We start from the raw sequence: 60,373 nt of genomic DNA, 5'->3' as shown, positions 1-60,373 counted from the left end.
GGACCCTGTGTTCAGCAACGTTTCTTAGACTTCCAGTCAAAGCACAAGCAACTGAAGAAAACAAAGATAGATGGACCCTCAAAAAAAATTAAAAACGTTTGTTCCTCAAAGGACTGTATCATGAAAGTAAAACCACAATCTATACAACAGGAAAAATATTTGGAAACCACATATCCAGTAATGGCTTAATGTCCAGAATATGTAAAGGAGTCCTTCAAGGTAACAAAAAGACAAACAACCCAATTTTTAAAAATGGGTAAAGACTTGAACAGATAACTCTCCATACGATTTTACACATCTTTAAAAAGCACATGAAAAGATGCTCAGGATCATTAGCCATCAGGGAAGTGGAAGTCAAAACCACAATCAAGTCTGTAATACTAATACAGGTTTCATAACCACATGGGCTGGGAGGAAATACACCAAATGTAAGATATTGGCTATAGCTTGTAGCACTATTTTGACAACGCCCTGTCATCGTCTGTAGCAGCTGTTTCACAACAAGGTAAGGCGTTGGTGGTGAGGTAATGTATGGGAGGCCTGTATGATGACATGCCGGTTTGTTTTCTAAGTTCACAACTTTTACACACTTAGTGTTTAAATATGTTCAGGTATGAATGATAAACTTCAATTAAAAAGTCTTTTAAAAAGCATTCAAGGAAATCTGTTTCTTTCTTCCTTTTCCCAAACTTTTTAGAATGAGCAAGTTTGGTTAGTTTTTTTTTTTTTTTTTTTTTAAAGGCACAGTCACTAGTTCAGGGAAGAAGAGTTGATTCAACTGGTTGAAGGAAATGGCCTCGTGCTGGAAGCGTTCCCCGCGGGGAAGGCGCCCGAGAACGGCGCAGCTCATTTGAGACCCCTGGTCCTCGGGTAGGAATTCTCCAAGCTCCTCTTTCTCGCTCTCAAGTGATGTGGTTTGGATACAAATTAGCCTGGGGACAGGGAGACCCTGGAGCCCAGAGCCACAGCCCTGCCAGCTGCAGAGGGACCCCTCGTCCTTGGAGAGAGAGGGTGAGCAGACCAGAGGCTGGCCGGTGCCGGCTGAAATGGAAGGTTCTGGAAAACAAGGGAAGGGACTCAGAAAACTTGGCCTGGCCAGGACTTCTCCTGGGAAGGGAACTTGCTCACTTTCAGGGGGGAAAGTCTTAACTTTCCCCATGCAGGATAGCGTCCCCCTAAAATCCTTACGGTTCTCCATCACCAAAACATCCACTTTGCAAGCACCGACCCTGAGAGCCTCGACGTTCCAGGGCGGACGGGAAACAAGGGGGGCCCTCATCTGACACCCCACAAGCCTTCCTTTGATGGGGGTTAATGGCCTGGGGTTAAGTTGGCTCTAAAAAGTTAATGACAAGGGAAGGGGATTTGGCTCAGTGGTTAGGGCATCCGCCCACCACATGGGAGGTCCACGGTTCAAACCCAGGGCCTCCTGACCCGTGTGGAGCTGGCCCATGCACAGTGCTGATGCACGCAAGGAGTGCCGCGCCACGCAGGGGTGTCCCCCGCGTAGGGGAGCCCCATGCACAAGGAGTGTGCCCTGTAAGGAGAGCCGCCCAGCACAAAAAAATGCACAGCCTGCCCAGGAATGGTGCCGCACACATGGAGAACTGATGCAGCAAGATGACGCAACAAAAAGAGACACAGATTCCTGGTGCTGCCTGACAAAAATATAAGCAAACACAGAAAAACACACAGCGAATGGACACAGAGAGCAGACAATGGGGCGGGGGGGGGGGGGGGGGCGGGGAGAGGAGAGAAAAAGAAGAAAAAGAACTTAAAAAAAAGTTAATAACAGGAAAACCAGGGCCCGCAGAGTAGGGTTTTTGTTTGGAGCAAACGGCACCCTGGCGTGCTCGCCCATGCCTGACGATGATGCAGACACCAGGGCCACATCCCCGGCCTGCCGTGGGCACTCTGGAGCTGCAGGCATCCGGGCCTCGGGCCGCCCTGGTCAGCAGATCCTTCTGGTGCCTTCCCTGGGCTGGCTCCAGGCGGTTACAGCCTGCCCTGGGAGGTCTTCTAGTCCAACTGCTGCTCCCACTTGCCCAGGACCCCCTTGGAAGGTGTGACAGCCCCAGCCGTTCCGCCGAGGGTCCCTCCCGGCGGACCACCCCAAGGCAAGGGCCTGTTCCGGGCGGGAGACGCGGAGCACAGTGGCTGAGGACGAGGCCTCCTAGGACTCGAGAGCCCCAGCACTGCCCCCCGGGCCTCTGGGACCCCCAAAGCCTTCCTGGGGTCTAGGGTTAGGCGCGTGGCCAGGTGGGGGGCGAGCGGTGGTCCCTCTGCTGCCTTCGTCATGCAGGGAGCCTGCGGCACAGGCAGGGGCTCAGCCCTGCGGGGGAGAACGCTCAGCGCAGAGACCCCCAAGCGCCCCCAGAAGTCCTCCCTGGACTCCTAATCCGGCGGGAGGTGGGAGGGGGCTGAAGACGGCAAGTCCTGAGCCCCGGTGGGTCCTGGCGTGCATCCCCCCGGCCCCAGTGCTGGTCACCTCCTACCTGCGGAGCAGCGCAGGAGAAAGCCTGCCTGCATGCTCGGCTCGCACACACCACCCACGAGCTGCACGTGCACGCGTGCACACATGCACACGCACGACGCACACTCCATGCACACACCGCGCACATCCATGAAGACTCCGGATGGGAAAGAGAGTTAGGGAAACCGGTGACCCCCCGCTGTGGCGGCGAGGAGGGGGTGCACCCTGCGCCCCCACCTGCCATACCCCACCATGCCCCTTGGCGTGTGCGGCTCCGGCCGGCCTGCGGCTGCCGCATCACCGAGGGACACCGAGGCCCTCCCGCCCTCCTGGGCGACCGTCGGGAACCGAGGACAGAGCACAGGGGCGCCCCGTGCACCTGCCACAGCCCTCGGGGCTGAGAAGAGGCCGGGCTCCCTTCCACACGCCGGGCGCCACCTGCCCCCCGGGAGGGAGAAGCCGCCCCCTCCTTCCCCGGCACGGGTCGTGGGCCTCTTGGGGACCGCCCGCCCTCCCCCTGCGCGCTGACCTGTCCCCGGGCGCGCTCCATGCGCTCGCCGGCTCGTCCTGGAGAAGCGGTGCCCGCCTTGCCCATCCCGGGCGACGGCTCTGCCCGAGCAGCAGTCGCCGAGCAGGTTTGACGGCCACGGTTGGGCCCTGCCCACCCAGGCAGCGCCCTCCACGGGCCCCCACGCGCGGCCGGGCCACCTGCGCACTCCCCGCGGGGCGGGGACGGATTTGTTTTGCAGAGAAGGGCCCGGCCCCTGGTTGCCGCACAGAAGGAGGCTGCTGAGGGGACAACAGAGCCCCCGTGCTTTGTGCACGGCCAACACTGGGACAAAGCCGAGCCCCTTCTTTGGCCCTCCGGGCCTCGTTTTATTTGTCCATGAACTTGGGGGGCTGGGGGAGAACATATCTGGCTTTTCCTTGCAGTCATGATGTTGGCAGCAGGTGAAGATGGAGGTGTTCTCCACAGGCCCGCAGAGCAGTTCACGGGAAGAGGGACCCCCCGCCCACTCCCCTGCCACACGTGGGTCCCGAGTCGGGGGCCCCTCGGCAGGGAGCTTTGCGACTCTTCACTCTCCTGACGTTTGGGAGGAACTCAGGGCTTCTTCCGAGACCTTCTGCCTGGGTTCCCCCCAACGCCGCCCCCTGAGCTGGACACCTGAGCAAGCACCTGTGCATGCCCCGCCGTGGGCCACCTGGCCGCACCGCCCCACACCTGTGTCCCGCCCACCCCGCGGCCCCTCCCCAGGAGAAAAGCAGGTAAAGCCCTCACCTGGCAGTGCGGGGGAGGGGCAGGAAGTGGGTCTCTGCACAGGAGCAGGTCAGACCGGTCACTCTCTGCTGCTCTGATCACGGCGCGTGCTGCTGTCCGCCTGGACGTCCCATCATCTCAAACTCAACCCGGCGGCACAGGCCTGCCGGGCCCCCAGTGCGGCTGCCTCCACCCTTCCAATCCCCTAGCCACACCACCCAGCTGCTCATGCCAAAAACCCAGGACCCCCGATCTTTGTCCCTCTGAACCCTAACAGCCCTGGCAATCCTTTCTGAAATTCTCCGGAGCGCCCACGCCCAGCATCTCCACTGCATCCTCTCGGACAGCCGCCCTGGGTCTCTGGGGGGCTCCCTGCCTTCTCTCCTGCCCCACACCCTGTCTCCTCGTTGCAGACAGGTCCTCTCTCTAAACGGTTTGTCTGAATCCAAAAAAAGCCACCCCGAAGTGACTCCTAAGGCAGCCATTGTAAAATGTAAGCTCTGTGGCATGGCTGGCAGGACCCTTCGCGACCCCCTCCTCTAATCCCCGCCCCCCGTCCACTCTCAACCACACCCTGACGTCTGTCTCCCCATCACGCCAAGCTCGTGCCTGCCTGGCGGCCTCCTGCTCTCGGGACCCTCCTCCACCTGGCCTCCCACCCTCTCCTCTCAGCCCACACCGCACCTTCCTGCAGCCGCCCGGGGAAACCAACCGCGCGGGAGCTCTCATCCACTGAGCTGTATTTTCTTTGCTCCACGGTAATCACGGAACCTAAGACGATCTTATTCCCCCATGGGTTTTGTGGGTCTTGCCCTTGGCTGGAATGGGAGCTCTGTGAGGGCAGGTGCTGGCTGCCGGGTCGCGGCTCCGTCAGCACCTAGAACAGCGCCCCAGGAGCGGGCTGCTCCCCGCACCTGCAGCCCCAGGCCTGACTCCGCCCAGCCCCGCAGGTGCAGGGCTCCAGGTCCTGAGGCTGCAGAGGGGGTCTGGACGGTGCCAGGTGAGGCACCCCGCCCCAGCGGGCCCCGCCCTGGGAAGGAACAGTGTTTACTCTTTAATACCTGCAGATGGGCGGGGACCTCTGACAGGAAGCTGTGCTTTGGGGACAGTCCCTTGGACGGAGATTACTTCTGTCCAGGAATGGACTTGGGTGGCAATGGGTCATGCAAAATGGCACCCCTCAGAGCAGCCTGGACAGGACGAGCTCCACGACCTTCACCAGCCTCACTCCAGAGCCGAGAGAGGTCAGGAAAGAGAGGGGTAGGTTCCCGAGAAGGCAGGGCACCTGGCCGTGCCTGTCCTCCCCACGGCTCCGGCGGGAGCCCACGGATCTCCTGGAGGGCTGGGGCTGTGGCTTGTCCCTCCCTCCTTCTTGCCCTAACTGAGCAGTTAGCAAGCCAGCAGGTGTTGACTGGACCCCTACCGTGTGCCAGGGAAGCATGGAGGGCAGGACAGTGTGGTCTCTGCCCTCCTGGAGATTACGGTCCAATCAGGTGGCACAGCCCCTGTGCAGGTGCTGACAGCGTACACGGCGGGCATGCCTGGAGGTGCCCAAGCGGCCTGGGACGAAGGGCCCAGGTGTGATACGCTCCGTATGTCCTCTCTGTTGGGAACTCCACCCGTCGCCGTAAATCACTTTAGCTTACTCGGCTGGCCATTCGTTTTTCCACTAGTAAAATGGTTAGAGGTCACGTACACCTGCACCTTCAACCTGGAGTTGTGATTGAGCTTTCTGATAAGAACTGAAACATGAATTTGGAAGTTTAAGCAGAGGAATCATGTGCTGACAGCTGGACTGGGTTGGCAGTTCTTACTTTTTTTTTTTAAAAGATTTTATTTATTTAATAAGCCCCCCCCCCCGGTTGTCTGTTCTCTGTGTCTATTTGCTGCGTCGTGTTTCTTTGTCCGCTTCTGTTGTTGTCAGCGGCACGGGAAGTGTGTGCGGCGCCATTCCCGGGCAGCCTGCACTTTCTTTCGCGCTGGGCGCTCTCCTTACGGGTGCACTCCTTGCGCGTGGGGCTCCCCTACGCGGGGGACACCCCTGCGTGGCAGGGCACTCCTTGCGCGCATCAGCACTGCGCATGGGCCAGCTCCACACGGGTCAAAGAGGCCCGAGGTTTGAACCGCGGACCTCCCATGTGGTAGACGGACGCCCTAACCACTGGGCCAAGTCCGTTTCCCAGTTCTTACTTTTTTTTTTTTTTTTTTTTTAAAGATTTATTTATTTATTTAATTTCCCCCCCTCCCCTGGTTGTCTGTTCTTGGTGTCTATTTGCTGCGTCTTGTTTCTTTGTCCGCTTCTGTTGTCATCAGCGGCACGGGAAGTGTGGGCGGCGCCATTCCTGGACAGGCTGCTCTTTCTTTTCACGCTGGGCGGCTTTCCTCACGGGCGCACTCCTTGCGCGTGGGGCTCCCCCACGCGGGGGACACCCTTGCGTGGCACGGCACTCCTTGCGCGCATCAGCACTGCGCATGGCCAGCTCCACACGGGTGAAGGAGGCCCGGGGTTTGAACCGCGGACCTCCCATATGGTAGACGGACGCCCTAACCACTGGGCCAAAGTCCGTTTCCCCCCAGTTCTTACTTTTGAAGTAAATGCTTATGTGCAACACACCAAAGCTACATGGAGCAAGTATTTAAAAAAAAATAAAAACGTACATTTCTCAATTAAATGTATCGGAGGCATATAAATTCTTTTGAATCATACAATATGTTATACTATGTTTGGTTCGTAGTAATGCAGTCAGTCATACAGTGTTTGTCCTTTTGTGTCTGGCTTGCTTCGCAGAGCAGGCATTTTAACAAGCAGTGCTCTCCAAGCGTGATAGGCCAGAGTATTATCACCTACTAGCGAGGAGTGCTTTCAAATCATATTGAGGCTGCAAGAATTTTGGTGAGCATTATGTAGGCCTTGTGAAAATGGACACTGCAGTTTAATAGAAAAACTTTTCTCCTGAGTGTTCTTATTCTCGTTGCAATTACCCAGAACCGTCTGTTTTATATAATGATAAAAATATGGGTCTCCCGTGATCTATTGTGAGCACTTCCAGCTCTGAGCTCCCTAAACAGTAGACGTACAGTGCTCACCACACCCGAACCTTTCTGCCAGTCCTCTGGGACGCCTTGAGAGAAAGAGGCCCCCGACATGTCTGTGGTGCTTGGCCTCACTTCCCATACGGTTTATATTTTGAGGGCGGGGGGGCTGCCTCACCAGATTAGACTGTAGCCCAGTCGAATTGTCCCCTCTGTGGGTTTCTTTAAGTGAGCATCCCTTTGTGTATCAGGCCCAGCAAGGCGACAGGGACTCCAGCTGAGTCATGCTCACGGACATAGTCAAATTGAAAGCCTTAATCTTAAAAGGTAATTGAATCAAAGGCCCCTCCGCTGAATTTAATATAATCAAAGGGTACACACCCAGAGGAATAGATTAGTTTACAAACATAATCTTTCTCTTTTTTTGGATTCATAAATAATCTCAACCGGCCACAAAAGGAGCACTTTAAGCACTCCAGCAAAGAAGTAATGGATTAAAGATGTTCCCAGTGATGCAAGCCAGGCGAACAAGAAAGCACAGAGCTGACTCTTGTCCAAGTTTAACTTCCAGAAAGTTAAAATGCGACTCTCAAGGGACTTCCGGGAAGATGACAGACTAGAAAGACCCAGGACTCTCTTCTCCAGAGAAATAGCTGGAGGAGAGGCTGAAACAGCCTAGAAAAATATCTTCAAGAGTTTAGGACACAGGCGAAAGCTGGATACCACCTAGAAGAGAGGGACAAAGGAGGGGAACCCTGACCACAGAACTGGGAGTTGAAACCAGTGGCTGCCGCTGCCAGCACCCTCTGCCACACTAAAGACACGTCAGGATTCTTCAGGCCTCTGGACCTGCAGCTACAGACAAAGAGGGCTCCAGGGATCCACCACCCTAGGAAAGGGGAGAGAGAGGACACAGCCCAAAGCTGACCCTGCTTCTCACCCGCAAATTTGGTCTGCTGTTACAGGCCAGGTGGACCACACACTGGTTTGCCCTGGGAGCTGGCACAGAACTGGAGAAATTCAACCCTTGCAATCTCCCTCTTTTCTAGCTGGGACTGATTGTTGAGCAGGTTCCAGGAAAGGGGAGAGAGAGGGACACAGCCTAAGGCTGACTCAGCTTTTTTTTTTTTTAAGAAATGCCGACTCCTTTTTTTTTTTAAAGATTTATTTTTAATTTATTTCTCTCCCCTCACCCTGCCCACCCAGTTATCTGCTCTCTGTGTCCGTTTGCTGCATGTTCTTCTGTGACCACTTCTATCCTTATCAGTGTCCCTGGGGATCTGTGTTTCTTTTTGTTGCGTCATCTTGTTGTGTCCACTCTCTGTGTGTGCAGCACCATTCCTGGGCAGGCTGCACTTTCTTTTGCACTGGGTGGCTCTCCTTAGGGGGCGCACTCCTTGCACGTGGGGCTCCCCTACGCGGGGGACAACCCTGTGGGGCATGGCACAAATTGCGCGCACATCAGCACTGCACATGGGCCAGCTCCACACGAGTCAAGAAGGCCCAGGGTTTGAACTGCGGACCTCCTATGTGGTAGGCGGACGCCCTATCTGTTGGGCCAACTGACTCAGCTTTGACTTACAAATCTGGTCTGCTGTGTCCCAGGAGCACTTCCAGGCCAGGTGCCGCTGGACCATTGTTTGCCTTGGAGCAAGCAAGGGCTAAAGATACACGACCTGCCCAATCCCCTTCTCTACTAACAGGTACTGATTGGTGAGGACTCAGAGGGGAGTGGAAATATTCCCAACCTGGGAAAAGGGAGGGGGCTGCCAGAGAAGGTTGGAGAACTGCCTCAGAGAAAGTTTGAATTACGAGGCTCTTAGCCTCCAGGCAGGAAGCTCTAGCACATTGATCCCGTCTGTGATGCAACAAACACCCTTGGCCCAGGTAATGAACTAGCACTGCCAAAGAGCGCCACCTGCTGCCAGGGCAGGGACAATCCTAACAATCCAGGTCGAGCCAAGAATCAAAGAGCAGGGGTAATACACAGCTTCCTGCCATGAAATCCCTACAAAAGAGAAAGAAATTTAGCATCTGAATAAACTACATTTTGCTGCCTAGACATCAGGAAAAAATTATGAGTCATACTAAGAAAATAGAAGACATGACTCAAGAAAAGGAATATATCAAAGCCCCAGAAGAGACACAAAATTCAAGAGAACTAATCAAAGCAATGAGTTGAAAGACAATATGGTTAAAGAGATAAATGACATCAAGAAGATATTGAGGGAAATGTACATGGATCAACTGATACAGCATCCGCCTACCATAAAGGAGGTCCAGGGTTTGATACCCAGGGCCTCCTGGCCACACGCAGTGATGCCATGCATAAGGAGTGTCATGCCACACAGGAATGCCCCCATATAGGGGTGCCCCAAGTGCAAGGAGTGTGCCCCACAAGAAGAACTGTCCCACGTGAAAAACACAATCCATCCAGGAGTGGCGCCGCACACAGGGAGAGCTGACGCAGCAAGATGATGCAACAAGAAGAGACACAGATTCCCAGTGCCACTGACAAGAATGCAAGTGGACACAGAAGAACACACATTGAACAGACACAGAGAGCAGACAAGGGCGGGGAAGGGGAGAGAAATAAAATAAATCTTTTGAAAAGAGAAGATATTGAGCAAGCACAAAGAAGAATTTGAAATCCTGAACTGAAAAGTAACAGAACTCATGGGAATGAATGACACAACAGGTGAGATCAAAAACACATCAGAGGGAAACGGACTTTGGCCCAGTGGTTAGGGCGTCCGTCTACCACATGGGAGGCCCGCGGTTCAAGCCCCGGGCCTCCTTGACCCATGTGGAGCTGGCCCATGCGCAGTGCTGGTGCGCGCAAGGAGTGCCGTGCTACACAGGGGTGTTCCCCGCGTAGGGGAGCCCCACGCGCAAGGAGTGCACCCATAAGGAGAGCCGCCCAGCGCAAAGGAGGGAGCAGCCTGCCGAGGAATGGCGCCGCCCATGCTTCCCGTGCCGCTGACGACAACAGAAGCGGACAAAGAAACAAGACATAGCAAACAGACACAGAAAACAGACAACCGGGGGAGCGGAGGGGAATTAAATAAATAAATAAATAAATCTTTAAAAAAAAAAACAAAAAACCACATCAGAGGCCTACAACAGCAGACTCAAAATGATAGAAGAAAAAATAACTTACAAGAAATAAAAAAAAATACAAGAAAGAAAGAAAGAAAAAGAATAAGTGATACTGAAGACAGAACAGCTGAAATTGGAGAAAAGAACAGAGAAATAAAAGAACGGAAAAAAATGAGCAGGGTTCAGAGAGTCAAATGACAAATTGAAATGCAACAACATACGTGTCATGGGAGTTCCAGAAGGAGAAGAGAAGGGAAAAGGAGCAGAAAGAATATTTGAGGAAATAATAGCTGAAAATTTCTCAACTCTCATCAAAGAAATGACCTTGCATGTCCAAGAAGCACACCATACCCCAATCAGAAAAAAACCAAATAGATCTACTCCAAGACACATACTACTCAGAATGTCAAATGTCAGATAAAGAGAAAATTCTGAGAGCAGCAAGAGAGAAGCAAACCATTACGTACAAGGGACACCCGGTAAGACTTAGAGCAGATTTCTCTTCAGAAACCATGGAGACATGAAGATGGTGATATGATACAATTAGGATATTGAAAGAGAAAAGCTGCCAGCCAAAAATGGTTTATCCAGCAAACTTTTCTTCAATCATGAAGGGTCAGTATAAAATTTTCACAAACAAACAGAAACTAAGAGAGTATGCAAAAAAGAATCCAGCTTTGCAGGAAATATTAAAGGAAGCCTTAGAATCTGAAAGAATAAGACAGGAGAGACAGGACTGGAGGAGAGTATAGAAGAAAGAATAGCAGGAAGGATTACCAAAAGAGTAAAAAGACAGGCAAAAATAAGATATGACAAATGAAAATCAAAGAATAAAATGAAGGAAGTAAATAGTACATTTACAGTAATATCATTGAATGTGAATGGATTAAATCCCCAATCAAAAGATACAAGCTGACAGAACGGATTAATAAAAAAACATGACCCATCTATATGTTACCTGCAAGAAACTCATCTTAGACCCAGGGACACAAAATGGCTGAAAGTGAAAGGTTGGAAAAACATACTCCACACGAATATTAACCAAGGAAGAGCAGGGATAGTTATGCTAATATCAGACAAAACAGACTTTAAATGCTAAAAAGTTATAAGAGATACAGCAGGCCTTTACATACTAATAAAAGAGACAATTCTCCAGGAATATATAACAGTCATAAATATCTATGCACCTAACCAGGGTGCCCCAAAATACATGAGACAAACTCTGGGAAAACTGAAGGGAGAAATAGACATCTCTACAGTAATCGTTGGAGACTTGAAGACCCCACTCACATCATTAGCTAGAACAACTAGACAGAAGGTCAACAAGGAAACAGAGAACGTGAACAATATGATAAACGAGTTAGACCTAACAGACATACAGAGAACACTGCATCCCAAATCAGCCGGTTACACATTCTTCTCAAGTGTCCATGGATCTTTCTCCAGGATAGACCACATGTTAGGGCACAATGTAGCTCTCAAAAAACATGAAAGGACTGAAATTATACAAAGCACCTTCTCAGATCATAATGGAATGACACTGGAAATTAATAAAAGACAGGAAAAAAGTAAATTCACAAATCTGTGAAGACTACACTCAAATAATTAGTGGGTCAAAGAAGAAATTGCAAGTGAAATCAGTAAACATATTGAGATAAATGAAAATGAGAACACTGTATCAAAACTTATGGGATACAGCGAAGGCAGTCTTGAGAGGGAAATTTATAGCCCTAAATGCCTATATTAAAAGAGAATAAAGAGCTAAACTCAAATATTTACCCGAACAACTAGAGATACTAGAAAAAGAACAGCAAACTAATCCCAAAGCAAGCAGATGGAAAGAAATAATAAAGATTAGAGCAGAAATAAATGAAATTGAGAACAACAAGAACAAGAACAAAAATAGAGAAAATCAACAAAACCAAAAGCTGGTTCTTTGAAAAGATCAATAAAATGGACAAACCCCTAGCTAGACAAACAAAGAAAAAAAAAAGAGAAGATGTAAATAAACACAATCAGAAATGAAAGGGGGAAAGTTACAACCAACTCCACAGAAATAAAAAGAATTGTAAGAGGATATTAAGAGAAAATGTATGCCAACAAACTAGACAATCTAGATGAAATGGACAAATTCTGAGAAATGCACAAGCAGCCTACACCGACACTACAAGAAATACAGGAACTTTAACAAACCAATCACATTTAAAGAGATTGAATCAGTCATCAAAAATCTCCCAGCAGAGGAAGAGATGAGATGTGGAGGCATTTTCGGGACGTGGAGTTGTCCTGGATAGTGCTTCACGGACAATTACGGGACACTGTAGATCCCCCCAGGGCCCACTGGATGGAACGTGAGAGAGTCTGGGCTATGATGTGGACCATTGACTATGGGGTGCAGTGATGCTCAGAGATGAACTTTACCAGGTGCAATGGATGTGTCATGATGATGGGAGAGAGTGTTGCTGTGGGTGGTGTGGGTGGTGTGGGCGGTGGGGTTGAATGGGACCTCATATTTTTTTTAATGTAAATTAAAAAATAAATAAATAAATAATTAAAAAAAAAAAAAATCTCCCAGCAAAGAAAAGTCCAGGACCAGATGGCTTCACAGGTGAATTCTACCAAGCATTTCGAAAAGAATACCAATCCTGTTTAAATTCTTTCAAAAAATTGAAGAGGGAAAATTACCCAACACATTTTATGAAGCCAACATCATCCTAATACCAAAGCCGGATAAAGATACTACAAGAAAAGAAAATTACAGACCAATCTCCCTAATGAACATAAATGCAAAAATTCTCAACAAAATACTTGCAAATCGAATCCAACAGCATATCAAAAGACTTACACAACATGAGTGAGTGTGATTTATTCCTGGTATGCAAGGCTGGTTCAACATAAGAAAATCAATCAATGTAATACACCACATTAACAAATTGAAGGAAAAAAAAAACATGATCATCTCAACTGATGCAGAAAAACATTAGACAAAATCCAGCATCCTTTTTTGATAAAAATACCTAAAAAGATAGGAATAGAAGGAAAATTCCTCAATATGATTCAAAGGCATATATGAAAAGCACACAGCCAAAATCATACTCAATGGGGAAAGGTTGAAAGCTTTCCCTCTAAGATCGGAAACAAGACAAGGATGCCCACTGTCACCACTGTTATTCAATATTGTACTAGAAGTTCTAGCTAGGGCAATTAGACAAGAAAAAAAAAAATTAAAGGTATCCAAAGAGGAAAAGAGAAAGTAAAACTCTCACTCTTTGCAAATGACATGGTCATGTACTTAGAAAAGCCTGAAGTATCTACAACAAAGCTACTTGAGCTAATAAATGAGTTCGGCAAAGTGACAGGATACAAGAGCAACATGCAAAAATCAGGAACGTTTTTGTACACTAGTACTGATCAATCTGAGGAGGAAATCAGGGGAAAATTCCATTTTCAATAGCAACAAAAAGACTCAAATACCTAGGAATTTATTTAACCAAAGAAGTATAGGATCTATACACAGTAAACTACAAAACAATGCTAAAAGAAATTTAAAAGGACCTACACAAGCAGAAAGACATTCCATGTTCATGGATTGGAAGAATAAATATCGTGAAGATGTCAATCTTACCCAAAATGATTTATAGATTCAATGCAATACCAGTCACAATTCTAACAGCCTACTTTACAGAATTAGAAAAGGCAATTACCAAATTCATTTGGAAGGGAAAGTGCACCCAAATAGCCAGACATTCTAAAAGAGAAGAGTGATGTGGGAGGAATTTCACTGCCTGACCTTGAAACATATTACAAAGCTACAGTGGTCAAAACAGCATGGTACTGGCATAAAGCTAGACACATCAATCAGTGGAACAGAATTGAGAGTTCGGAAATAAACTCTTACCTATACAGTCAACTGGTTTTTGACACATCTACCAAATTAATGTTAACAGGACAAAACAGTCTCTTCAACAAATGGTGCTGGGACAACTGGATATCTATAAACAAAAGAATGAAAGAGAATCCCTATCTCACTTCTTATATAAGAACCAACTCAAAATGGATCAAAGACCTAAATATAAAAGCCAGAACCATAAAACTAACAGAAGAAAATGTAGGGAAACATCTTCAAGACCTTGTAGTAGGTGGTGGTTTCTTGGACCTTACACCCAAAGCACGAGCAAGAAAAGAAAAAATAAATAAATTGGACTTCCTCAAAATTTGCACCTCACAGGCCTTTGTCAGAGGGGCAAAAAGGCAGCTGACTCAATATTTGAACATCACATATCTAATAAAGGTTTAATATACAAGATAAAGAGATGTTACAACTCAACAATAAAAAGACAAAGGGCCCAATTGCAAAATGGACAAAAGACTTGAATAGATATTTGCCCAAAGAAGAAATACAAATGGCAACAGCAACAAAGACAACACATGAAGAAATGTTCAACATCAGTAATGATCAAGGAAATACAAATCAAAACTTCAATGAAGATCATTTCACACCTACCAGAATGGCCACTATTAAAAAGACAGAACTACAAGTATTGGAGAGGATGTGGAGAGAGAGGAACACTTATTCACTGTTGGTGGGAATGCAGAATGGTACAGCCACTGTGGACTGTTTTGCAGTTCCTCAAGAATTTGAATATAGACTTGCCATGTAACCCTGCAATACCACTACTGGGTACATACCCAGAAGAACTGAGAGCAGCGACACAAACAGACATCTATCCACAGATGTTCATCACAGCATTTTTCACAACTACCAAAAGTTGGAAACAACCCAGGTGTCCATCAGCCAAGGAATGGATAAAGAAACTGCGTTGTACTCACACGATGGATTATGTAGCTGTAAAAAGAAATGAAGTCAAAAAGCATATGGAAGCATGGATGAACCTGGAGGACATTGTTAAGCAAGCCAGACACAAAAGGACAAATACAGTATGACTGCATTACTAGGAACCAAGTATATTGTATAACATATTGTATGATTTTTAAAAAATTGTATGTATTCAATACATTTATTTGAAAAACGTATGTTTTTATTCAACTGTTGTTTTTTTTTTTTTTAAAGATTTATTTATACATTTATTTCCCCCTGTGTCCACTTGCTGTGTGTTCTTCTGTGTCTGCTTGTATTCTCATTAGGTGGTTCTGGAAACCAATCCTGGGAACTTCCAGAGTGGGAGAGAGGTGATCATTCTCTTGCACCACCTCAGCTCCCCTGTTCTGCTACGTCTCTCATTGTCTCTCCTCTGTGTCTTTTTGTTGCATCATCTTGCTGTGTCAGCTCTCCGCGTTGGCTGGCCCTGCTGCACGTGACAGCGCTCCACGTGGGCCAGCACTCTGTGTGGGCCAGCTTGCCACAGAGGCCAGCTTGCCTTTACCAGGAGGCCCTGGGCATCGAACCCTGGACCTCCTATATGGTAGACAGCCCAATTGCTTGAGCCACATCTGCTTCCCTCAACTATTTTCTTTTTAATTGTTTATACTTTCAATTATTAAATGTACAAAATAAAGTTGAAAAAATAAAACACAACTCTCATTCAACATGGAATGAACATGTGTTAAGTATTAACTCTAACTCACTGAAGTGGGAACCAATAAAATGGTGAATCTGGTACAAAGATCATTCTGAGGAACTGGGTATTTAGAAGCATTTTTAAAGAGTTTAAAATATGATGGCAAGGTTAGATGCATACATCTTTAATGTTTTATAAGGTAATTTGAAAAATCACATTTGAAGTTATCTTTTCTGTGGGACAGGTATTATTAGCACCTCCAGCAGACAAAATCTCGGAGTTTATATGCAACTCTATGCATATACTTTTCTTAAAAAGATTTTATTTACTTAGCCATGCCCTGCCCCTGTTTCGCCCTCTCCGTCTGCTCCTGTCTGTTCTTTGTGTGTTTCTCTTTTTAGGAGGCCCTGGGAATCCAACCAAGGTCCTTCCTTGTGGGAGGGAGGCACCCAGTGGCTTGAGCCACTTCCGCTTCCTCCATAGACTTTTAAGTCCTTAAATAATAGCAAATTGCAGACTAAGCAAAACTACAGCCCCAAGATAAATAAATCCTTGGACAGACTTCAAAGGCCCAGTATGACAAGGACTCCTCATTTCCAAGCTTGGATACTTTTTTTTTCTTATTTTTTTCTTCATTATGTTCCAGATACCTTTTTTATCCTCCCAGTTTTTTTTTAATTGTGTTTTTTTTAAAAAGACACATAGATCATAAAAATGTTACATTAAAAATGTGAGGTTCCCTTATATCCCACCCCCCACCGCCCACTCCTTCCAACTCAACCGTTTTCATCGCGGTGGGACGTTCACTGCGTTTGGTGAGGACATTTCGGGGCGCTGCTGCACCGCACGGATCATGAGCTTTTATGAGCCACCTGAGGAGGCCAAACACGGCAACCTGGTCAAAGTGCACAGGAAGACTAAAAGGTCACAATCTTCCAAAAGTGGAACATTTGAAAAATGAATTTCCGTCCGGCTTTAATAATAACGAATTTCGTTTTGCGCCCTCTGATCTTAGTCAGTGGTAAGAGCCTAAAGCGCATACACGGGTAAACACACATTTTGAGAGGTTTGCGCTCAGGTTTTAATCCAAGGCAGAGCCCTCTGGGGGCCTCTCCCCGCTCCCACGAGCCTCCAGTCTACCGACTCGGCCCCACTCGCAGCTCCCGTGACCTAGAATGCCGGTGTCACCGTGGGTTTTCCCCACCTCACTAAGCCACCAGAGGCCAAATCCCGCCAAACAGCCCGCGGCGCGCTCCCGCCACGGCCCCGCCTCCGAGGACCCCGGCGCCACAGCCCGCGGGAGCTCCAGACATCGCGAGAGCAGCAGTCTCCACCCCTTTAAAGCCTGCGGGAACAGCCTCTCCCCTTTCACGTGACCGAGAGTGCCCGCCCCCCGGGGCCGAGGCCCCGCCCCTGGCCCTCGAGCACACCTTGCGCACGCGCGGACGGTGACGTCAGTTCCGGGCGGCGGCCTAGTTCCTCTTACCGCCCGGGAGCCGCTGTTTTTTGGGTCCGCGCTCCCTCGCCGGGCTGTGAGTCATGGCTGCCACGGCCACGATGGCTACGTCGGGCTCCGCGCGGAAGCGGCTGCTCAAAGAGGAAGACATGACCAAAGTGGAGTTCGAGACGAGCGAGGAGGTGGACGTGACCCCCACGTTCGACACCATGGGTCTGCGGGAGGACCTGCTGCGCGGCATCTACGCCTACGGTGGGTGGACGGCGGGCCGGGGGAGGGCGGCGGGCAGGGGCGCCTGAGTGCGCGGAGGGGCGGCCTGGGGGGCGGCGTCGACGGCGGGGGTCGCGCGGCCGAGGCTCCGGGACGCCGAGGGACAGGCGGGCGCGCCGCCGCCTCTCACTTTTGCCACCCCACGTCTGCCCCGGTGCGATCGGAGTGCTCTCCCCGGTGCCCGCAAGAGTCGTCCTTCCGTAGGTGCTGTTTTGCGTCCATCAGGTGTTAGGCGGCACGCGCTGCTCAAGGCCTTGGGGGTTTAGCAGCGAACCAGACAGCTTCCTGCGGCTTAATACCACCTGAGAGGACAACGTGTAACGAAGGTTGTTTCAGGAAGTCACAATTGCTATGGAGATGGATGGCAGCAGTTTAGTTAAAATAGAGCAGATAGGTAAAGGGTGATACTTGAGCTGAGACTCTCTGATTAAGGCGCCAGCCACCAGAAGACAGTCGGAAGGGGGAGACAGCTGGGGTGGGGTGGGACTGGGAGCACGGTGCCCTTGGGGAATCCAAAGAAGTCGAGTGTTAGGAGTCCAGGGGCAAGTTTGGAGAGTTAAACAGGGACTTGGTCTTGAAAGCATTGTCTGAGGTGACAAAAAGTTTGAGTTTTATTTCTAAAGAGAGTTCTCTGATTGCAGAGAGAGGGGTGAGGTGAGGCAGGAGTGGAAGCAAGCAGAGCTAGAAGGCTTTGACTCTAGTCCATGTGAGAGGTGATGGTTTTGGTAGTGGACATGGAGAGGAGTCTAGTGGATCAAAAGTGAGTGGCAAGGAAAGAGGGCTTGAATGAGATTCCTGGGGTTTTGAGTATCTGGGTGGGTGGTAGTACCATTTGCTTGATGGAGGGGCGGGGTTGAAGACCTGGGGAGACAGGAGCTCTGTCTTGAACTGGAGAGCTTGGACAAGTCGGATTGGCAGTTGTCTGGGCAAGTTTGGAGCCCAGAGAAGAGGTCAGGTGGAGGAGGTGGGTGATCTGAGTTTAAAGCATGGGACTGGGGCATCTTTCATCCAAACTATTTCCAGTGGTCCAGCTGTCCTTCACAACGTGACAGATGAGAAGAGGGAAGGAAAGCACTGAGGACTTGGGTGGTGAAAGGAAGGCCTTGCCGCTGGACATGGTAGTGAGGCTGACAGCCGTCTCTCTCCCCAGGGCACCCCTGTTTTAAAATGCTGTTATTAGTTCCCACCTGTGTCTACAGTTTTGTTTACTTGGAAAAGACTTAAAAATAACCTCATCCCTTGGTAACTGCTGTGCAGTTACAATGATGTAATTACCAGAGCTGCATGGAGACGGTTCTCTCCTAGAAGTCAAATGCTTGGCATCCCACAGTATGACCTAGACAGGAATTAAATGCAGTTGGAGGTGACATGAATACTGTACAGACCTAATGCTGATATGGAAGAGGTGGGTGTGCAGTGTTAGGGATTTATTTTCCTTTTTTTTTTTCAATTTAAAAAGTAACAGGGAAGCGGCCTTGGCCCAATGGATAGGGCGTCCGCCTACCACATGGGAGGTCCGCGGTTCAAATCCTAGGCCTCCTTGACCGGTGTGGAGCTGGCATGCGCAGTGCTGATGCTGCCGTGCTACACAGGGGTGTCCCCCGCGTAGGGGAGCCCCATGCGCAAGGAGTGCGCCCAAGGAGTGCGCCCTGTAAGGAGAGCTGCTCAGCACAAAAGAAAATGCAGCCTGCCCAGGAATGGTGCCGCACACATGGAGAGCTGATGCAGCAAGATGACGCAACAAAAAGAAACACAGATTCCAGGTGCCGCTGATAAGGATAGAAGCAATCACAGAAGAACACACAGCAAACAGACATAGAGAGCAGACAACTAGGGCAGGGGGGAGAAATAAATAAAAAAAAATAAAAAGTAACAACAAAAGTAATGCAGGATTTTTAGGTGTAGCCAAACAAAATAGAATTGATTAGAGTAAAAAGTGAGATCCCCCTCTCCCCCAACCCATTTCCCAGGGGTAACCACCAATGAATGACATTTTGGCACCCATACTCCCAGTCATTGCACACTCAGTGTTGTTGTTGTTTTAAACAAAACTGGGGTCTGTGTATGTCCTCCAGTTGGTTCACCTTACAGAGTTTTTGCCTGTAAAGTACTTCATGTAGTTCCACGTCAGCCCAACTCAATTCGGCCACCATTTATTGAGAGCCTACTGTGTCGAACGCTTTGTTAGGCTAGAGGAGGTTAAAAAAAAAAAAAAAAGATGTCTCTGCTCTCAGGGAGCTTGTAGTATATGGTGTTTAGCATGCTGTCATCGAGTCAGAGCTCATTTTTTGTTGCTTTTTTTGCAGGTTTTGAAAAACCATCTGCCATTCAGCAGCGAGCCATCAAGCAGATCATCAAAGGGAGAGATGTCATAGCACAGTAAGTCGATTCTCATGCAGAGCAAAAACTCACTGCATCAGTGAAACGGACTAGTGTTAGAGGCTTTGAGGGGACGACTCCATCTTTTACACTTTTTTTTTTTTTTTTTTTAAAGATTTATTTATTTATTTAATTCCCCCCCTCCCCTGGTTGTCTGTTCTTGGTGTCTGTTTGCTGCGTCTTGTTTCTTTGTCCGCTTCTGTTGTCGTCAGCGGCACGGGAAGTGTGGGCGGCGCCATTCCTGGGCAGGCTGCTCTTTCTTTTCACGCTGGGCGGCTTTCCTCACGGGCGCACTCCTTGCGCGTGGGGCTCCCCCACGCGGGGGACACCCTTGCGTGGCACGGCACTCCTTGCCCGCATCAGCACTGCGCATGGCCAGCTCCACACGGGTCAAGGAGGCCCGGGGTTTGAACCACGGACCTCCCATATGGTAGACGGACGCCCTAACCACTGGGCCAAAGTCCGTTTCCCTTTTACACTTTTTATGTACCCTGTCCCACAGGGTTTTGTGTATGTTTTCATTTTTGTGTCCTCTACTGTAGAAGGCTAGGAATTTTTAAGTTGGCTTTACGTAACTTTCAGTTGGCATGTGGAACTGTATGTAGAATTATTAATGGTTTTATTCCTGATTTGCCTAATATTTTAAGAATCATATGCAAAAAAAAAATTCTTAAAGCATGTTTTAGTCTAAAATCATAGAAAAGAATTGTATTTACTTAAGGGGAATTCTTTTGCCGTGACCAGTTAAAACACCTGTTGAAGTGACAGATTCTGCTCTCTTGTCCCCCCGAGCAAGAACCACAGCTGCTCCATAGATCACCCTGTTAGGGTGCCTGCGCCCCATCCCCTTGCCATGAGGATGCTGTTGGTCTGTGGGGCATGTAGGTGCAGAGGCCGCTGCTCGGGTACTTCTGAAGTCACCTCCCTGGGGCCACTGCGAGGGGCTGTGGGAATGAGGGCAGTGGCAGGCGACACCTCCTTCCCTTGACCCCACTGCTCTGTGTTTTCTTTCCTAGGTCCCAGTCGGGTACAGGCAAAACAGCAACTTTCAGTATTTCGGTCCTCCAGTGTTTGGATATCCAGGTACTTTGCCACTCTTAAAACAAACCTCTTTTTAATCCTAGAAAAACACTTGCTCTTTCTTCTCTGATTGCAGTGTTCAAAAAGTACAGCTTTTAACAATTCTCTGTAGTTGCAGCTTTTTAAGAGAGTCCTGATCAGTAGCTACTGAACTCTTAGTAACTGAGCTAATTAATCCTGTCATAAATTAAGAGTGCCTACAACTGCAAGCAGAAGAATTGCATCTACCATCCATGTGGAATCTAAGCCCCCTCTTCATCTAGAGGTGGAGTGGGCATCGCCATCCCAAGGTCCATAGAATGGAGGAATAAAATATGGATTAGAATGGACTTACTGATACGCTACTATAAAAATATTGTGACTAGTAATAGAAGAAATTGTAGCATTGACGTGGAGAAAGTGGCCATAGTAGTTGCTGAGGGCAGGGAAGAAAAGATGTGATGTGGGGGCATTTTTGGGACTTTGAGTTTTCCTTAAATGATATTGCAGGGTCAGATGCTGGACTTTATATATCCTGCCATAACCCACTGAATGTACTGGGGGAGAGTGTGAACTACAGGGTAAACTGTTATCCACATGGTGCAGCAGTGCTCCAGAATATGTTCACTGAGTGTGATGCATATGCAATGCAGGAGGTTGTTGGTTTGGGAGGAGTAGGGTGGGGAGGTGAGGGGTATCCTGGAACCTCTTAGGTTTTTTAGTGTAACATTTTCTGAGATGTATATATCTTCAAAAAAATACAATTTACAAAAATGATGGGGGTGCGAGTGGAGAGTGGGTTATATGGGAACCTTTTATGTTTTTTAATGTAACGTTCTTTGTGATCTATTAACTTTAAAAAGTGTTTAAAAAAGTACAACTTTTAACAATTCTCTATAGTTGCAGTTTTAAGAGAGTCTTAGTAGCTACTGAACTCTTAGTAACTGAGCTAACTAATCCTGTCATTCTTTTTTGTTTAAGCTAGGGGATTTTTAAAAAATATATTTTTTATTGAAGTATATCATTCATACATGAACATGCATAAACAATAAGTGTGTAGTAAAGATTGTGAATTTACAAAATAAACATGCATAACATCGTACAAGAGCCCCATACATTACCCCTCCACCAATACCGTGCATTGTTGTGAATCATTTGTTATGAACTATGCAAGAGCATTGTCAAAATATTACTATTAACTATAGTCTCTGTCTTACATTTGGTGTATTCCCCCCCCAACTCACCCAATTTTTAAAAAATATATTTTTATTACAGACGGTGTGAACTTAAACAGTCCTGCACATGTGTGGAATTCCCATACAACATGTTTTCACCAACACACCACACCGTGGTGAAATACTTATTACAGATCATGAGATAATAACATCAGACTGTTACCTTCAACTATGGTCCATAGCATACATTTGACACACTTTTCCATACCCCCCCTATCAGCACAATACTTGTTTGGCATTGATGCAAGAACATTACAGTATTGCTGTTAACCACAGTCCGTAGGTCACCCCAGTTGTATTTTTCTCCATGTTTCCCATTCCCTAAACCCTGCAATAGTGATATATATATATCCAGTCTAGCACTCAAAGGACACTATTGCATCGACCACAATTCTCGGTGAACCTCTGGGTTCACTGTTACTCAGTCCCTAGATTATTCTCTAGCTTGCTTTCAATTGACATTTACTTCTGCAGACTACTCTTTTCAGCCACAATCCTGTTTATAAACTACCTGTTACTCAGTATAATGTGTTACCCTCAGCTCTATCCATTTCCACACTTTTCCAGTCAAGATAATTAGAACTTCTATATAATTATCAGTAATTCTTCTCAACTCTCCTCTTATTCCCAGTAACCTATACTCTAGGTTTTAACTCCATGTGTTTATACTTTGCATTTAGTTCATATTAAGCCTTCTGTGTCTGGCTTAATTCGTTTAGCATAATGTCTTCAAGGTTCATCCATGTTATCATGTGTCCCAGTTTTATTTCTTCTGACTGCAGCATAGTATTCCATCATATGTATATACTACATTTTGTTTCTCCGTTCATTGGTTGATGGACACTTAGATTGTGTCCATCTTTTGGCAGTTGCAAATAATGCCCTATGAACATCAGTATGCAGGTAGGTATCTGTTCCTGTCAGGATTTAGTTCTTCTGGATATGTTTCCTAGTAGAGGAATTGCTGGATCATGTGGCAGTTCTATATTCAGCTTCCTGAGGAACCACAAAACTCTCTTCCACAGAGGTTGCACCATTTTACACTGCCACCAACAAGGAAGGAGTGTTCCTATTTCTCCACATCCTCTCCAGCACTTATTGTTGTCTGTTTTTTTAGTAATGGCTATTCTATGTGGTCTTAGATGATATCTCATTGTTGTTTTGATTTATATTTCCCTAATAACTAGTGATAGGGAACATTTTTTCATGTGCTTTTTTACCATTTGTATTCCTCTTTGGAGAAATGTCTATTTTAATCTTTTGCCCATTTTTTAAATTGGATTGCTTGTTCTTTTGAGTTATGTGATCTCTTTATATAGAATGGAAATCAAACCCTGTTTGGATATATGGTTTCCTAATATTTTCTCCCACTGAGTGGGCTGCCTTTTCACCTTCTTGACAAAGTCCTTTGAAGCACAGAAGTGTTCAGGTTTGCGGAAGTCCCATTTATCCATGTTTTCTTTGGTTACTTGTGCTTTTGGTGTAAGGTTTAAGAATCTACCACCGGTCCCCAGGTCTTGAGGTGTTTCCCTATATTTTCTTTGAGGAGCTTTATAGAAAGTAGCTTTTATATTTAGGTCTTTGATCCATTTTGAGTTAATTTTTATATAAGGTATGAGGTAGGGGTCTGCCTATCGTTTGGATATGGATATCCAGTTCTCCCAACACCATTTGTTGAATAGACTGTTCTGCCCCAGCTGGTGGATTTGACAGGCTTGTCAAAAATCACTTGACCATAGACATGAGGGTCTGTTTCTGAACCATCAGTTCAGTTCCAGTGGTTTATATGTCTGTCTTTATGCCAGTACCATACTGTTTTTTTTACCACTGTAGCTAGGTAATATGATTTAAAGTTCAGAAGTGAGAGTCTTCCAACCTTACTTTTCCTTTTTAAAGTGTTTCTGGCTATTTGGGGCCTCTTACCCTTCCAAATGAATTTTTTCTTTTTTTTGAAAGATTTATTTTTTAATTTATTTCTCTTTCCTGCCCTGTTCCCCCTCTTGCCCCCGTTATCTGTTCTCTGTGTCTATTTGCTGTGTGTTCTTCTGTGTCTGCTTGTATTCTTATTAGGCAGCTCCGGAAACTGATCCTGGGACCTTCTGGAGTGGAAGAGGTGATTACTCTCTTACACCACTTCAGCTCCCTATTCTGCTGTGTCTTCTTATTTTCTCTCCTCTGTGTCTCTTGTTCTGTCATCTTACTGCCCCAGCTCTCAGCGTCAGCCGCCACTCCTGCATGGAACGGCTTTCCCACACTGAGCGGCATTCCAGCATGAGCCGGCACTCCATGTGGGCCAGCTCGCCCTCACCAGGAGGCCCTGGGCATCGAACCCTGAACCTCCTGTGTGGTAGATGGGAGCCCAGTTGGTGAGCCACATCTGTTTCTCCCTTCCAAATAATTTTGATACTTGTGTTTTCCATTTGTTTGAAAAATGGTGGTCGAATTTTTATTGGGATTGCATTGAGTCTGTCTTTTCCCCTGTTGTCTGCTCTCTCTGTCCATTTGCTGTGTGTTCTTCTGCGTCCGCCTGCATTATCAGGCGGCACTGGGAAACTGCTTCTCTTTTTTGTTGCATCAGCTCTGTGTGTGTGCGGTGCCACTCCTGGGCAGGCTGAGCTTTTTTCACGCAGGGCGGCTCTCCTTGCGGGGCACATACCTTGCACATGGGACACCCCTGTGCAGGGGTGCCCCTGTGTGGCACGTCTCTCCTTGCGCACAGCAGCACTGCCTGTGGTCCAGCTTACCACACGGGTCAGGAGGCCCTGGGGATGGAACCCTGGACCCTCCATATGGTAGGTGGACGCTCTATCAGTTGAGCCACGTCCGCTTTCCTGCATATTACTCTTGTATCCTCACGTGTACTAAAATCATTTATTTGCTCTAGCTGCTTTATTATAGATTTTTTTGGGACTTTTTATATATAAGATCATATCCTCTATGAATAATGAAAGTTTTACTTCTTCCTTTCCAATTTGGATGCCTTTTATTTCTTTTTCTTGCCTCATTGCTCTAGCTAGAACCTTTAGCACTATATTGAACAACAGTGGTGACGGTGGGCGTCCTTGTCTTGTCCTTGATCTCAGTGGGAAACTTTCAGTCTTTTACCATTGAGTACAATGTTAGCTGTGGTTTTTCATATATGGCCTTTATTATGTTGAGAAAGTTTCCTTCAATTCCTATCTTTTGTAGTATTTTTATCAAGAAAGGATGTTATATTTTGTCAGATGCCTTTTTTGTGTCAACTGATAAGATCATGTGATTTTTCTCCTTTGATTTATTGTTATGGCGTATTATGCTGATTGATTTCCTTGTGTTGAACCACTTGAGTGCCTGGTACAAAACCCACTTGATCATGGTGAATAATTCTTTTAATATGTTGTTGGATTCAATTAGCAAGTGTTTTATTGTGGATTTTTGCATCTATTCATTAGAGAAATGGGTCTGTAATTTTCTCTTTTCGTATTAATATCTTTATCTGGCTTTGGTATTAGGGTGATAACTGGCTTCATAAAATGAGTTTGGTAGCATTCCTTCTTCATTGTTTTGGAAGAGCTTGAATAAGATTGGTATTAAATCTTTGAATGCTTGGTAGAACTCACTTGTGAAACTGTTTGGTCCTGGGCTTTTCATTTTGGGGAGCTGTTTGATGACTGTTTCAATCTCTTTACTTGTGACTGGTTTGTTGAGGTCTTCTGTTTCTTCTAATGTCAATGTAGGTTGTTTGTCCGGTCCTAGGAATTTTTCCATTTTGTCTACATTGTCTATTATTTGGCATAAAGTTGTTCGTTTTATCCTCTTATGATCTCTGGTGGTCAGTAGTAACGTTCACGTTTTTATTTTTTATTTCCTTTATTTGCATCTTCTCTCTTTTTTTCTTGGTCTACCTAAGGATTTGTTGATTTTGTTAATCTTCTCAAAGAACCAACTTGGTTTTGTTAATTCTCTCTTGTTTTTTCATTTATTTCTGCTCTGATCTTTATTTCATTCCTTATGCTTGCTTTGGGATTAGTTTGCTGTTCTTTTTATAGTTCCTTCAGCAGTGTAGTGAGGTCATTGATTTTAGCTCTTTCTTCTTTTTTAAAAAAGCATTGAAGGCTATAAATTTTCCTTTCAACACTGTCTTCATTTCATCCCATAGGTTCTGCTATTCTGTATTCTCATTGTCATTCATCTTGAAATAATTTATTGATTTCTCTTGAAATTTCTTCTTTGACCAACTGATTATTTAAGAGTGTGTTATTCACTCTCCATATATATGTGAGTTTTCCCTCTTCTGCTGCTTGTTGATTTCTGTCTTTATTCCATTATGATCAGAGAAAGTGCTTTGTATAATTTCTGTCTTGTTAAATTTATTGCGATCTGCTTTGTGACCCAACATATGGTCTGTCTGGAGAAAGATCCATGAGCACTTGAAAAGAATGTATATCTTGTAGTTTTGGGGTGCAGTGTTCTGTATACATCTCTTAGGTTTAGTCCATTTATCGTATTATTCAAGCTCTCTGTTTCTTTATTGATCTCTGCCAGATGTTCTTCCCAGTGCTGAGAGTGGTGTATTGAAGTCTCCAATTCTTAACTGTAGAGATGTCTAGATATCTATTTCTCCCTTCAGTTTTGTCAGTATTTACCTCATCTATCTTGGGGCAGCCTCGTTTGGTGCATATGCTTTTGTGATTGTTACTTCTTTCTGGCGAATTATCCTTTTATTAATATATAATGTTCTTCCTTGTCTCTAGTAACAGTTTTGTTTTTAAAGTCTATATCATCTGATATAAGTATAGCTACCCCAGTTTTTTTTGGTTACTGCATGCATGGAATATCTTTTTCCAACCTTTCGCTTTCAACCTATTGGTATCCTTGGGTTGAAGGTGAGTCTCTTGCAGCCAGCATGTAGATGGCTTATATTTGCTTATCCATTCCGCCAGTCTCTGTCTTTTGATTGGGGTTTTTAATACATTGACATTCAGTGTTATTACTGTAAAGGCAGTTCTTATTTCATTTCTTTTGATCTTTGGGTTTTATTTGTCATATTTTATTTTCACCACTCTTTTCACACTTTCGGTTACCATTTCTGATACAGTCATCATTTCTAGGCTCTCTTCCAAGGCTCTGTCTCCTGGCTTTTCTTTTCAGGCTGTAACACTCCCTTTAGTATTTCCTGCAAAGCCTTTTTCTTATAAACTGTCTCCGTTTCTGCTTCTCTGTGACTATTCTAATTTTGCCCTCATTTTTTAAAGATAATCTTCCTGGATATAAAATTCTTGGAGGGCAGTTTTTCTTTTGCAGTGCGTTAAAATATCATACCACTTCCTTCTTGCCTCCATGGTTTCTGGTGAGAAATTGGCACTTAATCTTATTGGGTATCCCTTATACATTATGCATTGCTTTTCTCTTGCTGCTCTCAGAATTCTTTTTGTCTTTGGCATTTGACATTCTGGTGAGTGTCTCGGAGTTGGTCTTTTTGGCTTTATTTGGATGGGAGTATGTTGTGCTTCTTGGACACGGATACCTATGCCTTTCAATAGGGTTGGGAACTTTCCACCATTATTTTTTCAAACATTCCTTCTGCTCCTTTTCCCTTCTCTTCTTCTGGGATACCCATCACACAGATGTTTGCATGTCTCTTGCTGTCATTTATTTCCTTGAGACCCTGTTCAATTTTTTCCATTCTTTTCTTTCCTGTTCTTTTGTATGTTTGCTTTCAGAGACAATGTCTTTAAGCTCACTGATCCTTCCTTCTGCCTCACATCTGCTGTTATATGCCTCCTAAGTTTTTAAAATATCATTTATTGCACTATTCATTCCCATAAGATCTGCTATTTTCCTATGTATGCTCTCAAATTCTTTGTGCTCACCCAGTGTCTTCCTAATATTTTTAATCTCTGTAGCCATCTCATTGAATTTATTAAGGAGATTTGTTTAAGTACCTGTGGTTAGTTATCTCATCTGTTTTATATCACTGCAGGCTTATCTTGCAGATAAGCCAGATCTTATTTCTTGGTCTGGATTGTAGTTTTTTGTTGGTGTCTTGGTGTCTGGGTTACTAGATGCATTTATTCTGGGTACAGTTTCTCCCTCTAGTTTAGGACTTTCTTTCCCTTTCTCCCTTGCTGGTTGTGTAGTGGAAGTTGAGAATCTAGTTGGTGCTGAAGCTGCCCACGTTGCCCCAAGAATTAATGAAGCTTCTCCACCTCCTCTGCCAGGGGTAGGGACAGAGTTTCAGCCGTGTGTAATAATCTAAGTTATATGGGACAAGACTGCCTGTGGTTTACCAGAGAGATTGATGAAGCTTCACACCCCTCCCTCCCCTACCTGGGGCAGGGAAAGAGCTGCAGTTTTTGGCAGCAGTCCATGCCATGTGGTTCCAAAATGATCACAGTTGCACAGGTGATGTAGCACTAGACGCACCTCCCATCCGGGGGTGGGGATGGACCCTCTGGAGTGCCTAACAGTCCAGTCTGTGTGGGCCGAATATGCCTGCAGTTACCCTGAGAGGCTGAGGGAGTGCTGTCCCTTCTGCCCTCTAGGGGGTGGGGCAGAGCCACTGACAGCCCAGCAGTTCAGTCTGTTGCCCACCATTGCCTGGAGGGGCTGCGGAATCACCAGCCCCCTCCTATCCTGTTAAGGCGTGGTGTTGGATCCACAGGCACCCAGCAGTCCCTGTGGGCTGAAAGTACCTGCCATTGCCCAGAGAGGCTGTGGAGACACCAGACCCCTTCTGTCCTATGGGGGTGGGATGGATCCACAGGCATCCACCGGTCCAGTGTGTGCAGTCCAGAAGTGCCTGCCATTGCCTGCAAAGGCTGTGGAACAGCAGCCCCCTCCTTTCTTTTTGGGGGGTGGGGGTGTATCCACAGGTACCCACCAGTCCAGGGTGTGTGGGCCAGAAGCATCTGCAGTTGCCCGGAGAGGCTGAGGGAACACCAGCCCCCTCCTATCTTATGGGAGGGCCGAGGTGGAGATGGACTCGAAGGCGCTCAACAAACCAGTCCCTGTGGGCTGAAAATGCCAGCAGTTGCCTGGAGAGGCCAAAGAAACCCAGCTCCTCTCCTGTCCTTTTGGGGTGTGGGGTTGCGACCCCAGGTGCCCAACTGTTGAGTCTTTGCCAGCCCAAAGCACTGCAGTTGCCTGGAGCGCCTGGAGCAGGTCCCGCCAGCTTCCTCTCTGCTGGAGGTGGGGCTGGAGCCTAGGCCAGGGCTGCAGGCTGATCTTGGTGGAAGGAAGCCCGTCCCTCACCTCACTGTGATTTTCAGTCAGCCAGGCTCCTCCTCATGCCGGGGGTGGAGTCAGGATGGCAGCTCCTGGCCTCTTTCCATCTTAGACAGGCTCAAACCCTAGCTTTTCCTAGGATTATACTTTAGCCTGCCGAGTCCACTAATCAGTAGTTGAAGTTGGTGGACAACTGTCTCTTCCTCCACTTTTCATGTGAAATGGAGCTTCTAACTCCAGCCACAGAGTAGCTCCTGAGGCGGCTTGCACTGCTAGGGTAGGACGGGCACTGGCCTCTGCGGCGTGGCTTACAGTGTCCCAGCGAGGTGGCGCAGGTCCCCGCAGCTTCCCCCCTGCCGGAGGTGGGGCTGGGCTTTAGGCTCGAGCTGCAGTCTGATCTGCGTGGAAAGAAGCTGGTCCCTACCAGCACAGTTCTGCGATTTTCAATCAGCCCAGCTTCGCCTCCTGCCAGGGGGTAGTTAAAATGGCAGATACTGGTCCCTTTCTGCCTTGCACAGGTTTAAACTTCAGGTGTTCTTAGGATTATACTTTAGCCGCTGAATTTACTAATCAGTAGCTGATGTTGGTCCCACACTTTGTCTTCCTTCCACATTTTTGGGAAATGGAGCTTCCATCTCTAGACATGGAATAGCTCCCAAGGTGGCTGTTCAGTCTCCACAGTGTGAAGGGCTCTACTCAAGAATCTTCCCTGCAGATGGACAGTCTCCCCCTTCCATACTTTCAAGGATGCTGCAGGATACTCTTCTGGTCTCCTAGGGCCCCCACACAGATGCCTTAGAGAGCTCTGGGTGTTTACTAACTGCTGGGTAGAATGAGTGACTTCTGGCGCTCCTTGCTCTGCCGCCATCTCAGCTTCCCCTCTAGGGGATTTTTTAAACTAGAGTAAATTCTGGTCTGCAACCAGGAATCCTGACTGATACCTTCCATTATTACTGCGTATGCAGTTTAAATAACACAGTAATGTCTGCTTACCTCTGATAGAAATCAAAAGTGTGGATGATAGTAGATAATATTTAAAATAGATTTCAGAGCCTGAATCATTGCAGTCCACTTTGAAAATACTGAGGCGTCTTTATTTTTTCTGGTGATTTTACCAGGTTCGTGAAACCCAAGCTTTGATCTTGGCTCCAACGAGAGAGTTAGCTGTACAGATTCAAAAGGTAAGACAATTGGAGAGAGCAATTTCACATTTGCAAATATTGCTTTTATAATTCACTTGTAAAGTATTGACTAATTAGTTTTCTCTTCCCTCAACATTTTTTTCTTGATTAGTAACATTTCACCTTAAGTCATTATATATTATATGAATTACTGGTTTATACTGTCATTTTTTTTTTTTTAAGATTTATTTTATTTATTTCTCCTTCTCCCTACCCCTCGATGTTTGCGCTCGCTGTCTCTGCTCATCTTCTTTTTAGGAGGCACTGGGACCTCCCATGTGGAAGGGAGGCACCCAGTGGCCTGAGCCACATCCTTTTCCCTGAGTATTGTCATATTTAATGTAACTTGTGTTTTTTGCAGTCTTAGAAGTTTTTAATCAACAAGTCCACTTGCAGGAGAAATAATTGTGACTTTGTTTTTTATCATAAATGTTTTGGAAGGATATTAAGCTGTTAATGTTGTCTTTGGGTTACTAGGACTGTGAATTTTGTATTTTCTGTATTGCTTTTGTAACTGCTAGCAAAACTGCTTTCATTTTGGTGGAGAAAGGAGTTGAAGGAGGAGCAGGAGGCTCCTTGTGACTTGAAGGTGGAGTGAGTGATAACCCGTGCTCCTCCTCAGTGAGGCCGGGATGGCCTTCCGTTTTGGAAGACTTGGTCTGACGCTGGGGCCGCAAGGCCGCCCTGGGCCTGAGCAGCAGCGGTCACGAGGCCTGCGTTTCCTTCCAGGGCTTGCTTGCTCTGGGCGACTACATGAACGTCCAGTGCCATGCCTGCATCGGGGGCACAAACGTGGGCGAGGACATCAGGAAGCTGGACTACGGACAGCACGTGGTGGCTGGCACCCCGGGGCGCGTCTTTGGTAAGCACCTTCATCTGCGAGCCTGGCTACCAGGAGGGTGCGCAGGAAGTGCTCGAGCAGCCGGAGGGCGGTCTCCCCTGTGCCGAGCGGTGGAGGTTTACATTTGGGTAACTTGTGGGAAGTGGCAGACAAGTATCTGAAAGCTGCAAGAATGGGCTGAAATAGTTAACTTTTTTCTGCAGTGCTTTAAGGTGTGATCATTTTAAAATCTAATTTTATAGATATGATTCGTCGCAGAAGTTTAAGGACACGCGCTATCAAGATGTTGGTTTTGGACGAAGCTGATGAAATGTTGAACAAAGGTATGGGTGACAAAAGAATTTTCTCTGACATGTATAATCCTTAATCTTACATTTTCACAGTGTAAAACTGAAATATGGAGCTAACGAAAGTGTTCTGAATATGAGTAGTGTTTTTTTTTTAAGGATGGTTCTTTTTTTTTTTTTAAGATTTATTTTATTTATTTCTTCCCCTCTCACCAGTTCCCTCTGTTGTCTACTCTATGTCCATTTGCTGTGTGTTCTTCTGGGTCTTGTATTTTCATTAGGCGGCTCTGGGAACTGATCCTGGGACCTTCCAGAGTGGGAGAGAGGTGATTAGTCTCTTGTGCCACCTCAGCCCTGTTCTGCTATGTGTTCTTATTTTCTCTCTGTGTCTCTTGTTGTGTCATCTTGCTGCACTAGCTTTCTGCGTCGGCCGGCACTCCTGTGTGGGGCCGTGTTCCTGAGCGGGCTGGCACTCTGCGTGGGCCGGCTCTGCGTGGGCTGGCACTCTGCGTGGGCCGGCTCTGCGTGGGCTGGCACTCTGCGTGGGCCGGCTCTGCGTGGGCTGGCACTCTGCGTGGGCCGGCTCTGCGTGGGCTGGCACTCTGCGTGGGCCGGCTCTGCGTGGGCTGGCACTCTGCGTGGGCTGGCACTCTGTGTGGGCCGGCTCTGCGTGGGCTGGCACTCTGCGTGGGCCGGCTCTGCGTGGGCTGGCACTCTGCGTGGGCCGGCTCTGCGTGGGCCAGCGTGCCCTCACCAGGAGGCCCTGGGCTTGAAGCCTGGACCTCCTGTATGGTACATCCATGAGCCACATCCATTTCCCTGATTAGTGTTTTCTTTCTGTAAAAATAATTGTTCTTTGGGAGCAATTAAGAACAAAAACCCTTGCTTGGATCTTTTTTATGACAGGGGTTTGTAAGATGGTATCTCAACCCAAGGAGTAGCATGTCAGCACAACTGAGGGCCGTGCTGAGTGTGTCCGGAGACCCCAGCACTGATGACATGGGCACAGAGTTGAACTGCGTTGATTAAAAGGTGGGGCAGGGGTGTGCATAGATGATTGGTTTTATTTAAAAGTTTTGGGATCTCTCTTCTAATGCACACAGATTTAGCAATTAAGCAGTGCTCAGGCCTGAAAAAACAAAAATATCTCTACGCACAATTGATCTTTTCAACGTATCCGTTACAAATACTTTTTTCTTTAATAATATTATGAAACAAGTAATTCAGAAAAGTATCTCCTGAAGGTTTTCTGTTTTTATATTTACAATACATATTCATTGAGTAGCCACAAGCTTTAAAAATAAGCAAAAGCTAGAAAATTTCTATTTCAGGACTCTTGGAATATATACACATGGTTAACAAACACTGTTTTGTGTAATCATTTTGTATAAATGGTTTTATAAGCTGCTTTTAGAAAATTCAGCATATCTGTCTAGTCCATTACAAGAAAAAAGTCCTTTTTTTTAAGATTTATTTTTTTATTCCCCCACCCCTACCCCTCCAGTTGTCTGCTCTCTGTGTCCATTCACTGTGTGTTCTGTGTCTGGTTGTATTGTCAGCGGCACTGGGAATCTGTGTCTCTTTTTGTTGCATCATCTTGCTGAGTCAGCTCTCTGTGCACGGCACCACTCCTGAGCAGGCAGAACTTTTTTCATGCAGCACGGCTCTCCTTGTGGGGCACACTCCTTGCATGTGAGGTTCTCCTATGCAGGGGACACTCCCAAGTGGCATGGCACTCCTTGTGCACATTAGCACTGTGCATGGGCCAGCTCACCACACGGGCCAGGAGGCCTTGGATTTGAACCCTGGTCCTCCCATGTGTTAGGCAGATGCTCTATCCGTTAAGCCAAATCTGCTTCCCAGTCCTACCACATTTTAATGGCAGAAAGGCATTCTGTCCTTTGGATGGGCCGTCATTTGTTTAATCAGTTCTGTTTTATTGGTTGTTCAGACACGTTTCATTTTTTCACCAGTTTTTTTTTTTTTCTTTAAAGTAAATTTCTAGAATTTGGATGTATGCTTTTTAACCTTTTCATGTTTACCAAAAAGCGTGAGGACTCTAATCTCAAAAAAGCAGGTGAGGGCTTCTGAGTGCTGGCCCTTGTGCTCCTCGTGTGGGAACACACAACGGCCTTCTCGTGTGGGAAGCGCTTTGGGCAGTGCTTCCAGGACCTCCACGTGTCCCCGCCTGCACACACCTTCTACCGCCTCCCGCTCCGTTGCCTCACCAGGTGTGGAAGCCACCTAGCCTGAAGATTCCGCTTCTAAGCAGTCCCCAGGCATGCATGTGGGGAATCTGATGTGAAGGCCCCGCTTGGTCAGGTCCTCCAGTGTCAGTCTCCTCTGAGGAGGCTGTGGTCCTGGGGGCCTCTGGGCTCCAGGCCCTGGGGGCCTCAGCCCTCGAGGGGAGGTCACCAGGCAGCACCGTCCGCATCACCTGGGAACTTGTTCCTGGCTCCAGCTGATCTGTGGGCTCAGAAGCTGGCAGTCTGTGAAAGAAGCCCTCCTGTGGTCTGGCGGTTGGGGACCCCTGCCCACGGGCGTGCCCACGTGCCCGGCTCCCACCCAGGCTTGTCCAGGTGTGGGAGCAGGTATGGCCTGTGTCTGGGTTCCACCTGCTCGTGTGTTTGATTCAGCTTACATCATAGTAAAAAAAAAAATTTTTTTTTAAGTTGCTGATACTTTTTAATTGAGAGATTTTTAATATCTGACCTTTCTTAAAAGGGAAGCTCCCAGGGAGCAGATGTAGCTCAGTGGTGGAGCTGCCTGCTTCCGTGTATGAGGTCCTGGGTTCAATTCCTGGTGCCTCTGTAAAAAGAAATAAATTGGGAGCTCCAGCCATTCAGGAGTAGCAGCTGGGAATGGGGTACACCTGGCCTGAGAGTGTGGGTGACTCAGGTCTAGGATTGCTTTTGGCTTTGGCCATCCAGGGCCCTCGGGGAGAGAGCCCACAGTACCTGGACCATCTCAGATTGGAGAAGCACAAAGGGAGAGCCCAGACTCTTTGGCCACGGGGCGCCAGGGTGGGGCGCAGGGTGGGAACGGAGAGGGGCATAGGTCTGGATCAGCAGTAAGAATGCGAACCCTTGTCCACTGTTAGTCATTTACACTGGACCTTATAGTAACAACTCTGCACCTAGTTAAAGTGTGCAGCCTTAAAAATTTCTTAATTTCTCTTCATAGGTTTCAAAGAACAGATATACGACGTCTATCGGTACCTGCCCCCAGCCACGCAGGTGGTGCTCATCAGTGCCACGCTGCCCCACGAAATCTTGGAGATGACCAACAAGTTCATGACAGACCCGATCCGCATTCTGGTGAAACGGTAAAAATGCCGTTTCCCATGTGTTGCTGAATGTTGAGTTGTGTGTTTGCAAAGGGTTTTAAAACATTGAAAGTCCTTTATAGTTTGTCTTTTCAAAAAACTGGCTTTTACACGTTCATTCCCCTTTTGACCCAATAATTCTGAATTTAAAAAATCAGCTGATGATATTTGATGAGTGTACCAGGATTGAGAGGTGACCGTGCTGCTGAGAATCATACACGGGGTAGCGCCAATGTACTTCCTGCAGATGGCCCGAGCCAGGCCCGAGTGGCAGAGGCGGGTGTGGAGGGGTGGGGGGCTGCCTGCAGCCAGGCCCGCTCGTTGCTGCTTCCCCAGGCTTCGATCATCAACGAGTAACAGGGCTTTTCTTTGTCCTTCAGTGATGAATTGACCCTAGAAGGCATCAAACAGTTTTTTGTGGCAGTGGAAAGAGAAGAGTGGAAATTTGACACTTTGTGTGATCTCTACGACACACTAACCATTACTCAAGCGGTCATCTTTTGTAACACCAAAAGGAAGGTATGGTCTTATTTCTTTATGTCCTGTGAGGAGAAGTTGAAGATGGAGTCTCTTGATAACTCAGATCACGCTTTGCCCATAGAGGACCAGACAGCAGACATCTGGCTTTGCGGGCTGATCTCTGTCGCGGCTCCCCCCTGGCGGCACGACGCTTCCCTTGACAGTACTTAAGCGGAGTGGATGTCTGTGCGCCAGTAAAGCTTGATTCACCAAGCTGGCGGCGGGATGGGGTTACTCATGCTGGCCTCGGGCGGATTCGACACCCTTGCTGCGTATTAGAGCACTGAGCACCTTTAGGAAACTGCTGGTGCTGGCCCACTCCCAAGGCTCTGCTTCAGTTGGTTTAAGGTGGCACCAGTGTTCTGAAGCGCCCTGGTGGTGCTCCTGCAGGCAGAGCTGGGAACCACTGGCAGCTCTACTTAAAAGAAAAAGGAAATTGGATGACATTCTAAAAGTTAGGAGGTTTCAATTTCAATGAGGCTAATGATAAACGGTCTTTTTCCCCCTAGAGAAATGTTAAATGGAACAAATGAGTGTGAAGAGGGTTTTAAATGAGCCCCAGAAGGCCCTGGACGCAATTAAGTGCTCCACGCGCCAGTTAAGATTAGTCTGCGCTGTAAGAGCTGTTGCTCTTTTGAGCATCACACTGGGTCTGCAGATCATGGAAGTAAGTTCCTGGGACAGGTCTCCGGGTTGGTTTGCTTACCACGGCATCCACCGATTTGATTCGTAGGTTGACTGGCTGACGGAGAAGATGAGGGAAGCCAATTTCACGGTATCGTCGATGCACGGGGACATGCCTCAGAAGGAGCGCGAGTCCATCATGAAGGAGTTCCGCTCTGGCGCCAGGTAAACCGGCAGCCACCTGCTCACCTGCTCCCACTGTGGGCCACGCACTGCGGGCGTCAGCACTCCGTAGCATGAGCATGGTGCTGCCCACTTCCTGAGATGCCATCCGAGGTTCGGGGAGATGAGGTGGCTCCCGGGGTGCGGGGTCAGGGCCCTGCTGGTGCTGCGTGGTCGGTGGAGGTTGTAACTGGCCGTAACTAGGTCGGTTGGCTGCTTTGTGTAGAGGTGTGTTCCTTACAAATGCTTGGACATTTTCTATCATTCTGGAAGTCATTTTTAACTTATATTACGGTCAGAAAACATCCTTTGAAAATTTAAGACTTGCTTTTTGGCCCAACGTGTTGTCATTTTCTAAAATGTTGTGTATTTGAACATAACATGAGTTCTGCAGTTAACTGTACTGAATACTTCCATTGGATATAGTTAAAAAAACATTGCTGATTTTTTTTTATAATCGGTTGCATCTTTTTAATTCTGGTTTTATCAGAACTGAGATGAGATTGTTCTTTGTAGCTCTGTCATTTCATGCTTTACATTTTCTAAGCCTCTTATTAGATGCATGCAAATTTAGAATTATTCTCTATTTCTGGAGACTTTACCCTTTTCTTATTAAGGCATCCAGCTTCATCTGTAGTAATGCTGTTTGTCTTAGGGCTGCTGCTGACACAGTCACACTGGCTTCTTGTGCTAGTGTTTACATAGACTGCCCCTTTCCTCCTCCGTCCTACAGCAGGTAGTTGAGTTTCGCTTTGTTTTTGTCATAATCAAGATAATCACTGGCTTCTAATTGGAGCATTTGATCTAGTTTCAGTTAATAACGATACTGAAATATTTGGATTTAAGGCAGCCGTCTTATTAAGTGCATTTTATTTGTCTTTTCTGTGATTCCTTTTTATTCCAATTTTAAAATAATTATTCTCCCCCATTTCCTATTTTTGGAAGATGGCTGTTTCTTTATATAATTGAGTACTCTAGAAATTGTAACGTGTGTGTCTGAATTGTCAACATCTTCTATTAATTATTTACCATATTCCCAGACACTGCCAGGACCTTAAAACACTTTTTACTCCATTTACTTCCCAAACTTCTTTGCCATTGTTGTCATGCGTTTAAACCTCACAAGACATTATCAATTTATGTAACAAAATTTATTTCTGTTTATGTCTTTACTGTATTTGTGATTCCTCCCTTTCATTTCTGAACTTTTGTCTGAGGTGAATTTTCTGCTGCCTGATGAACATATTTTGGTATTTCCATTAGTGTGGATCTATTGCTGACAAACTGTGTTAGTCTGTCTGAGAACGTCTGTTTGACCTTGAAATGTGTCTCCTTCGATCGTTGGGCTAGAAGTCTAGGTTTGCTGCAATTTTCTTTCTACACTTTATTGATTTATTCCACTATTTCCTGGCTTCTGTTTTTTTCTATTGAAAATCGACTGCCAGTCTAATTGTTTTTCTTTAAAAATAATGTCTTCTTTTTTTTTTTAGATTTGTTTCTTTTTGTGTTTTGCTTTCAGCAGTTTTTACTCTGATGTGTCTACGTATAGATTTCTTTTTATTCTATTTGGGATTTGTAGGACTTCTTGACTCTTTCAACTTTGTATCTTCAAAAACTGCTTCTGTCCCTTTCTTCGTCCAGGACTCGGGTTCTGTGTGATTACGTGGCAGTGACACCTGCGTTGTCTTTGGAACCTCTTCCTCCGGTTCTGCTGTCCCTTAATACTTTGAATACCTCTAGACCAGAAATATCAATAGAAATACAGCTCAAGCCACACATGTGATTTCAAATTTTCTAGTAGCTGCATTAAAATAAGTAAAAAGAAACGGGTGAGGTTGATTTTTTTTTTCTTTCATTTTTTTGAGGTACCAGGGCTGTCGATTGACTCTGGGACATTGTATGTGGGAAGCCGGTGCTCAACCACTGAGCCACATTGGTTCCTGGGTTGGTTTTTTTGTCTGTTTGCTTGTTGCTTATTTTTTGTTTGTTTTTGGAAGGCACCAGTGACTGAACCTAGGATCTTCCATGTGGGAAGTAGGTGCTCAACTGCTTGAGCCACATCCACTCCCCGATTTTTAATAATGTATTTTATTTTACCCAGTATATCATAATATCGTCTCTAGGTGTAATCAGCATTAAAAGAAACGTGTGTTTTATTTTTTCTGTCCGCCCTTCAAAACCCGCTGTGCGCCCTCCACTCCCTGCACAGCTCTGTTGACACGAGCCACGTTCGGGAGCTCAGCAGCCATGGTGGCTGGAGGCCTTCGTGTTGGACGGGGAGATCTCTGCTGTGTCAGCTCCCGTGGTGTGCGAACTTGAGGTGCGAGGAGCACTGCGCCCCAGTCAGAGAGGTTGCTTAGTGTTCTTCATTGAGTTTTTGCTAGGCAGAAGTCAGGTGATTCTCCTCGTTCTAGGTCCAGCACTGATTCAGACAAAATTAAGCGAGGCACAGGGAAGATGCCCATTGCCAGCTGGAGCCCAGGGCCCGAGAGGTTCAATCTGCCCGGTGCCCCCCGCTGCCCCTGCCCGGGTTTCTCCTGTGGGCTCTGACGCTGCACTGCGCCAGGTGCAAGGGGACCTGAGGTTCAGGTGTTGGGGTGCAAGTCCAGTCTTAGCTTTCAGCTAACACGGCTGGTCCTGTACCTCTTCCTTTCTGCAGCCGCGTGCTCATTTCCACGGACGTCTGGGCGCGGGGGCTGGATGTGCCTCAGGTGTCCCTCATCATCAACTACGACCTGCCCAACAACCGAGAGCTGTACATACACAGGTACGGGGCTCTTTTCTCTTGTCAGTGTATTTCCTGATAGATTATTTGGTCCGTTACCAAAACAGTTTTGTTGCATTCTTAAAGAATTGGGAGATCGGGTCGATACGGCCGCAAGGGTGTAGCCATCAACTTCGTGAAGAACGACGACATCCGCATCCTGCGGGACATCGAGCAGTACTACTCCACGCAGATCGACGAGATGCCCATGAACGGTGCGCATGGGGGGCGGGCCGGGGGGGGGACCTCTGTGCTCATCCGCGGTTAGGGGTGCTCAAGCGCCTCCCCCCTTTTTCCCTTCTTTCTCTATTCTTGATGGGGCTTGGGGCTGGGGGGCTGCTGAGAGTTGCTCGGGAGGCGTTCGTCGTCTTTGTTTCCATCATTTGCTCTTTCTTCCGTTCCAGTGGCTGATCTCATCTGAAGGAGCAGTCTTGCTGCGCCGAGAATGAGCTGGAGCCTGCTCACCTGTTGTGCTCCCCCATTTTCCTTAATGGGGCTTTGGATGAACCCTCTTCCACAGCCCACCCCAGGAAGAGCCCTGGAGTCCCTGCATCTTTTCTTACCCATATGTAAATAATGCGTTGCTCCAAGTCTTTTTCATTAAACATTTAAAATTTTTACCATAACCTTTTAATATTTTTTAAGGTGTCATCAGCTTTTCTGGTAACTTGCTATATATCCTGGGCAGGTTGTTTAACTCCATTTTCTAATCTTTAAAGTGGAAGTAATAAAATAGCAGACCTTCTCCCTCCCCAGATTGGTTGGAATGACAATCTAAATTTCCAGGGGGTCCTGGGAAATACCTTTTTAAGTTCATTAGGTGATTCTGGGTATAGTTCATAAATAGAATTTCCTCTAACGCTGTGACTGGCTCCTCACACAGCAGCCCTGGCACCCCCGCGGGAGCTGGTTAGGAATGCAGGTTCTCAGGCCCACCTGGCCTGCTGCGTCGCCAGGGCCCCCGTTGGTGATGCGCCGGTGAGTGTGAGAGCTGGAGCCGCCTCTAGCGAGTGACCACACGGGACTTTGCTGAGCAGACACGGGCGGGTTCAGGGCTGCTGGCCGGCAGCGGCGGTGGGCGAGGCCTGGCCGGGCTCCGCTCTGCGTGGCCGGGCTCCAGCCCTGCAGGGGCTCCCTGTGCCACGGGCGGCTGCTTGGAGCCTTCCTCGCCCAGCACGCCGTCTCCGTCCTGCCGCAAGCCTGGGCCCTGGCACACGTGGGGCACTTCTCGGGTGATGTGTTGACAATTCGAGCAAGAAGAGTCTCTGCTTTCGGCTTGTATGAGGACAGCCAGCAAGAGGGAAGAGGGAGAAAAGTCTCCAGCGCCCAGGTCCTCGGTGCAGCAGCGGGCGAGAACGGGGAGGAACTGGCAGGTAAGAGCCCCCTGCCCACGCGAGGAAGAGGTGTGCCTGGGGCTGTAGCGGTGACTTCGAGGAGATGGCGATTCATCTACCTGAAATGCGGGCCAGGAAAGGATGGTGTTTCCCAAAATAAAGGAGGCGGTCTGGAAACGGGCACCCTTGCCAATGATTCAGAAACAGCTGATCACTCAGCCTCCATGTTGGCAAGGGCACCGAGCGTTTGTGCTGGGTGTGTCAACACGCAGACCTGGAGAACAGCCTGGCTTTGGGCAGGGGGAGCCATTAAAAGATGGCCTTTTGACGGAGCAGTCCAGCTTCAGGCGCGGTCTGTAGTGCAGACTGTACGTGCGTTCAGCCCAGCCCGTTCACCACCACGTCACTGTGGCCAGCATCGAGGAAGGGAAGCCACGTGCTGGGTGCTGGGTGCTGGGTGCTGGGCACAGGTGTGGGGGGGGCAAACTTGGTAGCTCTTGAGGCGGTCAGACCTGCCAGTCTCGCCAAAAACCCCGGGCAGCCACAGCCCCGTGGCGTTTGGGCTAATTAAGGCAAGGGTCTCCCGTGTCTCCAGCCAGGCAGCAGGTGAAGCGTCTGCAGACCCCGAGGGCTTCCCAGGCTTGAGCTGGGGGCTTGGTGAGGGTGTGTGCCCTCGTCGTGCCCGCCTGTCCAGGCAGGCTGGGCTGTCCAGCCATCCAGGCCCTAAGCCTTCCCTTCGACGCGCTTCACGCTTTCACCTTCGTTTAAGCCGTCGAGGACACGCTAAGGGCTGGCGCTAAGACGCAGAACTTGACGAGCCAGAACGGTGTGTGTTGGTCACTGGGGTGCCACGTTGTCTGACCTGCCGCGGGGTGTGCTGGTGAGAACGGCCCCCACCGGGGCCTTGGGGCTCGCGGGGCAAGGGGCCTCCTTGATGAAGCTGCCCACCGGTGGGGGGGGGGTGTCTGAGGGGCCGCCACGCTTCATCCGTCTCACGGGAGCTTGGGGGACACCTTCCCCACTCCACTGGCGTTCTGGCTGTGGTGATTGCTGCTTTGGCCTGCGACTCTTGTTCCATTGCCTCTCCCGCTTTACAGAAGCAGCAGTGGAGGCTGGCTTCTCCTCACTAGCAAGGGTCGTTTTGAGGTTTTGAACATGGCGGGGGATGATGTACCCTGTTGTCTTAGATACGCTTGGAATTACTCCGTTAAACATAATTTTTTTTAGGAGGTACCGGGAATTGCACCCTGACCTCGTACATGGGAAGCAGGTGCTCAACTGCTGAGCTACACCTGCTCCATTAAACCTACTTTAGGTAACAGTAAGCTTTTTACTGCTTCTGTCACTTTATTTCTAGAACCCTGGATGGCTTCTCATTGCTGTTTCCTTCCTTTCAACCTAGTTTTCCACTCTTGCGTCACAGCCCCTGCACAGCCCGCTTCATCTTGGTGCAGGCCTTGACGTCGTACCTCTGCCCTGTCCGTTCACGGCGGTGTCTCCTGGCACTGCCTTCCTCCTCCTCTGCTCTGGGTTGTCGCCTGAGCGCCTGCGTCAAGGACTCGGCCAGTGTGCCCGTGCCCCGGCGGCGGGAGCCCACAGAGCCTGCGCACCTGCGCGAGCGCTCAGAGGGGCCCATCCACACTTCCTAAACGGCAGGGGGCGAAGAAGAAACAAGCGGAGGAGCGTGCCGTGTTTCCTGCAAGGAAGCTTTGATTTTGTAAAAGTAGTCCAGAACTCCAAATTTCTGGATAAAATGTCATTCCAAGGAAAATTCTATTGGAAAAAAAAAAGAGAGATAAAAACTCCATTGAGATTATTTTTTGGATTTTGATAAAAGAGACTCTTGTGTTCATCTGAATTTAGCCACAAGAATATTCATATGCACGCTGTAAAAAAATTAAAAACCCAAATGTTCAGCTATAGAGCTAAGCAGCTGGTTGAATATCTGTTTAGCGGAATGCTATGCCACCATCTTAAAAGATAGAAAGAAATGTATGTATTGCCGTGAGATGCTGTGCACACAGGAAAAAGCTGGGACGGAGCTTGCCACAGATTACAGGTGATCTCGAGTGTGAGGTAAAGAGAATCCTTTTTTCTTGTTGGGGGTTCCTTATTTTTCTGCAATAGGCATTATTTGTGAAACAGTTTATTAAATTAATTGTTTCAAATAGGAAAAATACTGGAAAATTGAAATGTTGGGAAGAGTTTTATCAGATTTACTGATTTACTATCAGAAGTAAAGACACAGATAGATATAGCAGTGCCTTTACGACTTTACATTAAAAGTGGCATTTTTCATTTTGAGGGAGAAAGAATTTATCTTGGTTTATTATTTTTTTAACTTAGTTTTTATTAACTATTTCAAATTCACAAAAACTAAAGAAAAAGGCAACTCAACAAGGTACAGAAACATTCCTAAAAAGTTATTTTTCAGACATTTTTATCTCCTAATTCTAACTGCTAACTCAGTTCTTCAACTGTTCAGAAAGATAGAAAGATTAGTGAAATATATAGTCAGGGTCTCCTTATTTAATGAAAAAAAAAATGAAGAGAAAAAATGCTTAATTGTATTCATATCTCACAAAACCAAACCCTACATATATATTTTTTAACCTTTAGAATTAATGTTGTACCCACTTCACTTTTGCTATAAAAGCGTTACAACACTGATGTCTCCTTGATGGGCCCCAGGGTAGAGTCCAGGCCCGACACGGCGCAGGTGCCTGGGCCCCCGCGGGGGACGAAGTGGCGAAGCACCGACTGCGGTAAGCTCTGCCACCCTGAAGCGGAACCAGATCCCCGGGGGCGTTTATGGCAGCACGTTTTTATATCTGAGATTCCTGTAAGTGGGCATTTGTCCTGGTAGGTGTGTTGACCTGGCGTTCAGGTTTGGATACCTGTGGCCATTCTGGCTTTTTATCAGGAGCATCAAGAATCCAGGGACTGGCCTTCTTGGTATTTTTGTTTGTGTAGCATTCACGCCAAATATAAACAGGTCTGCTTCCATCCCCATCCAAGGGCTTTGCTCTGCTGCTAGCACGTGTGGGTTCAGTACGGCAGGCACACAAGGGGGAGCGTGTTTGCCTGAGGTGCCCTCTGCCTACTCTGATGATATTGAAGCAGCAATGAGATTTAAAGATCTCAATGTTCATGTTGACCTTCCTTGTCCATTTGCTGCCCACAGTATTGGGTATCCTGTGACTCTGGGCTTTGGCTTCAAAAGCTATGTAAACTACAAAATTCGATAAAGGAAGTGCAAAGAGAATGGATTTTATATGCAGTTTCTTCAGCAAGCCCTCCCTCCAGAGTGACAGGCGCTACAGAAACAAGGAAGGAAGCCTGGGAAGGTGGCTGGTTCTTTTGGTATTGTAGCTGTTGAAGGCTTGCCTGGTACAGATTCCTCAATCCTTTTACACCACAGCGGAGGTATCCCAGCCAACAAGAAACTCGCCATAACTTTGCTAGAGACAGAATACAGGGAGAAATGGAAAGAAACTGACAAGGAAGCCAGAAAAGACAATCTTGGGATAAATAACAATATTCTACAACCTGTAGACTCTAAAGTACAAGAAACTGAGTATATGGAAAACCATATCAATGGTAAAAGATTAGATAATGATCTTGTGGGAAGTACAGAAAATCTCTTGAAAGAGGACTCATGCACTGCTTCCTCCAAAAATTACAAAAATGATAGTGGAGTTGTGAACACCTAATCTCGAAGTCACAGCACAGCAGATGGGAGCATTCCTTCCTCATCTAGCAGAAATGCACTGGAAGAGCCCAAGCACACACAGGACTCCATGGAAAACGCATTCCTGACAAGCAGCTGAGCAGCCAGGTGCACTGGAAAGCCAACAGGCAGGTGCAGCAGGAGCCCTGTGCGCAGATGCGCGCTCTCGAGCACCAGGCAAGGGGTCTGCTCAGAGACGGGCCGGCTCTGGCAGGAGCATGAGCTGCTGCAGAACGAGTTACATAATGCTGTGCGAATGAAGCAAAAAGACAATATCAGCGGCTTGAAGAGAAAGCTAAAAGCTGAAGGAAGCCCGAGGCTTTGTAGAAAAGCAGTTACCGATGGAGAAAAAAGGGAAGAAGTCCGAAGCCACTGCTGCCCGGGCTGTTGGATTTGCCCCTGCATCTAGGGGAAAGGGCACCGAAACCTTACAGAGTTGGATCAGAGATCTAGAAGTGGAGGGCAGGAGGGTGAAAGACCAGATCAGGGAACAGGAATGGAAGTCCAGGAGCTTCGGAGGTATAAGGAAATGAGAAGGACACTGAGGTGTTAATGTCAGCCCTTTCAGCCATTGCAAGACAAAACACTGCACTGGAGAACAGCCTAAGAGCAGAGACAGTCAAGCTGGACCTCTCCTCAGCTTGAGATTGTCCAAGGACAAAACCCTCAGGAGGATCAGGAAATCCAATACCTAACACGCGAGATAGCCAGCACCATGGCCCTCATGCCCAGCATAACGTATAGTGCCAGTACCAGCCCCCGGAGCCCCATTTCCCCCTAAAAAAAAAAGTTCTGGCAGCCAAGATTAAAAAAAAGAAGTTTATATTGTATTTTTTTGGAACCATGTATGTTGTCGTTTTTAAAATGGGGAGGGGGGAGTCTGATTAGAACCACCCATCAGTTTTTCTTGTAAATTTTTAGACGACTTCACAGAACTTTGCAGTTTATTTTTCTTGGCCAACACTTTAAAACCATTCTTCAATTTCAAGTAAAAACAAAACATTACAATGTTGTTAACTATAGTTTGTAAATGAGTTATATTTTTCCCCGTGTATCACCACATTCTTAACACACTGCAGTAGAACATTTCTGTATTTATATTAACCACAATCCTCATCTACTTAGAAAATCATTATTATACATTCCCAATATTATCCTCCAGCTGTTCTCCAACTAACATTTATCTTCGTAAACTGCTCATTTCAGCCACAATCAGATCCATAAATCAACAGTTTGTTACATTCATTATGTGTTACCATCAAGTCCAATCATTACCACATACTTACATTTGACCTTATTAAACATTCTGCATACATCCAGCATCATCTCCTCCTCCTTATCCCATGTTCTATCTTCCACCAACTTACACGTCATAGTCCAGCCCTGTAAGTCTATTCATTTGTAATTAGTTCATGTTAGTGAGACCATACAATATTTATCTTTTGTCTGGCTTATTTCACTCTACATAATACCGTGAAGAATTCCTCCGTTGTCATGTGCTTCCCCAACTGATTTCTTACAGCTGAGTAATATTCCGTTGTATGAATATACTGTATCTTGTTTATTCATTCACAGGTTGATGGATACTTAGTGGTTGTTTCCATCTTTTAGCAATTGTGAACAATGCCAGTATGAATATTAGTATGCAAATATCTGTTCATGTCCTTGCTTTCACTTCTTGTGAATATTTTCCTAGTAGTGGGATTTCTGGGTCATATGGCAGTTCTGTATTTAGTTTCCTAAGGAACCGCCAGATCATCTTCCACAGCGGATGTGCCATCTTACAGTCCCACCAAGAGTGAAGAGGTGTTCCTGTTTCTCCACATCCTCTATAGCACTTGAAGTTTTCTCTTCTTTAATAATGGCCATTCTTTATGAGATGATTTCTCATTGTAGTTTTGATCTGAATTTCCCTAATAGCTAGTGATGCCGAACATCTTTTCAATTGTTTTGGCCATTTGTATTTCTACTTCAAGAAACTATCTGTTCAATTCTTTGACCCATTTTAATGGGGTTGCATGTTATTTTGTTGTTAAGTTGTGCCATCTCTTTATATAGCCTGGAGATCAGTCCCTTATCAGATATATGGTTTCCAAAGACTTTTTTCCCATTGAGGAGGCTGCCTTTTTTACTTTCTTAACAAAGTCTTTTGAAGGAGAGAAGTATTTAATTTTGAGGCAGTCCCATTTATCTATTTCTAATTTTGTTGCTCATGCTTAGGGTGAATGTCCACGAAACCACCACTGAGCACGAGATCTTGAAGATGTTTCTCTACATTTTCCTCTAGGAACTTCATGGTTCTAGCTTTTATATTTAGGTCTTTGATCCATTTTGAGTTCATCTTTGTATAAGGTGTGAGCTAAGGGTCCTCTGTTTTTGGCTATTTAGGGGCCCTTACCCTTCCAGATAAATTTGATAGTTGGCTTTTCCAGTTGTACAAAGAAGGATATTGGATGGATTGCATTAAGTCTGTAGATGAGTTTGGGTCAAATTGACATCTTAATGATGTTAAGTCTTCCAACCCATGAGCACGGAATATCCTTCCATTTATTTAGGTCATCAGTGCTTTCTTTTAGCAACGTTTTATGGTTTTCTGAAGCCAGGTCCTTAATATCCTTGATTAAGTTTATGGCTAATTATTTCTTCTTCTTTTTTTAAGATTTATTTTTTATTTATTTCTCTCCCCTTCTACCCCTCCTCCCTGCCCCAGTTGTCAATTCGCTCTGTCCATTTGCTGCGTATTCTTTTTGTCCGCTGTTCTTGTCAGTGGCACGGATATCTGTGTTTCTTTTTGTTGTGTCATCTTGCTGCGTCAGCTCTCCTTGTGTGCAGCACCATTCTTGGGCAGGCTACACTTTTGCGCTGGGCGGCTCTCCTTACAGGGCGCACTCCTTGTGCGTGGGGCTCCCCTAAGTAGGGACACCCCTGCGTGGCAGGCACTCCTTGTGTGCATCAGCACTGCGCATGGCCAGCTCCACATGGGTCAAGGAGGCCCGGGGTTTGAACCGCGGACCTCCCATGTGGTAGACGGACTCCCTATCCACTGGGCCAAGTCCGCTTCCCTTATTTGATTCTTTTAATCGTATTGTAAATGGGAATTTTTTTCTGACTTCCTCAGATTGCTCATTAGTAGGGTATAGAAATGCTATTTGGGCATGGATGTGGCTCAAGTGTTTGAGCACCAGCGTCCTTCATGAAGGAATCAAATAATTAGGCATAAAGATAAGATCATGATGTATAATTTTTTAATGTTTTTTTAAAGATTTATTTATGTTTCTCCCTTCCCCTCCTCCTGCCCTGTTGTGTTTTTTTTTTATTTTTTGCCCTCTGTATTGTCTTCTCTTCTCATTTTCTCTCTTCTAGGATTCACCAGGATTCAATCCTGGAAATCTCTGATGTGGAGAGAGGTTCCCTGTCGATTGTGTCACCTCAGTTCCTGGTTTCTGCTGTTCTTCATCTTGACGCTCCCCTTCTCTCTCTTTTGATGCGTTTTCATCTTGCTGCGTGGCTCACTAGCGCGGGGTGCTGGCTCACCATAGGGGCACTCACGCGGGCACTTGTGTGGGCACTGGCTTGCCATGCGGGCACGCTTTCTCTTCTCTGTCACCAGGAGGCCCCAGGGACCGAACCCAGGTCCTCCCATATGGTAGGCGGGAGCTCTATCTCTTGAGCCACATTTGCTTCCCTTATATGTATTTTTGATTGGATTAGCAAGTATTTTGTTGAGGATTTTTGCATCCATGTTCATTAAAGAAATTGGCCTGTAATTTTCTTTTTTTGTAATATTTTTATTTGACTTTGGTATTAGTGTGATGTTAACTTCATAGATTGAGTTTGGTAGTGTTTATTCATGTTCACTTTTTTGGGAGAGTTTGAGCAAGACTGGTATTAGGGTATTAAATTTTCTTTAAATGATTTGTAAAATTCACCTGTGAAGCCATTTGGTCCTAGACTTTTCATTTTGGGGAAGTTTTTGATGACTGTTTCAATTTCTTTACTTGTGATTGGTTTGTTGAGGTTTTCTACATCCTTTTTTTTTTTTTAAAGATTTATTTATTTTTATTTCTCTTCCCTCTCCCCCCGCCCCATTGTCTGCTCTTTGTGTCCATTTGCTTTGTGTTCTTTTGTCCTCTTGTATTCTCATCAGGCGGCACTGGGGCTCTGTGTCTCTTTTTGTTGTGTCATCTTGCTGCGTCAGCTCTCCGTGTGTGCGGCGCCACTCCTGGGCGGGCTGCAGTTTTGCCAGGGGTGGCTCCCCTTACGTGGGGGCATCCGTGCATGGCATAGCACTCCTTGTGTGCAGCAGCACTGCACGTGGGCCAGCTCCACACGGACCAGGAGGCCCTGAGTATCAAATCCTTGGACCTCCCATGTGGTAGGCGGATGCTCTATCAGTTAAACCACATTTCGCTTCCCTCTATTTCTTCTAAGGTCAGTATGGGTTATTCATGTGTTTCCAGAAATTTGTCCTTTTCACCAATCTTGTCTAGTTTGTTGGCAAACAGTTGTTCATAATATCCACTTACGATCTTTTTTATTTCTGCTGGGTCAGTGGTAATGTCACCCTTCTCATTTCTGATTTTATTTATTTACATATTCTCTTTCTTTCCCCTTGTTACTCTAGCTAAGGGTTTATTGATTTTGTTGATCTCAAAGAGCCAACTTTTAGTTCCTTTGATTTCTCTATTTTTTTTCCTCCATTTTGTTTTGGAATTGGTTTGCTGTTCTTTTTCTAATTCCTTCAAGTGTACAGGTAGGTCTGTGATTTTAGCTTGTTCTTTTATTTTTATTTATTTTTATTTTTTATTTTTAAAGAAGCTTTAGATTACATAAATTTTAATAAAAAATATAGGGGATAGCCCCACCTCCTCCCCATCCCACACATTCCCACATAAACAACATTTTTCACCAATGTGGTATATTTGTTACAATTGTTAAACACGTTGAAATTGCTACTAATCATGGACTATAGTTTACATTATAGTTTACACTCTGCCCCGTACAATTTTATAGGTTATGACAAAATGTACAATGGCCTGTATCCCTCATTGCAGTGTCAAGCAGGACAATTCCAGTGTCACGAAAATGCCCCCATGTTACACTCACCCTCCCCTCAGAATCTCTAGTGGCCACTGACTTTATAGCAATTATAAAAGTTCTTTCATTGCTAGAATTATAATGTCTATAATAGAATAACAATAAGTCTACTGTAGTCCATTCTTCATTCCCCAATCTTGAGGATTTGGGGATGGTGATGCCCACTCTTTCTAATTGAGGGGGGCTTAGGTCCCATGGGGCAGATGGATGGAACTATCTTGCTTTCAGTTCAGACACACTGTTCCTTGGGGTGGGCATTGCCCTTCATCATCTCCTTGTTAGTTGTCCTGGGTGAGTCATTCTTCTTTTTTAACATCAGCGCTGAGGGCTATAATTTAAATTCTCAGCCCTGCCTTTGCTGTATCCCGTAAGTTTTTGTATGTTGTGTTCTCATTTTCTTTTTTCTTTTTTTTTAATTATTTATTATTATTTTTTAAATTACATTATGAAAAATATTAGGTCCCATTCAACCCCACCGCCCCCGCCCCCCACTCCCCCCACAGCAATACTCTCTCCCATCATCATGACACATCCATTACCACATCCTGGTAAGTTCATCTCTGAGCATCACTGCACCCCATAGTCAATGGTCCACATCATAGCCCAGACTCTCTCACGTTCCATCCAGTGGGCCCTGGGGGGATCTATAATGTCCCGTAATTGTCCGTGAAGCACTATCCAGGACAACTCCACGTCCCGAAAACGCCTCCACATCTCATTCATTTTCTTTTGTCTTGAGGTATTTACTGATTTCTCTTGTAATTTCTTTAACCTACTAATTATTTGAGTGTATTATTTAACCTCTATGTAGTTGTGGATTTTCCCTTTTTCCATCTCTCATTATGCAGCTTAGTTCTAGTATGATCAGAGAAAGTGTTCTGTAAAATTTCAATGTTTTAAAATTTATTGAGATCTGACTTTTGTTCTAGCATATGGTCTATCCTGGAGAAAGATCCGTGAGCACTTGAAAAGAATATTGTTCTGTTTTGGGGTGTAATGCTCTATAAATGTCTATTAGATCTAGTTCATTTACATTATTCAAGCTCTCAGTTTCATTATTTATCCTCTGTCCAGTTGTTCTGTCCAGTACTGAGAGTAGAGTGTTGATGTCTCCAACTATTATTGTAAAGTTGTTTATTTCTCCCTTCAGTTTTGTCAGTGTGTGTGTTGTGTATTTTGGGCACCTATGTTAGGTACATAAATATTGTTATTTCTTCTTGGTGAGTTGTCCTTTTAATTAATGTATAGCAACTGTCTTAGTCGGCCAAAGCGGTACTGGTGCAAAGTACCAGAGGTTCATTGGCTTTTATAAAGAGTATTTGTTTGGGGTAAAAGCTTAAAGTTACAAGCCCCTAAAGAGTCCGTCTCAAGGTTGCCTTCTCAGCAAAGTCCGTTGCCACATGTTGAAGCAGGATGGCAGTCATCTGTCTGCTCTCTCCTCCCTCTTCTTCCTCAGGCTCCACTGCCCAGCTTCTTCTGAGCTCAGCCGTAGGCTGGCATAGGCTCGTCTCTTGAGCGAGTGTCTGTCTGTATCAGCCCACCGAGGGAGCAGAGACTCAACCCTGAGTCATGCCCTACTGACGTGGTCAAATCAAAGTCCTAATCATTTATCAAGTAAATTTAAAACCTTTCAATTTAACACAGTGAAAGGGTATCATACCCAGAGGAACAGACCAGTTTACAAACATAATTTTTCTTTTTTGGGGATTCATAAATAATACCAAACTGCCAAAGTAACCTACTTCATCCCTTGCAACAGTTTTGCATTTAAAATCTATTTTATCTGATATTAGTTTTACTACACCTGCTCCTATTTTATTGCTTTTAGTGTGGGATGTCTTTTTCCAGCTGTTCAGTTTCAACCTGATTGTGTCCTTGCATCTAAGGTTAGTCTCAAAGTTACTTCCTCCCCAAACTGTCGCCACATGTTGAAGCAAGATGGCGGGCGACGTCCGCGAGGGCTCAGCCTGCCTTCTTCCTCCTAAGGCTCTGTGGCCCCAGCTTCTTCTGATTTCAGCATAGGCTGGCATAAGGCTCACCTGTCAGGGCTTCTCAGCTCTTCTGCTCTCTTCAGCTACAAACTGTCAGGCCCATCTCTCTTCCCAGGGCTTGTTTCTTTTTGGCTCAGCTCATTTGGTCTCTTCACAAGGTCAGCTGTAAACTATCAGACAAGTTACTTAGCTCTCCCTGGGGCTCCAGCATCAAAATCAAGTTCTGGGAAGTGGACTTGGCCCAGTGGTTAGGGCGTCCGCCTACCACATGGGAGGTCCGCGGTTCAAACCCTGGGCCTCCTTGACCCATATGGAGCTGGCCCATGCGCAGTGCTGATGCGCACAAAGAGTGCCGGGCCACACAGGGGTGTCCCCCGCGTAGCGGAGCCCCGCGCGCAAGGAGTGCGCCCCGTAAGGAGAGCCACCCAGCGTGAAAGAAAGTGCAGCCTGCCCAGGAATGGCGCCGCACACACGGAGAGCTGACACAGCAAGATGACACAACAAAAAGAAACACAGATTCCTGTGCCACTGACAAAAATAGAAGCAGCCAAAAAGAAGAACACATGGCAAATGGACATAGAGAACAGACAACTGGGATGGGAGGGAGGAAGGGGAGAAAAATAAATAAATCTTTTAAAAAAATTAAGTTCTCTCCTCTGCTGTGCCTTTTTTGTGTGTGCTCTCCTTTCTGTAAGAGTCTGTCTTATCAGCTTCTCAAAGGGGCAGGGACTCAACCCTGCAAGCCCTAATGATGTGGTCGAATCAAAGCCCTAATCTTGATGTAATAAAGTAAAAGTGAAACCTCTGAATTTAATACAGTCAAAGGGGTATCACACCCAGGGGAACCGACCAGTTTACAAACCTAATCAATGATCTTTTTTGGAATTCATAAGTAGTATCAAACTGCTACAGGGAGTTCAATCCATTAATATTCAGTGTTACCACTATAAAGGTGTTACTTTGTCCATTTTATCCCTTGGCTTTCTGTTGTCGTCTTACTGTAGTCTGTCTTTCAACCCTTTCAATTTCTCTTATGTTCATGTTCATTTCTGCACTCTTCACCAGCCTCTCACCTTTGTCTTTTCTAATCAGACTGTAACACACCCTTTACTATCTCTTGTAGATCCGGCCTCTCGGTAACATACTCTATCCATTTTTGTCTGTAAAGAATTTAAACTCACCTTCATTTCTGAAGGATAGTTTTGCCAGATAAAGAATTCTTGGGTGGTGGCGGACTTAGCCCAGTGGTTAGGGCATCCGCCTACCACATGGGAGGTCCGCAGTTCAAACCCTGGGCCTCCTTGACCCGTGTGGAGCTGGCCTACACGCAGTGCTGATATGCGCAAGGAGTGCCCTGCCTTGCAGGGATTTCCCCCACGTAGGGGAGCCCCACGCACAAGGAGTGCATCCGTAAGGAGAGCCGCCCAGCGCCAAAGAAAGTGCAGCCTGCCCAGGAATGGTGCCGTACACATGGAGAGCTGACACAGCAAGATGACGCAACAGAAAGAGACACAGATTCCCATGCTGCCGACAACAACAAAAGTGGACAAAGAAGATGCAGCAAATAGACACAGAGAACAGACAACTGGGGTGGGGGTGAGGGGGAGGAGAGAAATTTAAAAAAAAAAAGAACTCTTGGCTGGCAGTTTTCTCTTTCAGTACCTTAAATACTTTGTACCACTGCCTTCTGGCCTCCGTGGCTTCTGAAGAGAGAGCGACACTTAGCCTTCCTGAGGCTCCCTTGTACGTAGTACATTGCTTTCCTCTTGCTGCTCTCAGAATCCTTTCTATCTGTGGCCTGTGGCCGTCTGAATAGTAGATGTCTCGGAATAGGTGTGTCAGGATTTATTCTGTTTGGGGTGCATTGTCCTTCTTGGATATTGATATGCATGTGTTTCATAAGGGTTGGAAATTTTTCAGTCAGTGTTTCTTCAAATATTCTTTCTTCCCCTTTTCCATTCTCTTCTCCTTCTGGGACACCTCTAACACGTATGTTTGTGCATTTTGTTTTGTCATTCAGTTCCCTGAGACCTTGTTCAATTTTGTTCAATTCTTTTCTCTGCCTTTTTTTTCCTTCTATTTAGCACCAGCTCCTGGTGTATGCATTAAAAAATTTTTAACAAAAAATATGATTACACATACTGTTTTATAAATGTTCCCCACTTTCACAATACATATGACAGTTATATTTCTGTCAGTAAATGTCCTCTGATATAATTATAAATGGCTGCCTAGGATTCTATCATATTGCCTTTTCTCCTATCTTTTCAATTTTGAATGTCCTATCTTTGAATTCACTTATTTGTTCTTCTGACATTTCAAATCTGCTGTTATATGCTTCTGTGATGATTAGACTAATGCGTTGTTTTAGTTTGCCAAAGGGTGCCCTTGCAAAGTATGAGAAGTCTGTTGACTTTTATAAAAGGGATTTATTAGGGGTAAAAGCTTACAGTTCCAAGGCCATGACATGTCCAAATTGAGGCATCAGCAGAGACGCTTTTTCACCCAGGTCAGCTACTGTTGATCCTACCATTGTTGCCACGTGGTGAAGTAAGATGGCGCCAATTTCTGTTGAATTTTCAGCCTTCCCCTCCAGGCTCACTGTCTCCTTGAGCTGCTCCGTGGCCCCAGCCTCTTGGGGCTTTGTGCTTAAGTGATCCTGTAGTCTTCTCTCTTACATGACAGGATCAAACGGGGCAGCTTCCTTTTTCCTGCTTCTGTCTGAATCTTTCTCTCTCTGTGTTTCCATTTATATCAGACCCAGCAAGTGGGTGGAGACTCAACCTGAGTCATACCTCACTGACAGTCCAATCAAAAGCCCTAAATTGATCATTTCAAGTAATCTAACCAAAGACCCCTCAACTGAATTTAATGCAATGATTGAAACTCAGAGGACTAGATTAGTTTACAAACAATCTTTCTCTTTTTGGGATCCATAAAAAAATTTCAAACTGCCATGTGTCAATTCGGTCAGGTAATGGTGCCCACTTGCTTGGTCAAGCAAGCACTGGGCTAATTGTAATACAAGGACATTTCATGGACTTTAATCATCAAGGAGTTGATTGAATAGATGACTGGTTACATCTGTAATCAATTAAGGAGATTGGATGAGACACCACTCATTGCTGATGGCAATCAGTTGAAGGGCTTAAAAGGAAAATGCTTTCAGCATTCAGAGAATTCCCATCCTACTTCAGATAGCTAGTGTCTCCTGGGGAACTCATCCAGGACCTTCATCAGAGTCTCTGGCTTGCACCAGCCCTATGGAATTTGAACTTGTACATCCCCACGTTTATATGAGACAATTTTATAAAATCTCATGCTAGTTACAGATGTCTCCTGTCCTTTCTGTTTCCCTAGAGAATCCTGACTAACACAGCTTGGTACTGGGAGTGGTTCTTGTGAAACAGAACCTTAAAAATGGGATTTCTGAATTGATTCTGGGATTTTTGCCATTGGCTCTCTACTCTGACTAGAGTCAAGGGCACCAGTGACTCTATTTCCAATAATCCAAAAGGCCACTGGCTATCCATGGTGTGATTGGCAATAGGGATATGCAAAATATCACCACGGGATACGACTACTTTGTTTTGTTCTTTCTGTGATGTGTGTTTAGTATTTTTTTAAAAATTTATTGGTACATATTAATTAATTTATTTATTTTTCTTTATTCATTTTTAAAATATTACATTAAAAAAATATGAGGTCCACCTATACCCCCCACCCCCCTCACCCCACTCCTCCTCCCATAGCAACATTCTCTTCCATCGTCATGAGACATTTATTGCATTTGGTGAATACATCTCTGAGCATTGTTGTACCTCATGGTCAATGGTCCACATCACAGCCCACACTCTCCCACGTTCCATCCAGTGGGCCATGGGAGGACCTACAATGTCTGGTAATTGTCCCTGCAGCACCACCCAGGACAGCTCCAAGTCCCGAAAACGCCTCCACATCTCGTCTCTTCCTCCCATTCCCCATACCCAGCAGCCACCATGGCCACTTTCTCCACACCAATGCCAAATTTTCTTTGATTACTAATCACAATAGTTCATTAATAGAATATCAGTAAGTCCACTCTAATCTATATTCTATCCCTCCATCCTGTGGACCTTGGATTGGTTGTGTCCACTCCACATCTATATCAAGAGGGGGCTTAGATTCCACATGGATGCTGGATGCAATCCTCCTGCTTTCAGTTGTAGGCACTCTTGGCTCCATGCTGTGGTGGTTGACCTTCTTCACCTCCATGTTAGCTGAGTGGGGTAAGTCCAATAAACCAGAGTGTAGGAGTTGAAGTCTGTTGAGGCTCAGGGCCTGGCTATCATATGGTCAGTCCAGAGATTCAGATCCCCTGGGTATATATTAAACCCCAGCACCAACTACAATTCTGGTAAAGTAACAGGAAAGGCTTGTGAACAAAGATCACATCTGAGTCCAGCTCCATCATACAGAAACACAAACTCCAAGGAAGGGCCAACTGACATGGCACTGAACTCCATCTGCCATGACCACAGAACCTGTGGGTCTCTGTAGCCCTCAGAAGAACCAATACCCAGGGTTGTATCTACTTTATCTGTCTCTGGGACTCTGCTGAGGTGTGCATAAGGGTGACCCCTCTGATAACCTCCCAGCTCTTTTTTGGAGACTCAGCCATATAAACTCATTTGTCCTTTCCATTTCCCCCTTGATTCAGGTCAAAAAGCATTTTTAACTCCTGTTATTATATATAGACTGAGATATTCTGCTGTTCCGAGTTGAACCTTTTATTCAAGGTCCTTTTCTAGTCACATTATCAGCTGGTACTTGGTAGTAATCCCTCGACGCCAGGGAGGCTCATCCCCGGGAGTCATGTCCCATGCTGGGGGGAAGGCAACGCATTTACATGCTGAGTTTGGCTTCGAGACTGGCCACATTTGAGCAACATGGAGGCTCTCAAGAGGTAACTCTTAGGCACACTGCAGCTCTAGGCCTTTTTCTTATTTCAGGTGCACAGGCTCCCAAGCATAGTCATTAGTATCAAGGGCTCATTGTTGGACCTTCATTCTTTTTTGGTCTTTGTCTTTGCACTTGGGGGGTACATATTAATAAAGCATACAATTCATCCAAAGTGTACAATCAGTGGTGTTTGGTATAATCACATAGTTGTGCATTCATCACTTCAATCATTATTGGAGCACTTTCATTTCAACAATAATAATAACAAACAAGAAAATTCTTCACATCCCAATCTCTCTGTGTAACAGAGAAACTAAAATCTCAACCTTGCAGAGGGTCAGCTGTTAAAGTGAGCGTATTGATTGGAAAGGAGTGGAATCCTGAGGATTGGGTTGGAGACAACATGGATTGATGATGGCAGTGCAGACACTGAAACCCTAAATTCTAATGAGACTTTGCCAGATAAATCTGTAATGGTCCGCCCTGTGGAGACAGACATCCAGCCTCCCTGCTGTGAGAACACCACCCAGCATGGAGCCTGCCCCAAGGAGTCCCAACCTTCACCCTGCCCTGAGGAGTCTGCCCTTAGCCCCCCTGAAGAGGTTAATCCTGTTTTACCACATGAAACTACAAGGGAATGCCCTGAGGTAGCTGGCTTACAAGGCACTTCTACTGCTTCTCCTTACCCACCCCCACCACCCCCTTCTCTTCCAAACCTATAATTAAAGTCACAAGACCCCAACTGTGAACTACAAAGCAAAGCAGCGGGACCCCTGAGGAAGTGCACTATATCTGAAAAAAAATGCATGAGTTTTTCCAGTTTATCTAGACAGAAATCAGGAATATAAGTCCCACTTTGTTATTTTTGTTCATAACAAAATATATGAATATATGTAAGAATGGATATTAAGGGAATGGGATAATGGCAGAAGGAATATAAAGTTGGGTCAGGCTGAATTTATTGATATGGGCCCACAAAGCAGAGATTCTGGATTCAATGTTGTAGCTCGAGGGGTTAGAAAAGCTCTAGCTGTTTGTTGGGGTGCCTGGCTGAAGCATAGACCAAGAGATGGCTAGAGTGTCTGAGGTCAAGATGCCTAGTTTACCCGGGTGTGCTGTAGATGAGGGGCTCCAAAGGCTAGAGAGATGGGAACACTAAAATGGATTTACCACCTAAGAGCTGCCCACCCACCCCAGGAATGGCCAGAGGACACACTTTTAACCAAGACTGTGAGGAATAAATTTATGAGACTAACACTATCTCCCCTGAAGAGCTCTGTGGTTTGTTCTTCTCTGTAGGCGAAATATTACTGCAGGAGATGCGGTCATGGAACTAGAATCCTTAAATACTATGGGGATGATTGGATTCCAGACTGGCAGAAACCAAGTAGCAGCACTTAACTGCCAAAGACAAGGCGGGCATGGCTACTGCAGTGAAAGGCAGATTCAAGACAGCAGTCAAAAGAATCTGAGTCACATAGAGCTATGGCTTTGGCTAATAGATCATAGGGTAACCTAGAAATAAAATAGGCAGTCTGCTAAATTCCTACTTGATCTGTATTAGTAGAAGTTTCTAGGTGAAGTGAACAAAACTCTAACTTGATTTATAGAAACAGTCATGACCTGTAATCAATTCACAGACTTGAGACAGTTTACAGACCCAGAGCCCTTTAAATGAGGAGGAGGTCAGGTCCCCTTGGGGAAGGACCCTCTTACACTGCCAAAAATTTATGCTGTTAATCTTCCAGCTTTCCCCAAAAAGACCTACAGCCTTTCTCAGGGTAACCGTGCACTGAGGTAAAGGATATGATCAGATATTTCAGGTATTATTAGATAGTGGCTCAGAAGTGACATTAATTCCAGGAGACCCAAAACATCACTGTGGTCCCCAAGTCAGAGAGGAGCTTATGGAGGTCAGTTAATTGATGGAATTTTAGCTCAGGTTCATCTCACAGTGGGTCCAGTGGGTCCCCGGACCCATTCTGTGGTCATTTCTGTGGAGCAAGATGGCTGCCTACGTTTGCGAGGGTTCAGGCTTCCTGGGTTCCTCCCTTCCAGGGTCTTGCTTCTCTCTGGGTTCAAGGTTCCTTACTTCCTGGGACTTGCATCTCTTTCCTCTGTGAGCTTACTTCCTGGAGCACCAGCTTAAGACTTCAACATCGAAGTCCAACATTAAGAACCCTCGCAGATGTTGGCAGCCATCTTGCTCCAACACATGGAAATAGACTTTGGTGAGCGAAGTAACTTATGTTTTACAGCCTGGTATCTGTAAGCTCCTACCCCAAATAAATACCCTTTTAAAAAACCAACCAATTGCTGGTATTTTGCATCAGTACCCCTTTGGCTGACTACTACACACCTCATTGAAATTTCTAGGTGTCCATTGCTGTGGGGCATGTTGAGATATCCCTTCTAAAGTGACGGATAGGAAGAGGACTTGGCTCAATGGATAGAGTGTTCGCCTACCACATGGGAGGTTGGCGGTTCAAACCCAGGACCTCCTTGACCCGTGTGGAGCTGGCCCACGCGTAGTGCTGATGCGCGCAAGGAGTGCCGTGCCACACAGGGGTGTCCCCCGCGTGGGGGAGCCCCATGCGCAAGGAGTGCGCCCCATAAGGAGAGCTGCCCAGTGCAAAAAAAGTGCAGCCTGCCCAGGAGTGGTACTGCACACACAGAGAGGTGATACAGCAAGATGACACAACAAAAAGAGACAGATTCCCGGGCTGCTGACAAGAATGAAAGTGGACACAGAAGAACACAGCAAATGGACACAGAGAGCACACAACTGGGGGGGGGGGAGGGGGGCAGAGAAGTAAAATAAATAAATCCTAAAAAAAATAAAGTGAAGAATAAGCTGTAGCATCTGGCCCCTCCTGTTGCAGTTTGAGATTATTTTATGAATCCCAAAAAGTGAAAGATTATGTTTGTAAACTAATCTATTCCTCTGGGTATGCTACCCCTTGATTGCATTAAATTCAGCAGAGGGGCCTTTGATTACTTGATAAGATTGCTTTAAGGCTTTTTAAATATATGTTTTTATTACAGAAGTTGTGAACTTAGAAAACAATCATGCACATATGTTGAATTCCCACACGACACCCCTCCACCAACACACCACACCACTGTGGAACATTTGTTACTGATTGTGAGGAAATATCATCAGACTATTACCACTATGGTCCATAGTGTACATTTTTTCCATACCCCCCTATTATTAACACAGTGTTGATGCAAGACTATTACAGTATTGCTGTTAGTATAGTCCATAGGTTACATTAGTTGTATTTTTTCCCATGCTTCTCCACATTCCCACCACCTGGCAATAGTGATGTACTTGTTCACAGAAGGACATTTTTGCATTTGTACTATTAACCACAATTCTCATCTACCTCTGGGTTTGCTGTTTTTCAGTACCTAGATTATTCTCTAGCTTTCAATTGACATCTACATCCCTAAACTACTTTTTCAGCCACAATCCTATTTACATACCAGCTGCTACAGATTATAATGTGTTACCATCAACTCTCTCCATTTCCACACATTTACAGTCTTATTAATTAAAACCTCTACATACATTAAGCATCAGTAGTCCTTCACAGCCCTTCTTTTATCTCCTAATAACCTTTACTCTAGGTTTTAACTCCACGTGTTTATTCTTTGTATCACTTTAGGGCTTTGATTGGACTACAGCAGTGAGGCGTGACGCAGGTTGAGTCTCTGCCCCCTTGCTGGGTCTGATATAAATGGACTCACAAACAGACAGAGGAAAAGGGAGTCGCCATGTTTGATCCGGCCATGTAAGAGGAGGATCACTTTAGAATGAAGCTCCAAGAGGCTGGGCCCACGGAGCAGCTCAAGAAGAGACAGTGAGTCCAGAGGGGAAGCCTGAAACCTCAGCAGAGATCCGCAGCCAACCTGCCTCACTGCATGGCTAACATGCCAGCATCAACGGTAGTGACTTTGGTGAGAAAGCATGGTGCCCCAGTTTGGACTTGGAACTGTAAGGTTTTACTCCAAATAAATCCCCTTTATAAAAGCCAACAGATTTCTGGTACTTCGCATTAGCAGCCTTTTGGCAAACAAAAACACCCCCTACGACCAAAAAAGAGACACAGTGCTTAGTTGGCCTCTTCGGATTTTGAAGAAAACACATTCCTCATTTGGGTGTGCTGCACTTGTCCATTTACTGAGTGACAAGAAAAGTTGCTAGATTTGAGTGGGGACCAGAACAAGAGGAGGCCCTGTGACACATCCAGGCTGCTGTGCAAACTATACTGACACTTGGGTCATATGATCCTGGAGACCCAATGTTTCTGGAAGGGTCAGTGGCAAATAGAAATGCCATCTGGAGCCTTTGGCAGGCGCCTATAGGAGAATCACAATGCAGATCCTTAGGATTTTGAGCAAAACCCTGTCATCCTCTGCAGATAATTACTCTTTCTGGGAAACAGCTTTTGGCCTGCTACTGGGCCTGAGTAGAGACTGAACATTTAACTATGGGCAAGCCAAGTCACCATGAGACCTGAGCTG

General features: G+C 46.1%; 1 protein-coding gene and 1 pseudogene across 1 annotated transcript; both read left to right on the top strand.

Annotated features, from left to right (window-relative positions):
• The first annotated feature begins 16,832 nt into the window (after positions 1–16,832).
• EIF4A3 (eukaryotic translation initiation factor 4A3) lies at positions 16,833–39,376 on the top strand. Its single transcript, XM_058284843.1, has 12 exons — positions 16,833–17,090; positions 19,415–19,487; positions 20,504–20,570; positions 30,106–30,168; positions 30,898–31,030; positions 31,252–31,332; positions 34,480–34,621; positions 35,002–35,140; positions 35,874–35,989; positions 38,646–38,753; positions 38,838–38,965; positions 39,155–39,376. Exons 1-12 carry the CDS (start codon positions 16,922–16,924, stop codon positions 39,169–39,171), a joined length of 1,236 nt encoding a protein of 411 aa, XP_058140826.1. The 5' UTR covers positions 16,833–16,921; the 3' UTR covers positions 39,172–39,376.
• A 3,388-nt stretch (positions 39,377–42,764) lies between these two features.
• Positions 42,765–44,653, top strand: LOC101445573 (macoilin pseudogene; annotated as a pseudogene).
• Positions 44,654–60,373: the final 15,720 nt, after the last annotated feature.

The sequence above is a fragment of the Dasypus novemcinctus genome, chromosome 21 (assembly GCF_030445035.2).
Source record: "Dasypus novemcinctus isolate mDasNov1 chromosome 21, mDasNov1.1.hap2, whole genome shotgun sequence".
NCBI classification, from domain to species: domain Eukaryota; kingdom Metazoa; phylum Chordata; class Mammalia; order Cingulata; family Dasypodidae; genus Dasypus; species Dasypus novemcinctus.
Note: the sequence above shows the minus strand (reverse complement) of the source record. Positions and strands in the feature narration are given on the sequence as shown.

Coding starts and splice junctions, on each gene's coding strand:
- EIF4A3 (XM_058284843.1), top strand. CDS start 16,922: ATGGCTGCCACGGCCACGATGGCTACGTCGGGCTCCGCGCGGAAGCGG. Junction 19,488..20,503: donor GGGAGAGATGTCATAGCACA/GTAAGTCGATTC, acceptor TTTCTTTCCTAG/GTCCCAGTCGGGTACAGGCA. Junction 31,333..34,479: donor TGATGAAATGTTGAACAAAG/GTATGGGTGACA, acceptor TTCTCTTCATAG/GTTTCAAAGAACAGATATAC.